We start from the raw sequence: 71,571 nt of genomic DNA, 5'->3' as shown, positions 1-71,571 counted from the left end.
AATGGGCCACTCCACACAGCACTGCCCGTAGGTGCCCAAAGAGAGCAGGTGTGCTCCTTGCCATGTGGGGAACATGGATAACACCAGGACAGGTGAGCATTTAGTGTGTTTGGCCAAGACAGAAAGATGGCTGCCTGAACCAACAGGTGCCTGAGAGGACTACAAGGGTGGCCAGCGCAGCAGCTCTGGACCCCACAGTCCTTGCTGCTGGTATGGCCCGCCGGCAGCCCTGAGCCGCTCACTTCTTTCCCAGCGCACTCTCTGACCAGAGAACTCCACCTCCTCCAGGGCACACAGACATACCCGGATGGGCAGGTCAGCCCAGGACTCTTGCAGGACAACTCCCGAAACCATGGCTCGGTGAGTTCATTCTGCTGAAAGGACTGCCTGTCATCAGAGCCCAGGAGCTTGACCTGGAGTTCAGAGTGGAGGATTAGTCTATTTTAAGAGAGAAATGCAGGAGTATTGAGTCAGGTCTTCCAGGGATTCAGCCACACTATGTCCACGAATAACGGGCAGCAGTAACTAAAAATGGACAGCTCTCAAAAAGGGGGGGCAGAGGGTCCAGTGGTGCTATTGATAACTTTTTTTAAAGATTCATTTAGGGCCCAGTGCAGTAGCCCAGAGGCTAAAGTCCTCGCTTTGCACGTGCCAGGATCCCATATGGACAATGGTTCTAATCCCGGCAGCTCCACTTCCCATCCAGCTCCCTGCCTGTGGCCTGGGAAAAAAGTCAAGAACGCACCAAAGCCTTGGGACCCTGCAGCCATGTAGGAGACCCAGAAGAAGCTCCTGGCTCCTGGATTCAGATTGGCTCAGCTCTGACTGTTGCGGCCACTTGGAGAATGAATCAGCAGATGGAAGATTTTCCTCTCTGCATATCTGACTTCCCAAATATTTTTAAAAAATTCATTCATTCTTTTTGGAAAGGCAGATATACAGAGAGCAAAGACAGAAATTTGCGGTTCACTTCCCAAGTGGCCACAATGCTGCCGACGCATGCAAGGGGAGGAATGAGCCACTAGGCTGTCATGCTGGGCCCACTGGCAGCGTCTGTCACACTTTCTAGGAAGCATTAATTTCCACGCTATCCTAATGCCTATGATGTGCAGACACAACTCAACCACTCAATGGAGGAGCCGTGATCTCAGGATCACTTAATACAACATGAAGAGAGCAAAGACAAGTTCATTTGGGAATGTGGAGAGAAATTTCCACAGAACTAGTGACAAGGCAAATTTAAAATTATTAGTGAAGAATATTCCAGGTTTGTGAGAAATGGTTACTCTTAAAAGATCAGTTAATAGAGAATACATAGGTAATATTGTTAGGTGCAATGTTAAAAGATTTCTATTCTAGTCTTTTTATTTATTTGGCAAGAGAGAGAGAGAGAGAGAGAGAGCGCGCGCGAGCGCGAGCTCCTGTTCACTCCAGTCCACTCCAGTCCACTCCTCAAACCCTGTGACAGAGCTGAGCCAAGCCAACCCCAGGAGCCAACAGCCCCGTTCAGGTTTTTCCACAGGGGTCACCGGGACCCAGCTGCTCGAGCCCCCACCATTCCTCGCAGGGTCTGCGTTAGCTGCTTTCACTCCCTGCACCACTGCACCTGCCCCCTCATTGGTCCTCTTCAAGTTCATTTATAGATGTAATGGGTTGAACTGTGTACTGTGGGAAAAGAAGGATACGCTAAGGCTCAAATTCCAGCCCCTTAGAATGGGAACTTCATGGAAACAGGGATGTTGCCGATATAGTTCTGGTGAGGAGGTCATATTGCAGCGATGTGGCCACTTATCTGATTGGTGGCCTTACAGGAGGATGACCTGTAAACATACAGACCCTGAGGGCGAAGGCTATGCAATGAGAATGGCACGCTGCACCTGCCAGGCAAGGAAGCTGAAGACCACCACCAGCCCTCAGGGGCCAGGAAGAGGCACAGAGGGGATCCCCCCAGGTCGTGGAGGCAACACGGCCCAGATGGCAGACTTCTTTGCCTCCAGGACCATAAAACAGTGCATTTCTGCTGTCTGAAGCCGAGCAAGTACGGCGGTTTGTTACGAGCGTTAGGGAGCGACAGCAGTCAGTTAACCCCACGGCTGTGCAAACCAGAGCCGCCGGGCCAAAGCCAGCCCGCAGTCTACAGTTTGTAAACTAAGGGTGTTTTCACTGCACATTTGTGACCCTAGAAAGAAGGCAGGAAAAGAGAATGGGAAGCAGGAAGGGACTGTGTGACTCTAAAACTATTACCTGGAGAATTATAAAGCAAAGTTTTGCCAATGTTCATTTAATACAGTGCTAGTGAAATGTCCCTACAAGTGAATTCCCATTGATCTGGAGGAAGAAACAGGTAAGATTCTTAGCTAAGAAAATGTTGTGTATAAAAAGAAACCAAGCAGAGATTGCATCTTGAGTATTTAAGTGCCCATATATGACAACTAAAATAGCAAGGCGCTACAAAGCTGGTGCACAGACCCATGAAACAGGAAGCTGGTGTATAATAGGAGATGAATACATGCTATTCAGAAGCATTGTAAGCTTTTTAAATATTGGATACACTGAAATATGGGGATGGGGGTGGGCAAGCACTGGGCACAGCAGTTAATCCGCCACTTAGGTTGCCACCATCCTATGTCAGAGCACCTGGGTTTGAGTCCCAGCTCCACTCTGTTCCAGCTTCCTACAGATGTGCACCCTGGGAGGCAACAAGCATCCGGTCCCTTTGCCCACATGGGAGACCCAGATTGAGTTTCTGGCTCCTGACCTTGGCCTGGCCCAGTGCCAGCTAGTGTAGGCATCTGTGGAACGAACCAGCAGATGGAAGAACTAATTAGCTAGTTCTCTCTCTCTCTCTCGTTTTCATCCCCCCCCCACGTGCTTTGCCTTTCAAATAAATAATGAAGAAAATTGAAGTGTGTGTGTATGTGTTGGGGGTGGGAACTATTAGAACATTATGGGCCCAGTGCGGTAGCCTAGCAGCTGGGGTCCTTGCCCTTCTCGCCCTTGCACACGCCAGGATCCCATATGGGCACTGGTTCAGATCCCGGCGGCCCCACTTCCCATCCAGCTCCCCACTTGTGGCCTGGGAAAGCAGTAGAGAATGGCCCAAAGCATTGGGACCCTGTACCCATATGGGAGGCCCGGAAAAGGCTCCAGGCTCCTGGCTTCTGATCAGCTCAGCTCCGGCTGTTGTGGCCACTTGGGGAGTGAATCAGTGGATGGAAGATCTCCCTTTCTGTCCCTCTGTATATCTGCCTTTCCAATAAAAATAACTACATCTTTAAAAAAAGAACATTGTATCATACCATATATCAAGTTGCAGGATTAATTTGAGATTTTGAAAAAGAACATTATAAAGTCTGAATGAGTCTATGCAGGTATTTATGGAACGAGGAAGACTCTTGCTTAAAGCAGTGGACGAGACAATGAAAGGGAAACACCAAGTTGATGACATTCTCAGACTTCAGACCGTAAACAACTGAACAGCAAATGACAAGTTGAGAAAGTTATCTGACATAGTTGTGACACAAAGGGGATTAATAACCTTCATCTATAAAACAAGATCAATAAGGGAAACGCTAAGATTCAAACAGAAAAACAGGCCCCAACAATTCACCGCACCTACAGAACCTGCTAAAGAAAAGTATCTTAGAAATAGGCAACCGCCTTGATCAATTAAAAAAAAACAAAACGCACACTTCAAATTGGAATCCCATGCTTTGGCGAGGGAGGGGGACTATTGAATCACTTCTTCATTTTGTTGTTGACCAACGTGTCCGCCTTTTCCACGTTGATGAGGCCTTGTTGAGACTGTTCAGTAATCAGATGCGGAGAGCCACGTATCCATCAGCTTGGCCGTGGCTCATTTCTCTGCGGGCAGAATGTAAACCTTGGCTTCTAGCTGTTGCCAAGTATTCCACGCAGCAGTAGTCTCAGATTGGCACAATGCTAAAAGGTCTACGTCCTTGCGCTGGGCAGGGTGTGGGTGAGGGGTTTTAGCCACTAGCAGTGGGAGTGGGTGGAGGGGGCTTGCTGACCGGTAGCCTGGCCAAGCCACGTGCGTGTTCCAGCATGGACCTCCGTGATAACATGGTCAGCAGAAAGGGGAGGGCGGCAGGTGGCCCAAAGGCCTCATCGGTTCACAGCACTCGGTGCTGAAGGCTGTGTCCTAAGGCACCGGACGCCCACAGCCGCACCCCACAGCTGTGCCCAAGGAGCCAAGGTTGGCGCAGCGCATGCTGCCTGCACACTGGGTACTTCCTTGGCACTTGTCTGTCTTGAAACTGTGTATTACGAGATCATTTAGCTTCTTGAAAGTTATTTTTACTCCTCTCTATAATCTGTCTATCTATCTATCTAGAGAAATTTCCCATGCCCCAAATGCCTACAACAGCTAGGATTGGACCATTGCCGGAGCCAGGAAGCTAGAACTCAGTCGGGGTCTCCTATGTGAGGCCAGGAAATCCCACTGCCTGAGCCACCACTGCTGACTTTCAGCGTCTGCGTTACTGGCAGAGCATTTAGGAATCAGGAGCCGGAGCTGGGGACCAGCCCCGGGTGCTACGGAGTGGGACACCATCTAACCCGTAGGCCAAGCACGCCAAGCACCCTTAGGCAGTTTTCTCCTTGTCGCCAACCACATAATCTCATCAGGCTTTGTCACTCCTCTTTCCAGCAAATCACCTTTAGAAGCACATGTCCAATATTTAATGGAGTTATTATTCTATTTATTGAAGAGCATAATTAATTTTAGATAGCATTTTTATTAGGAGTCTTACTTTTTATGAGCCTTTTGGTCACAATGTAACATAAATTTTGACTTACTGCCTCAAACATTTTTTCCCATAGGCCATTGTCACTGTAGTGTATAATTTTGCAAAATGGAGTATTTTTACCATTTTATCTACAATATACAGACACATTACAGTACTGTAGAATACCTCTGTAGGATTGTTACAGGCCTAAAAACTGGTAACATATAAATGGGAAAAACCTTAGAGGTATACATAAAAATGTATACAAAAATGTGTTCTTTGAAGAGTTCTTATTTATACAACTGAAAAATCAGAAAGCATCCAATGTTTAAGGCTCGACTGCGTATCTGGCATTCTGCGTATAAATAACTCTATGAGCCATTCAAGATAATCATTTCAGGGGTGACACCATGGCATAGTAGGCTAAGCCTCCACCTGTGATGCTGGCATCCACATGAGTACTGGTTTGTGCCCTCGCTGCCCTACTTCTGATCCAGCTCCTGCTTATGGTCTGGGAAAGCAGCAGAAAATGGCCCAAGTCTTTGTGCCTTTGCACCCATGAGGGAGACCTGGAAGAAGCTCCTGGCTTCAGGTTGGCCTAGCTTCGGCTGTTGTGGCCACTTGGAGAGTGAACCAGTGAACCGGTGGTGTGGCCTAGTGGCTAAAGTCCTCGCCTTGAACGCCCCGGGATTCCATATGGGCGCCGGTTCTAATCCTAGCAGCTCTGTTCCCATCCAGCTCCCTGCTTGTGGCCTGGGAAAGCAGCGGAGGACGGCCCAAAGCTTTGGGACCCTGCACCCGTGTGGGAGACCCAGAAGAGGTTCCTGGTTCCCGGCTTCAGATTGGCGCGCACCGGCCATTGTGGTCACTTGGGGAGTGAATCATTGGACGGAAGATCTTCCTCTCTGTCTCTCCTCCTCTCTGTATATCTGACTTTGCAATAAAAATAAATAAATCTTAAAAAAAAAATTCTCTTTTTCTGTAACTCTGCCTTTCAAATTAAAAAAAAAATCTTATAAAAAACGATTGAGAATATTTACAACAATGAAATTAGTCATAATAGATTGTTAAAGTAGACAAAAGTAGGCCTGGCGCAGTAGCCTAGTGGCTAAAGTCCTTGGCTTTGCATGTACCAGGATCCCATATGGGCGTTGGTTCTAATCCCGGCAGCTCCACTTCCCATCCAGCTCCCTGGCTGTGGCCTGGAAAAGCAATAGAGGATGACCCAAGGAATTGGGACCCTGCACCCGTGTGGGAGACCTGGAGGTGGCTCTGGGCTCCTGGCTTCAGGTTGGCTCAGTCCCAGCCGTTGTGGCTACTTGGGGAGTGAATCAACAGAGCAAAGATCTGTCTCTCCTCTCTGCAAATCTAACTTTCCAATTAAAAAAAAAAAACTTTTAAAAAAGTAGAAAAAAAAAGTTTAAAAAAATCACAGGAAACCAATGAAATTTTATAGTACAAATTACTGAATTGCACATTTCTTGTTTTACATATGGTAAATCATAAATACAGAAAAAAGTTATAAATAGGCTGGATTATGGGTAAGCAATTACCTCTACATTTTTCCGTTTTCTAAATTTTCCTATCACAAACATGTGACATTTTAAAAAATGAACATTATTCCCTAAATAGATAAAAATGAAGTGGGAGCTTTAAGATCAAGGAAGGGGGCAGGGTGGACACGTGGTGCAGCAGTGAAGGTGCCCAGACCCCACAGGCACAGCCTGGGTTTGAGGCTCGGCTGAGCTCTCCATCCCAGCTTCCTGCTCATGCGCATCCGGGGGGCAGCAGGGACGGCTCAAGGGATGGGTCCCTGCCGCCCGCGTGGGAGACCTGGACTGTGTCAGCTCTGACTGCTGCAGACACTTAGGGAGGGAACCAGAGACGAGAATCTCTGTTTTATAAACAAACACAGAAGAACGAAGAAGGAAGATGGCCAAGGAAAGTTCAGAGGGAAGGAGAGAGAGGACAGGGGGTAGGATGAGACCACCCTGAGCTGGAGCCGGATCTGGAATCCTCAGGGGCTGCACACAGCCTCCTCTGCCCAGCCAGCCCCACCTGACTCTGCGGGACAGTCCTGGTCCCTTGTCCAGGCCCCCTGTCCTCAGATCCTGCACCCCCGCACCAAGCCCTTCAGCCCCTTCAGCCATGTCATCACAGCTGCCATCCAGGGGCCAGAAGGTCCCATCCAGCCAAGTCCAGCTGACCAGGGCCAGGCCTGTAGCGGGGGTCCCTATAGGAGGGGCCCCCAGTGCCAGTTCTGCCGCCCACCCTGCCCTTTGGGAATCAGCACCTTTCTGTCATCCACAGACTCTGGTGGAGTTTCCACGTAGCCTCCAAGAGTGGCACAGAGACACATGTAGCGGCCAGCTCAGGGGCCGTTTGCAGAAGGGCAGGTGGACCATGTCCACCTGTGTCTGTACGAGGAAGCACCCGAGACCAGGGCAGCCTGCTCCCAACACCCTGGCCTGTCCCACCACTCCACGGTGGGGCTGGAGTGGAGGCCTGAATGGGCAAAGTTTTCATAAGCAAGCAACTGGATTTGGGAATAAGTTGGATGGGTGGGTCTGAGCTCTCCTGCCGGGGGCCAGCTCCAGCTGTTCGGAGTTCGGGTGTGTGGAGTTGGTGATAAGGAAAGACACGGACACTGTCACATCGTGCCCTCTTGTAGCAGCTCAAGAAGCTGTCCTTTTTATTTGCTCAGACACATCACAAGCTTCTGCACAAACATTTAATTGTTCTATTTTACTTTAAGACTAAGTGGATATGCACAGAAATATTTGGCCATTCTGTCTGTACTTCATAGCTAAGCAGATGCCCCTAAAGATAATTCTGCAATATACTGTATTCATAGTCTTTAAGCCATTGTTCATTTCTTCTGTAGTAGCCATTAGTGACAGCCAGGACTCCAAGGCCAAGGCACATGTGATTACCTAATCAGTAATACATTCCCACTACATTTCTATTTCCACAACTTGCCCATCATCTAATGGGAGAAATATGTCACAAGGGATAAAACATAAAAATCCAAGACAAAAGTTTCAAATATTAAACCCCCCTACAACTACAGGGTCTATAACCCCATGAACAATCAAACAACAATTAAAAGCATATCTCCATAACATTCATAAAAGCATCCGCTAATTCCTCTAGCTAAAAATTATAGAAGAGGCTAAAACAGATACATTTTCTATGCTCCCAAGAAATTGCAAAAACAGCCTAGCCTTTAAGGTCATACTAACTGCATTTATCATCATAGCAGTTTCAGCTCATACTCCCATCACTTCCATTAGTTTGCAAGATTCTTATCAAGCCGTTTCCCAGAAGGCATGCTACATGTCTGGGCCAGATTCCAGGGCAATGGGTAGGCACACAATAAGGTGTCCAGAAACGGCATGGGCTTAATTGTACTCCTGTGCGCAGTTGAAGGCCCACTCACTGAGACATTATCAGTAATATTAACTCCCAAGCTCACATTGGTTGCAAAAGCCATCTCACAGGGACAAACAACAACACCTCAACAGGTTACAGAATTCTTAGTGGGGTCCATGCAAAAGGGGGTGAGACTGCATCAAAGTGGTCAGAGAGCCATCTGCCAGGCCCTGCCAAACAGCCGGAAGCTCCTCTAGGCCCTGCCAACAGGGGAGCTGTTCTCTTCACACCTTTGTGTCATCCACACCCACTGCACGGACCCCAGCACTCTCCTGGGTGAAACTTGGTACTAAATAACCAGACATGGTATTTCTGATCTGATTGTAATACTGAGCTGGGTCCTCAGTAGGACGCCTTCAAAGCCCCACGACAGAGTGAAGGCAGAGGTCTGGAGAGAAAGCAGGTGTTCAAGTCCGCTTTCTGCCCAGGGGTGCTGCACTGTGGCGCCAGAACCGGAATGTGGTCTCGCCCAGGCCCGGGGAGACACCGTGTAGTCCTGGTGCGAAGCCAGGGCTCCCAGGGTCCACAGGGGCTGAAGGTGGGTGCAAGCGAAGCCAGCACCCCGCAAGCACACGGCAAGCACTTGTCTGTCTCGACTCTGGCACTGGCTCTAGGGGGAAAGGCTCCTGCGACGCAGGCCTCTCGCCCGACTTGGAGTTCCAGCATGACCCTCATCATGAGGTCCAGGAAACCCACCTCCGCAAAGGCATACAGAAGTCAGCCCCAGGGAGACGCGACCCCAGCAAGGCCCCAGAATTGCCCCCAGATACGGTGCCCAGATAGCGTCTGGCGTCCTGTCTTGGCCACGTGATCTCCTTCCACAAGTACCCTCTGCCGTCTGGGCGATGCAGCCAGACACTCTCTCCAGACTGACCAGGCGCTGGCACCGTGTTCCCGCATTGTCTGCACCATGAATGATAAGGCCTCTTTTCTTTAGAAATCCAGCCTTAAGTCTGTTGCTATAGCAACAGAAAACAGGAGGGCAGGTATCCTTTCCCAAAGACAGGGAGATGCTTGAAGGGATGCCCCAGAGGAGCCTGGGAGACCAGCTCCCTTCCTCGCATTGGTTCTTCTGCCTTACAGTTGTGCTGCTTTGCTATGTCTGTTCTTGTCTTCAGATCTTACTCAGAAGTGGGAAATTTTACTTTGGCAATTCTGCAAGGCACATGACCTGGCCCAGGCAGATGCTGGCCACAGTGGGGGCTGGGGGCTGGGGGGTGGGGGGTGGAAGGGTGGAGGGGAGGTGGTGGGGTGCTAAAAGGGCATCGCTGTTCCTCTCTGGTTTTCATCTGGGCCACTTCAATATGTTGATCACATTTAGGGCCTTCTCAGAGACCTTAAGAAGTGGCCAGCACACTTAAATTTATTTACTTATTTAAGATTTGATTGTTTTGGAAAGCCAGAGTTATACACACACACACACACACACACACACACACACACACACACACACTCTGCAAATGGCCACAGCAGTCAGGGCTGGGCTGGCCTGAAGCCAGGAGCCTGGAACCCCATCCAGGTGCCCCATGTGCATGGCAGAGGCCCACGCAGGCCCACACAATCCCACACAACTGGGGCATCTTTTGTCTTCCCAGGGAGCTGGATTGGAACTAGAGCTCATATTGGATGCCAGCATCATAGTGGCGACTTAACCTGCAGTGCCAGCACTGACAACACAGCCTTCTAGGCTGGATCGTCTCCCAGTCCCTGAGTGCCATCAGCTGCACGGCTGCTGCAGGGGAAGAACCCACCTCTTCCCAGCCTTCCTCAGTCTCCCCTGGCCCGTTCCTCTTTGGCTCTGTGACGCGCGGTTCAGAGCCTGTCACCTCTTTCTGCCTCTGTTCAGATTTGTGTTCACAAGTGGCAGAACCAGGAACTCTGAAGAACTTAAGATTTACTGACTCCCAGCACTGAGCTATGCAGACCCTAGAGCCGGCTTAAAGCTTGGCTGGGGCCAGAGACACTGACAGTGTTCCCAGCCCCACCCCTCCCTCCTGCTCTGTGCTCCCCCCACCCCACCTCCCCTCGGCTCCTGCGGCTCATCTTCCTTCTCTCCAGTTGCAAGTGGGGTGGGGGGGGCTTAGGCAAAGGAGACCACACACTTCACCTCCTGTTGTGGTCTAACTGAAATCCCAAGTTAATTGAGCATCCTCTATTTTACCTGGCAACCGAGTATGGGAGAAATCTGATTGGTACTCCTCAGGAAACACTCCCAACTTTTAGACCAATCCCTATGGGAAGCGGTGAGACATCCCTGAGGCCAGGTTGTGTGTGCAAGGAGCACCGGGACAGCTGGCTCCACCAGGACTGCATGGGATGGAGGAGGAGCTGCTACCTGGTGAAGATCAAAGCGTGACCGAGAAACAACAGCTTCCGCCACGTTGGAGCCTACTGAGGGATGCTGATGGTGGTCGTGGGGGAGTTGTGTACTCATCCTGGTTTTATCTGCCTCCCCGTGGCTGTGCCTCTACATCCTGCAGACATCTGGCATTCCTGGCCATGCTGTCCCCAATCAGGTGGAGTCTGTTGGCCATGACTGCACAACAGGCAAGTAATGTCCACGGCCAGCAAGGGAAGCAGGGGACTCAGTCCGGCCCTGTGTGCCTCAGCAGCTCATTAGAATATCCTGGGGACCCTTTACAAGTCCCATCCCCATGCACTTATACCTCACTGGGAGAGACACAAAGATTAGTTACTCCTAACTGGGGTATGGAAGATTTCTCTGCACACCCCTCCTAAACATGCTCACCTAAACTGTTGACATATATCCTGTTAGAATTATAGAGTTAGACCACCCGAAAAACAGCCAGGTTCAGCGAAACCATGCTTCAATGCTATAAACTGCTAAAGACTAAAATTAAAATAGGCATGAGACAGCTGAATAGCTATCTAAGCCATTTTAAGGTGTATAGAATACGGTTGAATGTAAACCAAAATTGAAATGTCTATGAAGAAGTCACAGGTTGTGGTTGAGAACCTGCATTTTCCTATTAACATATTGGTTAATCAATACCATGTCAATTAATGCCATAATGTTGTAAATGGTTGGAAATATTATGTTGGGACTTTTAATTGATTGGGATGATACTCTGCCGGCTCTACCTTCAGACCAGAGATGGTCTCACCAAGAAACCATTGAACTTACCAGGACAATAAGATGCTGGACTTTATGCTTGGTAAATACCTCCAACGAAAGAATGTCAACTGAATTTGAACTATGGAAATGCAACAAGGTGGAGCAATCCGCCGTGGGGGGAGGGTGTGGGGAGGGGCGGGGGGAATCCCAGTGCATAAAAAATGTATCACATAATGCAATGTAATTAATTTTAAAAAAGGGAAATGCAATAAAAATATATGTTAAGAAAAAAAAGAAGTCCCATCCCCAGAGCTTCTGATTAAGTCTGAGAACATCTGGACACCAGGGAGTTTGCACGTCTCACAAATGCTGCTGACATCCACGCAAGGCCGAGAACCGTCGTCTCCCAGAATGACGGAGGGAAGAGCAGCAGGTGCGGGGCGCTTTCTGAAGGCATGGGGTCGAACTGCTTCAGGCTGTCAGTGATACAGAGGGAGGCAGAGGCCGTTTGGGAAGGTAGTTTCAATTTTTAAATGTCTATTTTTATTGAAAAGGCAGATAATTCAGAGAAAAGGAGAGACAGAAAGATCCTCCATCGCTGGTTCACTCCCCAAATGGCTGCAACAGTCGGAGCTGAGCCAGTCTGAAGCCAGGAGCTTCTTCCAGGTCTCCCACACGGGTGCAGGGTCCCAGTGCTCTGGGCCGTCCTCGACTGCTTTCCCAGGCCACAAGCAGGGAGCTGGATGGGAAGTGGAGCTGCCGGGATTAGAACCGGCGCCCATATGGGATCCTGGTACTTGAAGTGGGAAGGATTAGCCAATCGAGTCATCACGCTGGGCCCTTGGGCAGGTATTTTAAAACGTGAGAAATGTTTACAGTGTGAGCTCTGGAAAAGTAAATGAGTTATAGAGGAAAAGGCAGCAGAAACAGCAAAATGCCAACAAGGGCGATCCTGGATGGCAGAATACCGAATTTTCCATCTTGCTGTTTCTGAAATTTCAAGTTTTTAGGATAAGTGTGTATTCCTTCTATAATTCATAAAGTATTATGGGGCTGGCATGTGGCCCAGTAGTTAAGTTGCTACTTTGGACACGCACATCCCATATGCAAATGCACGGTTCAAGTCCTGACTACTTCTAATCCAGCTTGTTAGTGCACACCCTGGGAGGCGGTGGGTCCTGTTACCCCGTGGAAGGTCCTGGGAATTCTGGGCTCCTGGCTGCTGTGGGCATTTGGGGAGTGAAGCGGAGATGAGATCACCAGATCTCTCCCTTTTCTGCTTTTTAAATTAAAAAAAAAAAAAAGAAGAAAAAAAGCCAGGGCTGTGTGGCTCAATAGTCTAGTGGCTAAATCCTTCCTTGCCTAACATGAACTGGCATCCCATATGGGCACCAGTTCATGTCCTGGTTGTTCCACTTCCCATCCAGCTCCCTGCCTGTGGCCTGGGAAAGCAGTAGAGGATGGCCCAAAGCCTTGGGCTCCTGTACCTGCATGGGAGACCCAGAAGAAGCTCCTGGCTCCTGGTTTCAAGACTGGTTGAGCTTCAGCTATTGCAGTCACTTCAGGGGTGAACCAGTGGATGGAAGTTTTTTTTTCTCTCTGGCTCTCCTTTCTCTGTATTATCTGCCTTTCCAATAAAAAATAAAAAATAGGGGCCAGTGTTGTGGCATAGTGCATAAAGCTGCCATCTGTGAAGCCGGCATTCCATATGGATGCTGACTGGAGAATCAGCTGCTCCATTTTCAACCCAGATCCTCGACAACGTGTCTGAGAAGATGGCCCAAGTGCTTGAGCCCCTGCCGCATGTGGAAGATCTAGAAAATTCCCGAGTTCTAGCTTCAGCCTGGCCAGCCCCTGCTCTTGTAGCCATTTGGGAAGTGAGCTAGCAGATGGAAGACCTTTTCTCTAAGTATCTGTCTTTTCCTTTCTCTGTCAATCAATCAATCAATCAATCAATCAATCAATCTTTTAAGAAAACATGAATCAACTCAACTGGGATGGGAGGAGGGATGACACAGCCTTTAGACCACATTTGTGACGCCTGTGACAAAGCTCTGGGCAGGTCTGCAGCCTCCCCTGGTCCTCACTGGCCCCGTGCTGGCCCCATGAGACATTTCCAGACCTCACATTTGCTGGTCCCAGGGTCTCTGGATAGAATCTCCCTTGAGTGATGGGGATGGGTTCTGATCTTCCACTGAGGCCCTGCCCATCCCCACCACCAAAGCCTTCCACAAACCCTGACGGCCGACTTCTCAGCCCTGCCACCTGCTCAGAGCTCCCCCGCCCCAGCTGGCCTCCCCAGGACCAGGGGCATCATTAGCAAAGGCCCAGCAGCAGTCTTGGAAGAAGGAAGTCCTTCCCCATGGCGGACGCTCAGCTGTGCCACACAGTGCCATGCAGAGCCGAACCCTTCTCAGACGCAGGTGCACACTCGCCGCCCGCCCTGCCAGAGGCAGAAGGCTGAGCAGTTGAGCCGGTTCATTGAGCTCTTAGCAGAGCGTAAAACGAACTTTCTGGGAAATTACGGAAACATGCAACCTGCAGGTCTACTAAGTCCACAGCACCTGCCCATGAGCACAGAAGCCTCCTCGGGCCCAAGACCTCTTCCCTTTGGTCAGGGAGGGCTCTGGCAAGCGAATCACATGCAGTGGCGGCTTCTGAGATTGGCCTCAGAGGGCAGCAGCTACTGCCTCACCAGGCGACAGGGCAGCCGCATTCACAGGTGACAAACAAGGAATTGAGTCCCAGAACAGACTGAGATGGGACCAGCTGTGACTGTTCATGGGATCTTTGGGGTAGTCTGCAGGCACCTGTACACTGGCCTCTTGGCCTCAGGTGGCTTTCGAGACAGACCCTGGTGGGTCCACATTTGTTCCCAGCAGTCTTCATGCCCAGTGGGACAGCCATGATTTGCATAAAGTCCGTTGGTGCACCTGAGTCGGCCTCACTCATCTCAGGGTCCCCCACACCCAACACACAATAATTGCAGGCTGGATGTTTGGACAGGATGGTGCCTTACAGGACTGGCCACAGCTCCCTGTCCATTTTCACCTCCACGCCCTGCTGCCAGCCACGGGAAGCAGACACCTTCCTGGCTCAGTCCCCATTCTCTGAGATGGGGAGAGGGCAGGCAGGAATGGGCTGCGTTTGGAGGCGGCCCTGGGAGGGCGGCACCTCCCTGGAAGGCAGGTGTTCTCAGATCAGACAAGGTGAGCAGGTTGTAAACCACAGAAGCAGAAAGTCCAAAGGCAGGAGAGGTGGACAGGGCCAGAGCATCCTAACCGGGACCCTGGACGCCTCCCTGTAACAGGGGGAGTTGCTGAGAGCCCTGGCCAGATGGTATTTTCAGAGACTCAAGTGGTGGATCTGGGTAGATGGAGCCTGGGGGTGCAGCAGGACCCCGCTGGACCATGCCCTGGCCTGGGTCGAGGACCGGGGACCCAGAGAGAGCAGGTCGTGTGTGCTTTCCATCTGTTGATGATGGGAGAAGAAAACCCTAACACCCATGGCCAGCATGCTGTGTGTTCACCAGGTCCTGTACGGGCAGCCGGCCAGGGCTTCACAGCTCCCAGGCAGCGCCCTTCCAGCCCCAAGACTTGGCCCCAGGGTCCCTTATTGCTGTTCATACAGCACCCGTCCCCACTGCTCCCCGAACAGACCCTTGGATCGCTCTGCCAGGTTTTGCCCTTTGGAGCGCTTCCTCGGCTTGGCCAGTGAGAGAAACAGGCTTCGCGACGCGCAGCCCCGCTTCTTCCACCCGGCTCTGCTCCTCACTCGAGGTGTGTCTCCAGGCAGCTGCCCTCACTTCTCTGAGCCGTGTCTCCCCCCTTCGCGAAAGACAGACAACAGCCACTCTGCAGTCACCAGCAAGCTCCTAGCAAGACCGTTAGTAGGGAGTAGAGGCTCAACCGTCAGCACTGGAGACTGCTCTGCTGCTGGCTCACGTCCACAGGCCCAGCTGCAGCCCACCTCCTCCAGCAAGCCTTCCTGGGCCCCCAAGCCAACACCTGTAACAGTCCGTCTAATCCACTCCCTCACTCCAACACCTGACTCCACACCCGCTCCCCTCGGGCACTGATTTCTCTCACCCTTGTCACCCTCGAGGCATAAAAAGTTCTCCAAGAGCAAAAAGCCCTTCCTTTCCCTCTCCTGCCTGCCCAGCTCCCCACCCAGCTCAGCGGGCAGGTGGGCAGGCAGGATGGGCCAGCTCACTGAGATTGGGACGTTCGGCTTGCGTGACCAAAGCTACAGGGGACCAGAGACGGCTCTGGGAAAGGGGGAGGTGGAGGAAGTGGCCACTAGGCGAGCACTGAGCAGCGGTTTCCAATGTCCCAGTCGGCATCCTCGTGCCCGCAGAGGCCCGTGGCAGAGATAAACGCCGCAGGGGCTGCGCCTTATTAATCACCTTAAAAGCAAACATTCATCTCCCCACAGGAGTTTTTACTTTTTCTCCTCTAATAACGGATTAGAGTGCTCAGATATTAACGAGCCAAATAATTTACGTTTTGCTTGAGCAGGAAAAAAAAACAAAAGCAAAAACCAAAAAACAACAAACCGCCGGGCCCTCGTGGCAACACCGCTTCCGATAGAGGGGTTGGCTCCGAGGCTGTAACACTCACACGCTCACACACTCACCGACTGATACACACACCTGGCCCGTGCTTGGCAACAGGAGCGTGTGACTCCTGTCACAGAGTCACCCACTTCCCCCCAGGAGGCTCTCCCTGCACCCCGGGCCTGCTCAGTTGCAGGAGGGCAATTAGAAGGCAGATCCCGGAGCGGTGTTCCCCTGCGTCCCTTTTCATGAACTGACCTCAGCCCTGGTTGAGTCAATCCAAACACACACACAGGCCCAACATCACCAGGACAAGCAGCCGGCGCACCCCTTCTCCCCCCACCTGCGTTCCCAGCCAGTCCCCCAAAAGAGAGCAGCTTACTTGCAAGAAGCTGGAAGCACGTCTGTCCGACTCGGTCCCTGTGGACAGTCAGCCAGCCGCGGTTGTCCGAGGTTCCAGCCACTGACTGCAACATCGCAACAGGCCTCCCTGCGGAGGAGACAAAATGACTGAGTCCCCATTTTATCCTAGAACTTGACCAAGTTCTTAACTTTCTCTGCGCTTCAGGTTCCTCTCTGGTACAACAGTTTGGTTTAATAAACTTTAAAGTCCGCTGTTTCAGAGTTTTAACAACTCAGGAACACCACCTAACTCACCGAGCAGGAGCAAATGGAGCTGGCGTTTGCCCAGCGCACAGGTGAGCGATTCACTGAGCATGCTCAGTCCTCAGGTGAGCTGCGCCCTGAGCATGCGCAGTCCTTAATGGCGGGACCCACTGAGCATGCTCAGTCCCACAGGTGTACTACTCATTGAGCATGCTCAGTCTCCAACCATGCTACTCTTGAAGAAGCCTCAGCGGGCAGCTCACCTGCGGGCTGAAGCCTGGGCAGCAGGTGGTGGTGGTGTGTGTGTTAATTACTTAGCCGAGCTCCGCCCTTTGGGAACTCCCAGCTTTCAGCGCTACTTAAGAAGGACTAACGTTGACCGTCTGGAGAGAAGCACCGCTGGGACTTGTATTTTCATTTTCCTTGCAGAGCAAACACACATTAAAAAAAAAATTAGTACATAATTGAGATAAATAGAAACAGTTTCCCAAATTGAATTATATTCCTGCTTTGCATAAAAAGCTTTTCATCTAAAAATGTGGATATCACTAATATTTGTTTTTAATTGACACATAATTTTGGTACATGATAATGGGGTACAGTGTGACCCTGGCTCCGTGGCCACACTGGGCCTGATGGACTCAAGGGAATGCGCATGTCATCACCTTCAACACTCCTCCTTTCTTTGGGGGCAGAAGAGTCAAAACACCCTCTTATGGCCACGTTGGAACTTAGCTTACAAGGACAGGTGTTGGGACTAGTTGCTAGCAAGCCACTTGGCTGAATTACTGGCCCCTTGCCCCTGGCTCTGGTATGTTGTGGGCATCTGGAAAATGAACCAGTGGCTGGGAGCTCTGTTGATTTCTCTCTCAAAAATAAGCAATGAAAAAAGCTACAAAAGAAATATGCATTAATATTAAAGATTTTATTTATTATTTGAATGTCAGCGAAAAGCGGTGATCTTCCACCCACTGGTTCACTCCCGGGGGACTGAGTAGCCAGTTGCATCTGGGCCTCCCGCATGGGTTGCAGTGGCTCAGTTTTGCCACCCTCCACTGCTCTTCCAAGGCCATTGGCAGGGAGCTGGATTGGAAATGAAAAAGCCAGGACACGAACCAGCACCCATATGGATGTGGCCCTTGTAGGCTGTGGCTTTACACGCTGCAACCACCATGCAGGTGCACTGCGCTATTGTTGACAATGATCATTCTGTCCTGGGGTATCTGAGCTTGTCTCTCCCAACTACTCGTCATGTCTGGTCCATAGGTCCCTCTCTCCTCCCCTAGAGTCCTCCCTCCCTCGCGCCCTCCCCTGGTCTGTTGTTGACTCCAGGAAAGTTCTTGTCTATGCTCACAGTGGACAGGAGGGCTGAGGCCATTATGCGGAGAGGCTAAACACCCCCTCCACCGAGATGCCTTGCTGGCTGTGCCACTTGGGGAGACTGCATCTCACCAGCTTTTGTGGGCTCAGTGGAGTGGGCCCTGCCTCAGGAGGCTCAGCTGCTGGGCGGAGTACAGGGGGGGCATTCCTGGGACCGCACCTGCTGTGCGGCTGATGGCAGCGTGGATGGACTGGTGTGTCCAGAGCTGGTGAGGTCTCAGGGCTCTTGGCATTCACAAGACACCTGCCTTTACCCCAGGATCTTGGGGTCCTCGTGCTCAAGTACCAAGTGTCACCCCACATGATATCATTGTTGTCTTCACCCTATGGGACCGGGGCTCCTGCTGTGGATGGTGGGCACGGAAGGGCTGTGGGCCTGTATTTCAAGGGACTCAAGCCAGCTGCTCAGCTGAGGACAGAGTGGGCAGGTGAGAGCTGAGGCTGAGAGGAAGTCGGGAGGCCAGGGAGCAGCCACGGGGATGCAGAGATGTGGGATTCTTGGTGAGTTTTGTAGGTTGCACAGATGGGATTTTCTTGAAACGTTCAAGAGGGACAGAAAGAGGAATGACAGAGCGAGGGAGAGGGACCAGTGTCCTGAAGGATGGGGGAGGTTCTGGTGAGGAGGGTGTGATACCAAGAGGGGCAAGGGAGCCACCACCTCTGGGCATTGCTAACTGGGGTGAGTCACCCAGCGCAGGGCCCCAGGGGCCCCAGAGCCGGGCTGGGACTCCCAGCAGCCGCATCATGAGGCCCAGCCTCACCTACCACATCCTGGCTTCCCTGGTGCCCCAAGGCTGTCTTTGGCCCAGACCATGAACTGTGTTGTGGAGGGGGCTGCTGTGGCACCTCAAATAGCAACGTGTGTGTAGAAATTCCATCCTGTGTCCTGCCCAGGGCACTGGGTCAACACTCCCCAGCTTCCCTGGCTGGAGGTGTTGCTGAAGGTCTCCCCGAGATGTCCTAGCCACTCCTATGACCTCCCCACATAAAGGCAGGGCCTTGTTCTGACATCCAGGAAGCGGGCCTGGGGAGCCCATTATAACACCATTGCTTCCTCCAGGCCGGTTTCCCACACGAAACACACGTGCCAGGGGTGCCCCTTGCTCCTGCATAGCCTGGCGTGGCTGGGACCTTCCCTTCTTCTCACCTCCTGGCCGTGGCTTGCTGTCTTGCTTTCACCTCTTTAAAGTCTTTGTCAGCACACGCTGCCAAGTTTCCACATCAACTTTTGAAATGTGGGCAAGACACTGCCTTTGGAGAATGGGTTCGAAAATCAGTAAGTTCTCCTCTTAAAAAAACAAAACAAAATAAATCAAAACAAAACAGAACGCTGTCTTTCTGGCTTCACATATGCTTTGCTTCGCTTTTAGGGTGGCTCAGAGTGAAGCGTCAAAGTCCCTGGGCTGCCAAGGCAGGCCCAAGTGCTGCCATGCATTGGTGTGTAATGAGCTGCTATACAGGCCAGCCTCCAGCTGGTGAGGCTTATGGGTCATGCTGCCTATTGGCTTGGACCACCCTGGTGACCACAGGGCTCTGGCCCCCTTGAACTTGAAAGCAGAAAGAAAGCATTTGGCTGAAGACAATGGACATAGAGAAGCAAAGCTCCCTAGGGAGGCCGTTTGAATTTATCACTCTGCTCTTGGCGGTGAGACCAAACTTCCCAGCTCAAATCAGACCCAGCCTGTTCTGTTAAAAGGAGAACAGAAGATGGTGTTCTGTTGTAATCCAGATCCAATCAGACACCTTGTTAATGAAGTGTGTGTGTGTGAGTGGGGGGATCCCCACTGGAGGTACGGGTTCTTGAGATGCAGGGAAGGTGGCAGTGCGTGAGGATGCCAGCTAGGCACACGTACACTATAAATACTGCAGCATCCGGCTGGCCTGGGAGGCTGTGTCGCCTTCCGGCTGCCTGGAACTATCCTCTCTCCTCCTTCTTGTTCAATGGGACTTTGAATGAAGAACAGAAACATGACCAGAAGGAAAGTATTTTTTCTTTTCTTATTTAAAGCTGGACAATAAAGACATGATTTTGTAAAGGAAACAGCCATCTCTCATTATCCGTATTGAGGAGATACACAGCGGAGGCCTCTTGGTCCCATGGTGCTTCTGGAAAGAGCAATTGAAGAACAAGGCAATCTTGAGTTGGCTGGGGAGCGCACATGGTCGTTCTGCTCTGTCCCTGAGTCATCCTTTAAACTGCTGACACGCTGGGTCCTTGCACCTGGTGCAGCACCCACAGTGGGCTTGCACCTGCTCTTGGGGGCCAGCATTCCTCTCCTGAGGACGTGGACTGTTTGAAATATTATCTGTGATTGGAAATACTTAAGGGTGAGGCCTCTGGCGTTCTCTGCTTTCAAGGTGACAGTAATTGAAGGATGGCACCGTGCAATTCTGACATTTATAATTCGACTCCAGAAAAGGTCAGCTTCCTCGGAGATCGCTATGGAGCCAGTGGGAGAAGCGTTTTGAGATGTCACATTGCATTTCTGATATTTTCAGGGATGCTTTGATTAAGAACAGCTTCAATCTGCAAGATGCAAGGATCACAGCTCCCCCACCCCGCCCAGCCCTGCCCTTACTCTCCCACGAGGTGTGAAATGACAGCTCTAAAGCAAACAAGCAAGCCATCGTCTCACCTGCAGGAAGGTTCAAGTGGAGGCAGGGCGATGGTGGGGCAGAGATGGCTTGCAGGGGAAGTAAGCTGAGGTGGGCCTTTAGGCCAGGTACCCAGGGGCATGGGGTACCATGGGGTACCATGCTCTGGTAGGTGGTACATGAGTTTTGAACAGCAGTGTATGGATGGTAGTTGATCTTTTCCAAGTTCACTTCGCCCTATGGATGGAGGAGGGGGTGTGACGATGAGACTGGAGGAGGCCGTGGGAGCCAGGGAGGAGGGGTGAGAACAGAGAAGAGACACGCAGCATGGCATGCACAGTGCCTGAAAGGCTATTAGGGTACACAGGTAAGAAATATTGGGTAGAAACAACACTGAAGGGCTTCTGGTTGACCTCATGATCATCAGGTCTTTCTTTCAATGTTCTGACCCGTTGTCTTGGCCGCGAGTTCCTGGCAGAGAGACTGTGGATCAGCAATGTGCCAGCTCATGCCAGACTCCTTGAGGTCAAAGAACAGACTGGCAGACATCCTGGGCGCTGGGTTCCCCAGGGAGAGATGAGCCCAGGATATAACTCCACTGGCAGTGTCCAGGCCTAGAGCCAAGGCGATACTGCTAGGAACTGGCCCTGCTGTGCTGGGAAGCAAGCTGTACCCCTAGTTGCATGCAGAGAAAGTGTCTGCTGTCATAGCAGGGCCTTGTGGCCACAGCCAGTGCTCCTGGGGCATCCCGGGGAGCTGGGGGTTGATGTTGGTGGAGTCGAAATTTAGTTTCCAATTGGGGCATCAAGCAGTGTGTGACCAGGTCAGGCCTTGTTCTGTGGCCTGAAGTCCAGGTCAAGCCATGGCTTAGTGAGCAGCCAGGACACGGACAAGGAGCTGGATGGTGTAGGGCCGTCCTTAGGGAGGGCTGTTGGGTACCACCAGCTGAGCGGAGTGGCCTCTGCCATGGGCGGAGCCTGTGTTAGTGAAGGAGACTCAGGTTTTAAATTCTCTGGAAAGGAGCAAGCTGGTGGTCAGCTCAGCTTGGGTTAGATCCACCGCCATACGAATCAGTGATCAGTGGTGAAGAGTGGGGCATTTGTGAGGCCAAGGGCCTTATTTCACCATGTACCGGTGAGTCCTGGGGAAGGGGTACCGGTGTGACCCCGGGATCCTCCCCATTGTGTATATTTCCAGAAGCATGCACCATCCCTCCTGGGGACCAACTCTGCTACTCTTTTTGTTCAAGTGTTTGTTTATTTACACTTACTAGAAAGGTAGAAATATGGAGAAGGTAGAATATGGGTGAGGGTGAGGGAGAAAGAAACAGAAACAGAGATCTCCCAAATGCTTGCAATAGCCAGGGCTGGCCCAGACTAAAAACCAGGAATCCGGAACTCCATCTGGTTCTCCCTCGTGGATGGCAGGGGCTCAAGCACTTGGGCCATCATCCTCTGCCTCCTGCTGTGCTGGCACGGGGCTGGCATGGAAGCAGAGGCCCAGGGAGTCCAGCCTGCCCTCTGAGATGCAGGTGTCCCAGGCAGCAGCTTAACGTGCTGTGCCCCAGCTAAACACTGGTATCTCTGACTCCAGCCTTTCCTGTGTGTCGTCCAACCCCACACGGAGCTCTCTGCTGCTGTCATGGGGCGTCAGTAATCCCAGGGTGCATGGGTCAGGGGTCTCCGGGGAAGCAGATCCAAGATACGCAAATGAGGATGCTGATGGTGAGGAATCAGCTCACTGGGGCATGGAGACTGAAAAATCCCAGGATCTGCTGGCTTTGTCTTCTGTCAAATGGGTACACTGACTGTATGTAGCCCAGAGCTCTGGGACATAGTACTCAGGCAGCCCCAGCATCGGATAATGCTCATGGCCAGTTACTAAGAGTCGCATTATTGTCACTGTTACCAAAACGTGCCAGAGGGCCGTGCACCGAACTACAGGTGGACCATAGAGAACTGCGGGACACAGAGGTGAAAAGGAAGATTCTAAAAGCTTTCAGAAAGACAGAGATGCACTGTCAGACGGTGAGCAGCCCCTGCTACAAGGGGTGCCTTCCAAGCTTGAAGGGGCATCACGACAGACTTACACATCCTGGGAGGCATGGCGAAGGCATTTTTGGATAAGCAAGACTCCAGACACTCAACTTTCAGAATCTACCAGAAAAAATTACTAGAAACATGGACGAGGTCTTCCAGAGACTTTGGGATGGGAAATGTAACGCTATTCTAAAAGCTGGTGAAGATGAGATACTATTTGATTTGCTAAAAATGATAAGAACCTGGAATGCAAATCCCTGAGATAAAGATGTGGGGGAAGATAAAAGGTATGCAGAGGGGGTGCAAGGAGGTATAACAATGAACATCGTTGTGTTCAGGGGAAATCTAGGTAAAGATTACTTCTAGACATTATTGGATAGTGTAAGTTTAAATAGGAACATGAAATATTTAAGGGTGTTCTCTGGAAGAAGTGAATAAATGTTAGGGAAATATTACATATTAGGGAAGGAAAATGCGATAAAAATACTCGGTCTAAAAATAAGTAGGAAGTGGAATGTGCATGTCAGGAGAGAGTAAAACGAAACAGATAATGTGGAGTGCAGTGGCAGGACCAGCCAGTAACTTGTGAACAGTTTAGATACGCAAACAGAAACCTCAGCTTAGGTTTACAAATTCAGTTTCACATTATTTCCGAGGGACAAAAGACCCAGAAACATGGTGGTGCATGAAGTGGAAGCTGGATCCTGAGCGCTCTGAGATGGGACACAGTGACCCAAGCAGGGCCCTGAGTGCTGTACCACAACGCCCTCCCTAGCAGACAGATGAGGCTCATAACAAACTACCCGCTGTTACAGCCACCACTCCAGCCAGCTCCAGCCAGCTCCAGCCGGCTCCAGCCGGCTCCAGCCAACCATCCACTAGGTGTTTAGTGGAGCTACTTTATGCCACCTCTGTTCTAGGTACAGAAGTTACAGGAGTCAATGAAAGTGGCACAAGTCCTCTGGCCGTGGGCAGCCGCATATTTAAACAGGGAGAGAGAGAGAGTGTTCTGCACAAACATGGGCATTGCACCAATGTTTGTGAGAGAAAAGAAATCAGGAAGAAGAACCCAATGGGCATTGTTCAATAAATGAACTAAAGAATTCTGCAGAGCAATCAATCACTTTATGACTTAAGATCTTGAAAACAAGTTCATGGAAGAAAAGATGTAAGGGATTTCAAGCTTTCTCACCAAAAACCCATCTCTTAATTTCATTATCCATGGGCTTTTAGAAGAACTCTCGTATCTGGGATGGATCTGCTTTCAATCCCAGTGCTATTCTTGTCAAGTTCTGGCCCTCTTGTCACCCTTGGTGACTTTAGTCTTGGTTTCCTTATCTGTAAAATGGAGGTAACAATAGTCCCTTCCTGAAATCTTTTTTTTTTAATTTGAAATTTTATCTATTCAAACAAATGAGAATGCATTCAAAAGCTTAGCAGAGGGCCCAGCACAGTAGCCCAGTGGTTAAATCCTCACCCTGCATCCACCAGAAATCTCATATGGGCCCTGGTTCATGTCCCAGCTGCTCCACTTCCCGTCCAGCTCCCTGCCTGTGACCTGGGAAAGCAGTCGAGAACGGCCCAAAGCCTTGGGACCCTGCACCCGTGTGGGAGACCTGGAAGAGGCTCCTGACTCCTGACTTCAGATTGGCTCAGCTCTGGCCTTTGCTTGGGGAGTGAATCAGTGGATGCAACATCTTTGTCTCCTTCTCTTTGTAAGTCTGACTTTCCAATAAAAGTAAATACATCTTTTTAAAGTTCAGGACAGAAAGGAAACCCTCCGGGTGAGCTGCTGTTGTGAGGAGAACAGATTTCGTGTTTGTGTGTAACAGCACAGGGCATGCACAGGTCCCCTTATTGAAGACAGACAATGTTGCTGGTGTAGAAGCAGAAACTCGAGTTCCATTCCTAGCTGTAAAATATACTACTTGGATGATCTGGGTCAAGGCACAATTGGGAGATGCATCAATTAGAAGCTCATCTTCTGCAGCTGTCATGGTTCATCATTGTTTGTGTTCAGTCAAGATGCCCTATTTTGATTACATACATTCCTCGGTGCACTTAGGAAAATGAGGGGAATTGGCCCTCCCCAAACCCACTCAGCTTTCTCTTTATTTCCAGTTACAATAGGGACCTCAGCTTCCACAAGAAGACACAGCCCAGAAGGATCGCCCCAGTGGAAGGTAAGGGGAATGATAGCCTTTGAGTTGGCTGGTGGGGCTCTTGGCTATGGATTTCTAAATCCAATTTTAATCCACTATAGAGGGGTCTTTAATATGATCAAGCCAGCAAACACACACACAGGAATAAAGAGAACAATGACCCTCTGTATCCCCACAATCCAGTTCCAGAGGTTTGTACCTGGCCTGTGCTCTTGAGATAGAACCTGTATGCCACAGATGTGGCAGCCGAGGAGACCTGATCATTGCCATGGTGCAGGTGCCCCTGAGGTCAGGAACCAGGGCAGCCTGGATGCCAAGCAGTACATGAGGGACTCACTTCTGTGTAGAACAAGTCGTGACCTACATATGCGGCATGATTCTGAGAACCCGGGGACTCCACCCCGGATGAAAGAAATGGATGCAGTAAGTTCCTCTGTCTGAGTTAGACAAGGAGCTGAGTCTGGGTCGGTGTCTCATTTGCAGACAGAGAAAGCATCCTCCATCAGCTGAGGCACAAAGAGCAGGTAAGCATTAGAGTCTAGGGTGTGAACCTTGGTCCAATGCCAAAGCTAGATGCTTTTGACCTCTCTCCTCCACCAGCTGGAAGGAGGTCTGGGTCAGACAGGAAGGAAAAGACAGAATGGATTCGCAACCACGAGGGCAATTTGGGAGCTGGACTAATCTGGCTCCGTCCTGCTGCCATGGAGGCAGGACAAGTTAGGGCGGATTCCATTCTTGGGGCTGGGGATGGACTGAACCACTTCGCAGGGTGGCAGCTACGGGAAGGCGTCTCTGCTAAACAGAATCCAACTAAGGGTTCAAGCCAAAACCACCCCGCAAGGAGGTGGATGAGCCCTTGCTTTGGGCGACCAGTGCACCAATTGGTGCCAGGCTCTGCCTGCTGGCTGCCCAGCAGCAAGCTCTGGGGCTTTTATGATTTGTAATAGCTGCTCAGGGACACTCATGAATTAGACCAACTTTAGTATAGGTGAAACATGAATTCCTGGCGATTGCCAGTGATAGGGATATGTAACTTTGTGCTTGCACCTGCTGGTCTACTTTAGTCGGGGATGCTGGGCCACGGTGTCTGGGGCAGAGGCCAGGACAGGAGAGGGCCTGAGACAAGCTGAGTCAGAACAGCCGCTGTCGGGTGCATGATCTGCAGGAGCAGGCCAAGTTAGGCAGCGGGGGGGACACCCTAACTGGGTTGAGGTTCCCACCAAGGGGCATGTGTGCTGGAATGGGGGCTGCGTTCTAACTAGGAAACAGTTGTAGTCTCCCATGGCACTAGTATGGCTGGGATTGAATGCACCGGGCCGGGCCAGACCCCAGAACCATCTGGTGTCCTGGGGAACCAGGGTAGATGTGGGACTGACTAGGCTAGGTCTCAATCCCCTACTTAGCCATGTGTGAGTTGTACATGGGTATGGACGAGCCATGGCTGGGCTGAAACATCCAACAACAAGAACCAGAATGGGGTAAAAGCCAGCCATGAAAAGCCACTGTTCCTGCTAGGACAGAAGGTGAACTGAAAAGGGCTGGCTCATGGACCCCCTGGTATGCGCAAAATAAGCGCAAGAAGTATGATAGGAAACAGCCCAGAATAGGCCATGGAAAGTTTCCCACAGGCATACATTTGGCATGGATCAGGGGCGGACCAGGCTGAATCAGTTCATGTCATCCACTGGCAAACCCGAACACCAGAGGAGGGTGTGGGTCGGGCCAGGTTTGGTTGCGACAAAAACTAGTGCACAATATGGAATGCCAGGGTGAGATTACCTGCACTGGATTTGAATGCAGCACCCAACCAACACGCGTGAGAACCAGGAAGGGAGAGGGCAGAGCCAACGGGGGGATTGAGGGGCTGGTCCCCTTGCCGGACAGCTACTCTCACTGGATAGCGTGGGCTGGAATGGGGACAGACCAGACCGGGCAGGGCTGCAACACCTGAGCGCCGCATGTGGACTAGATCAGGGAAAAGCCAGGTTGGGCTGATTATTCCTACTGGTGCAAGCATAAATTGGAGCGGGTGAAGGTTGTTTGGGCTTAGCCGCAGACGCTGGCAGAAGCTGGCACTGGGGGCTAATTCTGTCAAGTCAAACCACAGAACCACCCAAAGAGTGCATAAACCGGGACTGAGAGAGACCCGGGAGGGAAGTGGTGGGATTCCCCCCTCTTGGGTCACTACTCCCGTGGGAGGGCATGAAAACTAGGACGGGGGCTGGGGTGGCTAGAAGGAGAGGCACTCAGCAACATCTGTGAGGGCTGGATAGTTGAGTTGGTTGGAGGGAACTAAGCTTCAATGCCCAATGACAGGTACAGGAGCCAAATGGGAAGCGGGACAGACTGGACTAGTCTGCTATGCATACTGGCAGGCCAGGGTGGGGGGCGGGCCTGGTGGGGGTTATTGTGGGTCTCCCCGACAGGGCTGCAACTCCCACTGGTTGATGAAAGAGTCGAGTGCGTGCTGGGCAGAACCAGGCTGGACTGCAACACCCTTGGTTCCAGTGCAAGTCGGGACTGAGAGCGGAGCCAGCCCAGCGATTGCAACCACCAGTTGATCGTGGCGATGGACTGTGCCGGGCCCGGTGCTTGCTGGAACATGCGGGAATCTGATCTGGGAATACCTCAAAGTTTCTTTGGTGATCTCCCCCATCGAACTGCTGGACTCAGAGCCCTGGCCAGGAGAGGATGGAGGACGGAACAGGTCAGTCAACCACCTCAGCTAAATGTTGGGCAGCGAAATACTGGGCAAATGAAGACTCTATGATGGACTGTGACAATCAGTGGATTCTTCAATGACCTAATCGAGCTGGGAGTGGCGAGACTGGCAGCGATCCATAACTGGAGGACTATTAAGACCACTTGAGCAAGTATCTCATAGCATGCTCCACATCCGGGACTTTGGGCGGGTGGGAGACTGGGTGGGGATTCTCCCTCAGTATCCCCCTTCACCTCAGATACATAAATAGTATAATAAAAATATATATTAAAAACAAAGAATGGGGTCGGCAAGCCTGTGTGACATTACTACCCATTGCTCACAGGTGGGCTTGGGAAGACCAATACTTAGTAGGAACTAATGACTTCCAAGGAGAGTTATCCGAAGCTTAGCACATGCTTGGCCATGCCATCTGAGCCAGTGCCCAACACTGAGTCTCTGATTATGTCGGGACCCCGCGTGGTCTGAGGGTCTTCCATGGCTCCACAAGGCAGGCTCTTTCCTCCGTGGCTAGACATTCACGCTGACTCTGGGTTGGCTCTGTGCCATTGCCAAGGGTCTCCATTTCCTTTCCCTCTGAAACTGGGCCCATTTCTCCAATAAAAGCCTCGTTTAAGCTACAAACTGTGGGAGGATTAATACCATGTTTATTGACTGCATTAATTATCAAGTGAGTTCCAGGGTCCATACATAACGATTCCAACATTGTTCTTATTAATGGGTTTCCTCCCTAGGAATTGCAAGCTGCAATTGAAACCGGTTACCCTGTAGCAGCTACTGCAATTTCAGTGAAGGGCTCATTATCTTTGCATATTTCATGCTTCATTTTCTGCTTAAAATGAGCCACATGAGCTAATTGTGGATGTGATGCTCAGGTCATGGCTGCATGGCATGAACTCTGTGTGGGATCTTGCGTTCTCTGAGCTCTGGGGAACGTGTCCCTCAGCAACGGGGCGGGTAGAGGTGGTGGTTAGGGAGGTGACACCCACACACCAAGTAAGCGGGAAGCAAAACTCCTTTTCAGCTTGGGTGGTAAGCGGAAAAGAAATCCCTACTCCCACAAAGATCCTGCTGGAGCTTGGAGATGTGGCTCAGGAAGAGCTGAATGCCTGCTCTCTGTGCTGGGCTCCTGGCCCCTCTGTGGGGACAGCTCCTCCCTGTTGGTCTTGGTCTATCCTTGTAGTCCTCACTGGGGCCTCCTTGTCTTTCCCATCACATCTGAACAACCTAAGGCTCCTCAGAGGACATCTTGGCCAACATCATGTCAAAGTCAGTTATGCGATGCCTCCTTCAAAGCTCTATAGAACCCTTGGGAACAACACAGCACCCATACACACATACACATACTACTCTTTGACTATTCCACAGGGCCTAGGGGAACCTGGTTTTAGGCGATTCCAAATACCTAGACTCGGGCACTGAGCAGGCTACCCAGCCTCATCAATCTGAGTATTTCACGCCCAAGCCTTGGTGACTGGGTCAGACCCCTGAACATGGGGCCTTAGCTGGCAAATGAGAGCCCTGTGAGATTTTTGTTGCAACTCCTGAAAAACATGTGCTATCTCTTGCCTCAGCTGTGTCCAGATGTGAGCACGAAAGGGCAGGTGAGAGCCTGCAGGTGCATGGGGAGTCAGCCAGGTAGAGAATTTAGGGATGATACAATGAAGCATCATCCTGTGAAGCCATTGGATCCAGCGATGCGTAAGGCCAGCTGAACTAGAACCTGCAGTTAGAGGCTCTCCCTCACACTTGCTATTTGGTCTATGCTGGTTTGAGTTGGGTTTTGGCCACGGGCAATGGGAAGAATCCTCTCTACTACAATGGGCAGTTGAGCTGGGTGGATTCCAAGCCTTTTCCCAACCTGGAAGGCCTTCAATCTCAGGGGACCATGGGGCTCCTCTTACTCCCTGACCCGTTTGTTCATGTGGGCATCAGTAAGAGCAAGCACTTGAAGTGTGCCCTCTGATCCTGGTTCTCCTGCTAGCTGACTTCCCAAGCATGGCAGGGACAGACAGCACAGCTGGAGCTGCATGGGCCAGAACCCTGGGCCGAGTCCGTTAGCCTGGGTTCTGCAGAGCTGCCTCCCAGAGATATGGATGCAGCTGGAAGGACATGCTGGTGAACAAGGATGTTGAACCAGTGATGATGCTACTGTTGGGGATGTCTGGAAAGTGAGCTGGATGACATCCACAGCAAGGCCAGTCAGGATGAGCTTGGGGAAGCAGCAGTTAGAGCAGCAGCATGAAAGAGGGGAGGAGTTTGATCCAGCTGACTTCTTGGGCAAACCAGTGGGAACAGACAGCCAGAGGTCCTAGGGTGGCTATGGACCTCATGTGGGTGAGGAGGCCAGGACTGGGATTGAGCACCTGAAGTAGGACGGGATGGGCAATCAGATCAGAGAGGTGAGGGGTGGCCAGGCCATAAGAGGTGACTGTGTCCTAAAGTTTCCAGCACTAAGGGTTGATTATGTCCCCCAAAAGTTCATGTGCTGGAAAATTAATCCCCAGCGCAACAATTTGGGGAGGTTGATTATGTCATGAGGGCTATGTTCTCATGAACGTATTAGGGTTATCATCTCAGGAGTGGGTTTATTTTCTGGCCGTAGACACCTCGCACCATGTGATGTGGCAGGAAGTCTCTGCTCAGACAGATCCTTGATCTTGACCTGAGTCTCCAGGAACATGAGTGGAGTGTATGTCTCTTGTGTCTGAACTATCATGTCTGTGGCATCTCTGCTAGACCATGGCGGGGGGATTTAGACACCCAGAGGTGCTGCATGCATCCATTTTCTTGTGTCAGGTCATTATAAATGGCACTGCATCCCTTTCCACAGTCCCCTTATTGACACAACAGAGTAAATGGTGTGCACGGAGAGAAAGAAGCCTTTTAACAGAGGGTGAGCAGGAAGGTGAAGGGAGGCAGAGAGGACTCTGGGACCTGGCGTTGTGGCACAGCAGCAAAGCTGCCACCCACAACACTGGCATCTCCTGTGGGCTCCGGTGTGTGTCCTGCCTGCTCTGCCTCTGATCCAGGTGCCTGCTCACGGCCTGAAGAAATCAGCAGAAGATGGCCTGCCACCCAAATGGGAGATCTAGAAGAAACTCTTGGCTTTGGTCTGGCTCAGCCCTGGCCACTGTGGCCCTTTGGGGAGTGAGCCAGCAACTGGAAGCTCTGTCCCTTTCCCCTCTTGGTGTAACTCTGCCGTTCAAATGCATCGATAAATCTTTAACAACAACAACAACAAAGAGGATTCCAGATAGGAAAGGGCATATGTAAAGGCCCTGTGTTGGAGAGGACAGTGTGAGACCTTGGTTTCTTGAAGAGCTGTTCTGTGTGATGCGTGAACACTGGGTGGGCTAGGAGCTGCACTGGTGTGGAGAGCAGCTGGGAAGAACAGCCATGATCCGAGTAGGAACGGTGCTAGGGTGGAAGCTGCTGAGTGCAGCACCTGCTGCCTAGAACTGGAAGTGCCTGGTATATATTTTTACACATCACCAAGAACATCTCAGGAAGTGAACATATGGGTCCTACTCTACGGTGCTAGTCCAAAGCAGCTCGTCTGACACCTTCTTGGTAAATGCATTTTAACAAGACATTATGTAGGTGGATGGTACTAGATTTCCCCATATCAAAGCAGCAGGGACTGGCACCCTGATATGGCATAATCCAAGCCCAGCATCTCTACATCATTCCAAAAACATAAAAAGCAAACGGGGCCCAGTGTGATGTCTGAATTGGCTAATTCCCTTCTTGCGAATGCCAGGATCTCATATGGGTACCAGTTCTGGTCCTGCTGCTCCACTTCTCATTTAGCTCCCTGCTTATGGCCCAAGAGAACAGAGGAGAATGGCTCAAAACCTCGGTAAGAATGAACTTTTGTTACAAAAAAATTGTTGGAAAGGAAAAAAAAAAGATTCATGTCAATTTTGCTTTCACACACCAAAATGCAAAAGCTACAGTCACAGTGTGTGTGTCAGCAGTTAGCCAAGACAGAAAAGGGCTTACATGACAAGGTTTGATGCTGTCTGTGGTCTCAGGCATCCACTGGGGTGTTAGAACGCATGCTCCTTGGACAGAAGTCTGGAGGAGCAGGGGGAGGCAGTGATGGCCACCAGCCTGACAGAGCTGTGGAAACCAGCACCACTACTGACAGGTGTGTCGTCCTGTTGGACTCTCCCAGACCAGCCTGTTCAGAGCTCTCCTTGCTGTGGAATTCCATCTGCATTCCCCATTCCCTCCCCTACCCCACCCTTAAAGATTTATTTATTTGAAATATCAAGTAAGAGTGAGAGTGAAAGAGAGAGGGAGAGAAAATTTTTTAAATGCTAGTTCACTCCCCAAATGGCCACAATGGCCTGAGCTGCACTGGTCCAAAGCGAGTAGCCAGGAGTTTCTTCCAGGTCTCCCACATGTGTGCAGGTGCCCAAGCATGTAGGCCATCCTCTATTACCTTCCCAGGTCACCAGCAGGGAGCTGGATGGGAAGGGGAGCAGCCAGGAATTGAATCAGCACTCATAGGAGTTGTTGGCGCCACACGCTGTGGCTTCCGATGCTATGCCACAAGGTCACTCACCTCCTTTGTAGGGTTGGCAGTTAGGGACAGGTGTGAATCCATCCATCTGCCTCCAACTTGTCTCTCCATCACCCGTGTCCTGGGGCCAGAGGGAGGACTGTGTTGCATTCTCATTGCAAGCTGAGCTGAGCCGTCTGTGATGACTGAAGGTGTGCACACAGCACGTGAGGCTATGTAGCAGGTGCGTGAGAGTAGGCCTGCTGTGCACCTAACTGGCCGTCAGCATCTTCTAAGATCATGTGGGCGGACCCTTCGGCACCTCTGGCCAACACCCCAACTCCCAGTTCTCCCCAAAGGCCCAGGCTCCTCAGTCCATTCTCATTCCAAGTGCTGTGCACCCAGACACCAGGCTAGAAACGACATTTGCAGCCTTCCTTGTGACTGGGGCAGACACGCCAGCCGTGGGATTACATGGGAGCCAATGGGGTGCGACTGGAAGTGTCCCATGCCATTTCTAGGTTAGTGCCTTAAGATAACCCACCTTGATCTCATCCTATGCTCATTGAGACGGAGCAACAGCAGCAGCACCTTGCAGGCAGAGATGGACGCTCCACGCTGAGGACGGCTGTGCCGAGCGGCCACCAGGGCCCCTGAAAGGGTGAATGGAGTGGGCTTAGTCACCCTTGGAGGATCACACCTGTCTTTGTGAGAGAGAGACGCTAGCTCACATATGCCATTGCAGTTCTGTCCATCCCCGTGACCCGTGACAGCTGCGCTCCAGCTGACCCTGCCCACAGGGAGGAATGCCCGCAGCTCTTCTTGAACAGCCTCTGGAGCTGTCACCTTGTCCAACAGTTACAGCGGCCCCTGTGAGTCTGGAAGGCACGTGGTCAGCACCACACTTCACAGGGGAGGACTCCAAGGCGCAGAGAGGGCAGGATTGCATCCAAGGTCACGGGTGCAGGGCGGGACTGGAAGTGTCGCCCCTTGCCTCCCCGGGCAGTGGTTTTCACTCTGCCATAATGCTTTGAATCAAGACCATCATGTTGTTATTAAAATATTTACTTGCATGAAAAATTTCTATTACCTGAGACTCATGTATTATAGATGGAATCAGTAGCTTAGAAGGAAATAAACAAGAAGAATCACTTTAATAACAAAAGCTATGCAGATAAATTCCTCATTTCAGCAAGCTCTTGGCGGTCCCAAATAAACATATCATTTTTATCAGGCACGAGCTCTAGAAGCAACGTCTTCAGGAAATATGTCAAAAGAATCTCGCTGGCTACACTCCTTTCTGGAGGAAAGACATCCAACGGTGGCAGGTGAGTGAGGACGCACTGGGCGCAGACCGCCAGCAACAAGGGGGAGGTCCTTCCCGCGTCTGACAACAGGAGAGTTGGGGGTGGGGGGAGGCTGAGTGACCCAAGGCTGATCAGTTTCCTTCTCTGTCTCCCTTGGGCTGCCTCACGGGGCTGTAAAAGGATGGGGGGTTTCTTAGCAGGTGCCTAGCACTGTGTACTGATCAAGTGTGACCCCGTTCAATGTTGTCACTGCTGTGTTAAGTCACGATGTGGAGGAGAGGGAGGGAGGGAGACGGAGAAGGAAGGAGAGAGAGAAGCTGGAGAACGGGAATGTACTGGTCACTGGCAGAGGGTAAGGGGTGTGTGGGGTGGAGGTGCAAACTGTAGCAGTGCATGCATTCATGTGTGTGTGTGATGCATATGTCTGAGAGGGCTTTAAAAAGTTAGCAGGGGCCCGGCGCAGTAGCCTAGCAGCTAAAGTCCTCACATTGAATGCGCCAGGATCCCATATGGGCACCGGTTTGTGTCCCAGCAGCCCCGCTTCCCATCCAACTCCCTGCTTGTGGCCTGGGAAAGCAGTCAGGGACGGCCCAAAGCCTTGGGACCCTGCATCCACATGGGAAACTCGGAAGAAACGCTGGCTCCTGGCTTCGGATTGGCTCAGCTCCAGCCATTGTGGCCACTTGAGGAGTGAACCATCAAACAGAAGGTCTTCCTCTCTGTCTCTCCTCCTCTCTGTGTATCTGCCCTTCCAATAAAAATAAATCTTTTTTTTTTAAAAAAAGAAAAATTGAATGAAAAGATAATTCACATTTTCTTTGAGCTTTCTGCAGCCCTGTGTGTATGCGCGTGGGTGTGTGACTGCATCCCCGTGGTCCTGCTCGCATGTTCAGAAGTATAGCACGAGTCAGGCCTGGTCCAATAGCCTAGTGGCTGAAGTCCTTGCCTTGCATGCACTGGGATCCCATATGGGCGCCGGTTTGTACCCCAACTGCTCCACTTCCCAACCAGCTCCCTGCCTGTGGCCTGGGAAAGCAGTAAAGGACGGCCCAAAGCCTTGGGACCCTGCACTTATGTGGGGGACCTAGAAGATGCTCCTGGCTCCTGGGTTTGGATTGGCTCAGCCCCAGCCGTTGTGGGTGCTTGGGGAGTGAACCACTGGACGGAAGATCTTCCTCTCTGTCTCTCCTCCCCTCTGTATATCTGCCTTTCCAATAAAAATAAATAAATCTTCCAAAAAAGAAGTATGTCATGAGTCATTTTAAGACAGAGACTGTGGAGTCTTGGACAGGACTAATTTCCCTGGATGCTGTCCATGGCCCTCCACAGAGGAACTTTCTAGATGTCTCTCTCAACTCCTGCACTTGACAGAAGGAACAAGCCAGAAGAGTCACCACTTCAGGGGTGATTGCGCCCAGTGAAAATGTCCTGCCAGCCCCGGGGTTGGGCTGTGCAAACGAGACCAGGAATTAACCTTGTACACTGAACAGCCTTGTGCCTTGAACAGCCCTCGTCTGTACTTTACAATTAATTAAGGGCCCACCAGGGGCTGAGTCTGCAGAAGATAATTACGCCTCCTACCGGGGCTTGAGGGAGTCTCCCCAGTGCGGGCCCCTCTTCCCCCTGGAAAATTAAACCAGCACTTACATTATCAGATTGCTTCTAAATGAGTAAAGGACTGAATGTTGACATCCGGGGCTCATTTTGGCAAGAAAGAGGCAAAGTGACAAGCTGTTTTGTCACACGCTTATTTGAGCAGAACATTTTGAGGAATGTCCCTGGGCTCGTGTGTGCAGAGGAGCCGCTGGGCAAGAGAAATGCCTGAGATGACCAAACGTGACAGGACTGTTTGCCGTCGCCCCCTAGGCCTGAGCCTGGGAAAAGAGGAGTCACTTCCGTCTTCGGCTCTTAGGCTGTGGGAGGCTGGGGAAGCCAGGACTGCATGGTTGGGAAGTAGCGCACGTGGCAACAGGCACTAGATTTGCCTAAAAGCTCGCATCGAGACTGGCAGGCCCTCCAGCGAGTGCCTCCAGGCTCACAACCTTAGCTAAGCCTGCCTTAGGAATGGCTCTCTCTCACAGCACTCCTGGCTGGGGCCAGTGCTGGTGGGGACAGTTGACTCCGGGATGTGGTGGTTGTAAAATGCACCCTCACATATCTGCTATGTTTCCTGCTAACAGGTGGAGTTTCATTCCACGTTGTGTGAGCAGGCACTGGGGTCAGTGCCTTGATCCTGCTAAAGAGACCACGACCAGGGAGACCATGTGTGACTTTCTGGATTTACCCACAAAACGCGGTCCAGTTTCTTCCTTGTCTGTCCCTGGGGGAGCCAGCTGCCGTGCCTGCACAGAGGCACTGAAGTGTTCACCAACAGCTTCGTGAGTGGGCCATCCCAGATTCAGGCCCCTCCAGCCCCACCTAGTCAAGCCTGCAGGTGATGGTGACAACTGTTCTGGGTGACATCCTGCCTGCAGAACTCTTTTTTTTTTTTTTTAAGATTTATTCATTTTATTACAGCCAGATATACAGAGAGGAGGAGAGACAGAGAGGAAGATCTTCCGTCCGATGATTCACTCCCCAAGTGAGCCGCAACGGGCCGATGCGTGCCGATCCGATGCCGGGAACCTGGAACCTCTTCTAGGTCTCCCATGCGGGTGCAGTGTCCCAATGCTTTGGGCCGTCCTCAACTGCCTTCCCAGGCCACAAGCAGGGAGCTGGATGGGAAGCGGAGCAGTTGGGGATTAGAACCGGTGCCCATTTGGGATCCCGGGGCTTTCAAGGCGAGGACTTTAGCTGCTAGGCCACGCCGCCGGGCCCTGCAGAACTCTTGACCCTGAGGCAGGACCGTCCAGCAAAGTGGCTCTCAAATTCCTAAGACACCAGGGAGGATAAAGACTTGCAGTGCCGAGTGACTAAAGTTTTGGGGTAATGCATATGGAGGCTGTCTGGTTTCCCGACATTGGCATTCCTTCCACAGTTCCCTGGGCTGCTGGGAGTCTTAGTCCAAGATGGGTTCGGCTTTTCTCAACGGATGACTGACTCATTACCGGCTTCCGGCCCCACATCTCGTCACCGTTTGTGTCTGCAGTTTCTGAGTCCCAGCCCCAGGCTCTGAAGGGCAGACACCTTCTCTGCTTCCGCAGCTGCCGCCAAGCCTGTGGCATCTCCTCCGTGCGACTACAGGGTAATGGTTCGCCTGTGTCCCGACAGCCGCTCGCTTGCCTGCTTGCTCGCGGGGAATTCACAGACACCCCTTCTCTCGTCTTTGTCAATGTGTATTTATCTCTTAGGCAGCCCTTTTAGTTTTCATTTTAGTAGGCTCTTAGGTGAGAGAGGAAATAAATGACTGCGACTAATTAGGAGTTTTGATGTATAATTGGAAACAATATCAAGAAAATTCATGCCAATGTCAGGAAAACAAAGGCTTCTGGTTAATTTTCGCATCACCAAAAACAGATAAGCCACCTGTGAGGTGTGTCTTCATTTCTATTCTCAAAAGTTCACAGGTCACAGTAGTGAGCGGGGTTGGTCTTGACGACCAAGGCTGTTCCTCGTCGTGCAGCAGGGTTTACTTCCGCGAGGCATCCCATTTCATACACAGCAGGCGAGTTCATCAGCTATTTCCGTGTGACAAAGCTTCAGATGAAGGCCGGGAGCCTTAATGAACAAATAATTAGTTTTAAGAGCATAAGTCGACACAAAAGCACAACTAATGCCGTTTTAATTGCTTTTGCTCTCACATCTTTAGCAAACACACAATCGCGTGTCTTGTGGAATCATAGTCATCTTTCATCTGCAGCTCTGGCCTATCAGGGACCAGAGGTCCCGTCTTAACCAGACGTGCGGCCAGGCAAGACCTTGGCCTTGGTCCATCTATTTGCTGGCCTGCAGATCATCCCTAGCGTGGAAAGCATACAACAGCTAATCATACCCTCTTGAGACCATTCCAAAATTGAGTCGTCATTTCTTTTTAAAAAAACTTTATATTTGATGATTTTTACATAGTTGATTAGGGTGCCAAGGGTCAAGGGCTAGAGGAAAGTGGGTGAGACCATTGTTTACACATTCTGTTTTTCTTCCTGTATCTGGGGGAAGGAGGGAGATAACTAAAGTTTTCAAAAAAGCCAAGGGCACAGAATATCCACAGGGGTGTACTTGGGGAGTGAATGTATGCAGTGAGAGAGAACTGGAGATGAGAGACATCTCAACGGTGCAGCCGTGTAACTATGCCAAGTGAACACGCGTCTCAGGCGAATGCAGAGGGTGCCGTGTACAGAACCACAATGACACCTTGGTGGGGATCCTGGCTGGGAGTCTGCAAACTCCATCTATGGGTCGGCAGTGAGTCCTGAAGCCCGGCTGAAAGACCCTCATCTTCCGTGTTTCCAAATTGCTTCACTTTTGTTTCAAGAAAGCCAGCTTTTAGGAACTTTATTAAACATTTGAATAGATGATTTCGGAAGTGTGTAGCCTTTTACGCCTCTCAATCATTCCTCTGCTCACTGAGCTGGCAAACAGTCCACACACAGCAGCTCTGTGTCCACCCTGGAGGCACCAAGAACCAGATCCTAGGCCCTGAGGCTCATTCAGGGCCCAACAGGTGTCTGTGAAACAGCCCATCCCCTATAACATGGAGAAACAGATCACACTGCATGCACAGTACTTTTTTTTAACTCCCATCAGTTGGCTCATTCCTCCAAGGCCTGCAATGGCTGGTACTGGAGAGCAGCCAGAGCCAGTATCCAGCAACTCGATCTGGGTCTCCCAAATTAGGCAGGAACCTCATTTCTCGAGCCATGGAGGCTGCCTCCCACAGTCTGCTGGAGTCAGGTGCCTGAGGCAAGTTTAAACCCCAAGTGTCTGATGTGGAAGGCGGGTGTCTTAACTGCTTGGCCAAGTGCTCGCCCCTCTCGGGGTCAGTGAGCTACCTGCATTTCCCACAGTCTTCTTTGGTTGTAGCCATCTGCCTTTATGGCAGGGACTCCGACCTCGGCCTGCACGCAGTGGGCCCTAGGTGAACGCTCTTCGGTATCTCCACTGCAGCTAACGCCAGCATAGCTGACACCCATCCGTGTTGCTGACACAGGATGTGCTTGGCGGGTGAAGGGGAGTGCTCCATCTATCTGAGACAGACGCAGCGGGGACAAGGCAGTGAGTATGCTGACGTCCAGGCTGCTTTCAGCTGTACACCTTCCAGCAAATGCCTGGGTGGTTGTCTTCACTACACCCACAGGCGGGGCACTGCCCGGGCAGGTGCAGCCAACCTAACCTGTCAACCCCAGCAACAGGTTGCAGTTTGGAAAGTTGATGTAACTGATCATGCTGTCAGCTGTGACTGAAGCTGTGGTGCGCTGTGCTCCTTTGCCATTGAGGGGCGGTTCAGCTGCCTCCCTGGCTGTGTCAGCTGTGTGACAGCCAGCGCCCACCCCTCCACTCCAAGCCCTGCTTGGAGAGGCTTCACCAGCGGAGTACAGGCAAGTAGCTCGCAGGAATCAGAAAGGATTTAGGCTTTGCCAGGGAGTGTCCAAGAATGGTAACGGGGCTCTAACTCGTGGCTTCGAGGATTCTGTGCCACGGCTCGCTGGCTGCCTCTCCAGTGCAGATGGAAGTGGTTGTAGCTAGCTGGTGGTCAGGTGGCATGTGCAGGTATGTGAGTCGCATCCACACATGGCTCACAGCTCTCTTAAGTTGCCACTTCATGTCTCTGGGCCTTCGTCCTCATGCGACGCTGGCATCTTTGTCTTGGACTTGCACACAGCTCTGAGAGCAGAGCCAGCAGGGGCTTCCCCTGCAGCTGATGAGCGTCAGAGCACACATCCTGGGTTCTGGGAGCCCGGCAATGATCCTCGCACCACACATCTTCCCTTCTGAATCTTGCCTTGCCTCCTCCCTGGCTTCCAGCCATAGATTTTAGAGGTATCTGAGTATGGATGATGGTGGAGTTACCATGGAAACCTAGGCTACATTAAATCGTGTTAATGGGTTGTAGCCAACTTTGTTTTTTCTGAAACAGACTTGACCAGAATGGAAAATATCAGAATGCATCATGCATCACAAGTAAAAGGATAAATATTGTTTTTCTTTGTGTTTATCATTATTTTGGGAGAGAAAGGGGGTTCTTCCTGCTGTTTACTCTTGAAATGCCCCCCACACCAGGTGGAGCTGGACTGAAGAGAGGAGCTGGCAGCCTTCCCCACGCCTGCGCTGTGGGCGGCAGGGACCTAATCACCTGAGCTAGCAACGCTGCGTCCCAGGGTCTACTTGAGCAGGAAACTGGAAGCTGGAGTTGTAGGGACTTAGACCCTGCATGCCCCATGCTGGACCAGACACCTTCCCCACGGGCCACAACTGTGTAACGGAACCTGTGGGTGCAGATGCTGGGTCATACTGGGAATGCATCTTACTTAGCTCAGTGGGACTCGCTGTGATTCTTGGGGTTCCTGGTACTGGACTGACAGTTGGGGTGACCTGTAGTTAGCCCTTTCTTTACTGTGTCATCACCCACACCTGTGGCCTGCCCCTCACTCAGGCCAGTCCCGTGTCTTGTGGCTCTGCCAGTAGCTGCTCCACAGCCTGCCACTGGTCCTGCTGCCCCCCCCATCACATCTGGCACCCCACGTTTAGAGTCCTCAAGGCTCTGTGGGGGGACCTTGCCACCCTCTTCCCTGTCCATGAATGGATCACAAGCTATGTCTTTTGTTCACTGCCCGCTTCCTCCTCTTCCTCTTGTAAGGAGCTCTGTCATTAATGCTGGGCTCGGGCGGCAAAGCCGGGATAAGCTCCCCCGAAACCCTCAGCTGCAAGCACACCTACAAAGCCCCCTTGCCAGTGACGTGATCTATCTGCAGCCTCTGAGGGTTATTAGGTTGTGGGCATGTGGGGGAGGAGTGTATTTTGCTTCCATGGGGAAAAAAGTGGGTTTTGGTGTGGGTTACAGGCAGAGGCACCTGCCTCAGCAACTGAGCTGTTTTCTATGAGAGAGATGGGTTTTGAAGGGAGAGAGATTAGGCTGGACTTGTGGCATAGTAGATAAAGCCTCCGCCTGCAACACTGGCATCGCACACGGGGGCTGGTTCAAGTCCCAGCTGCTCTACTTCCAATCCAGCTCCCTACTAATGTGCCTGGGAAAGCAGTAGGGGATGGCTCAAATGCTTGGGCCCCTGCATCCTTATGGGGGACCTGGAAGAAGCTCCTGGCTTCAGCCTGGCCCAGGCCTGGCTATTGTGGCTATTTGGGGAGTGAACCAGGGGATGGAAGATTTTCTGCCCTCCTCTTCCTCACTCTGTAACTCTGCGTCTCAAATGAATAAATAAAAATATACAGGGAGATTTGGGATCATTCTAATTGAGTGTGGGATCTTCCTGGGATGTCAGCAGGATTTCCTGCACCAGGTGGGAAATTAGGTGTTTCATTCTTCCCCAGTTCTGTTTCTGATTAGTTGGGCCATTCTAGTTACTTAGCTCATGAATCAGGAGACGGAGCAGGACGAGCTGCAGGGACTGTGCTGACATCCACACATACCCCAGGAGCAGAGTCTGGCAGTGACCCTCTGTGCCTCCTTGGGGTTCCCCAAGGGCAACCTGGGCTGGCTTTTCTCTGCCAGGCTTCTGAGGTGCTCAGACCAGCTACTGCGCTCCACCCAGATGCAGCGCAGGCGTCAGAGTGCAGAGGCTCATGGCCCCGGAGGAGCCCTGGGTCAATGACGGGTCGGAGGGAGGTGTGTGGTGCAGAGGTGAGGCTGCCCCATGGGGCGCCACACCCCTGTCCCAGAGGCTGACTATAGTCCCAGCTCCTCTGCTTCGGAGCCAGCTTCCTGGGAGGGTGGCACCCTGGGAGGCAGCAAGGGACAGCTCAGGTTCTTGCGGGGTGGGGGACTCAGAAAAAGGTCTGCCTGGTCCAGCTTGCATCTTGCAGGCATTTGGGGAAGTGAACCAGCAGACGAAACACCTTTTTCTGTCCCTGTCTCTTTGCCTTTCAAATACAATGAAAATACATTTTAGGATTTTATTATTATTATTATCATCATCAAAACGTAGTTACAGAAAGAAGACAGGGAGGGAGGGAGGGAGAGATAGAGAGAAAGAGGGAGAGAGGGAGAGAAAGAGGGAGAGAGAAAGAGAGAGTGTCTTTCACCTGCTGGTTCAGTCCCCAAACAGCCACAATGGCCAGAGCTGAGCTGATCTGAAGCCAGGAGCGTCTTCCAGGTCTTCTACATCTGTGCAGGGGCCCAAGGATCAGAGCCACTGCCTTTCCAGACCATAAACAGGAAGTATAAAATGAAAACAAATTTTAAAAAATTTGAAAATGCGTAGATAAACCCTGTTGCCTTGCCTGCATGAGGAGGGTGGGCTCCACAGCCCCTGTGCAATGTGGTGGGGTGCTCCTGAGCTCACGGACATCAACTCGTGTCCCCCTCTGCTACGGTGCTTGCTCCCAGACAGACCACCTGTTCTCAAACTCTGATCGCAGAATCGGCTTCTGGAGGAGCCAGAGGGAGATACAACAGAAGGTTTAGTTGGTGGTGATGGTGGGGAGGAGGGACTTAACATCTTCTGTGACGAGACACCGTGTGAGCTAAGAGTTTTGTACAGGCAGCACTGCTTGTTCCAGCACATAAAATTCTCAGCAAGACGGGCCCGTCTTCCTTCGACGAATTCTAAAATAGACTCTCCTTGCCTTGTGCAAAACCCAGCTCTCGACACGCCATCCAGAAAACTCTCTTGTTGCAAAGAGTCACGCATTTGTTATGGGTGTTTGTCTGTGGAACGGATATGGAATTTTAATGGCCATGGGAAAAGGGTGATGTTCTTGGTTCCCAGAACTGAGTGCGTTTTCTGACTCCAGGCACCTGCTGGAAGGAGGCAGGCAGCTTCCTTTCTCCCAGTCCGTGTTCTTCTAGCTCATCTTTTGGGTTCTAGTGCTCACTTAGTCATCACCCACTCCGGCCTTCCTCCTTCCTCCCCAGCCCCAAGGCTACTTCTGCGATGGGCTGCAGGTGGCAGGCGAGGTGCGGCCCTGTGTCCGTCTGCTGTGAACTGCATGGCTATAGGAACCCGGCCAGTCCCAGCTCTTATCCAGGATGCCCAGGAAAGCTGGCTGCCTTCTCTTTGTGGCACATCATATTTCTCTGATGGTGGCAGTGTCTTTAATCCCTCATGTCAGCTACTGACTTGGGGCCCTGAGATGTTGGGGTTCCTCTTCTGCTTCCCCAAGAATCAGGCTTCCTTTCAGGCCCAAATCTGTACCACTCCAACCCATACTGTATATTGGTTTCCCAGGTTTCCAACCAGCAAACAGCACCCAAGTCTTCCCTGTTGTCAAACCCCGTTTTCCTGTATGCTTTGCTCTGTCCTGTGGTGAAGGCTCAGCCACACCCCTCACCCCTGCTCTGTACCCTTCCCCCAGCGTGGGGCTTTTCCTAACCTTCAGGCCAGGAGGGTTCAGAGCAGATGGCGAACTAGCTCTGCCCTTGTCCATCAGCTATCCCATCTCACAGCCCTTGTCTGTGACTCAGAAGCTGAGAAAGCAGTATTACAGTTGGCTGGTCCTGACAGTGTGCATGTGGGTGTCAGAGTGACCTCAGTCCTCACATTTGAATGGGGTGGTCTTTGTGTGCGGCATCCTAGGGAGGACAGCGCCTTCTGTCCTATTGGATGGCCAGGATTGCCCACTCCTCCAGGTGACTTTACAAGCAGATGCAAACAGGTGCCTTGAGCTTAAAAGCATCCTGCTGTCCTAGAGGGTGAGAGTGGCCACTGCTGACCGTGACCCTGACAAAGTCTGTCTGTTCTGGTTCTAAGAAGCAGCCCAGGGGCCTGTCCCAGAGTGTGTGTCCCCTGGGGAACCCGCCTGGAGTGGAGCTGGGAGGCTCAGCCTTGGGCCTCAAAGCCCATTCTAAATGCATCTCTCAGTGACGCCTGCCTTGTGGCTGTGTGGTTGCCTGCTTGCTTTGCAGCTCACAACAGATGGTGAGGTGGGCTTCTCGGTGGGTCTGGAGCGTGGGCTTCAGAGAGAGCTAATGTTTCTCAGATCTCCTCAGCAGAGTGCCAACTGTGGCAACACCGTGACTCAGGCCAGGAAATGCAAATACACTGCCAGGTGGTGGGATGGGCAGCTTTTTAATTAAGGAGCCCCTACTCAGCTGGCTGGGGGAGGGCAGCAGAGGGAAAGAGTGTGCTCTGTACATAGTTTTTGCACCTGTTACGTTCACATGTTGGGAAACTTTGTCCAAATGGGGTCTAGGCCTCCTCTACTACAGAAGAAGCAACAGTATCTGTGCCTTATTGAATATTTACAACCACTACAAGGCATTGTGCACAACTACACACCTGTGTTGTCTCATTGTATCCTCACAGCAACCTGATGGGTAGATGCTGCTGCTAAGCCCATTTAACAGAGGGGGAAGTTGAGGATGAGGGGAGAACAGCTCAAGCTTATATAATGCAGACGTAGGATAAGCCTCAGTTAATCATGTGCAACATGGGTCCGTTCTATGTTTCTCACGGCATTATTGTGCAGGTGAAATTAAATCAGGTGGAGCCAAAACAAAGCATCTTGGAGTGTGCCAATTGGTCAATGGTTGGATGCCTATTGTGGTGGTTAATTTTATGAGAGTTGGAAGTTTGGTCAAACATTATTGGAGATGTCTGGGTGAAGGCATTTCTTTTCTATATAGAGTCTCAGAGTCACCAGTAGAGGAGAGAGAAAGAGAAAAGCACCAATCTTCCATCCACTGGTTCACTGCCCAGATGGCTGCAAAGGCCAGGGTCGGCCAGATCGAAGCCGGGAGACAGGAACTTCTTCCGGCTTGGTTACATGGGTGGCAGGGCCTAACCACTCTGCTGCTTTCTCAGGACACACCTTCAGCATCCAGGCTGGAGCTGAGTCTCCACTGTGAAGTGTGAAGTAGGTGGAAAGTGAAGCCTACTCACTGTGCAGTTGAGAGGTGGGGCCCCTGGAAGAAGATCAAGATTAGGTCACATCATCAGGGTGAAGCCCTCATGGATGAGTCCTGCTGGATTTACAATGAGAGAAAGAGAAAGAGAAAGAGAGAGAGAGAGAGAGAGAGAGAGAGAGAGAGATTGATTGGTTCATGATGCAAGCACCTGCTCCCTCATCTCATCACAGGGTGCTGTCCAAAAGACGACCCTCACCAGGTACAGTCCCCGACCATGAGCCAAAGCAGATGCTCCTCTGTAACTTCCCCAGCCTGCAGTGTTATTTGTAAAGCAAAATAATCTGGGATGGACCGCTGTCCTGGAGAGAGTGAGGTGTCTCTGGATGATGGCAGAGTCCTGGGTGGCTGCCAGGTGGTTGACAGGCACATCATGCTCTGAGCTGTTGCTGCCCTAAGGAGCAAGGCATGCTGGGATTGCGTCCCCCCACTCGCCAGGGCTCAGCAGAGAGGCAGTGGGAACTGCAAGCCATGTCTGGGCATCGGGAAAGGGAGGACAGTCAGCTCTAGTTCTGTGGCTTTGCTCGGTACAGTTACAGCAAAGTGTCACACACTGGCTCATCTGTGCAGAACCACCTTTGTCTTACATTCTGGTGGCTGAAAAGTTCAAAATCAAGACACTAGCAGATCTGATGTCTGCCAAGGACCTGGTCTTTGCTTCCAACATGGTGTCTTGCTTGAAGCATTTTCCAGAAGGCAGGGCTGCTGGGCTTCACATAGCAGGGCAGGAAATCCACTCCTGAACCCTTTTATGGTATGAATTCAGACCTTGATACTCTCATTAGGCCCTACCTGTCAACACGGTCGCATTTGGAATTCAGTTTTAACATGGGTTTTGCGGGGAGCAGGGGGGCAGCATTTGACCTACTGGTTAAGATGCCAGTGAGGATGCCAGCATCTCACACTGAAGTGTCTGGTTTTGATTCCCAGCTCTGCTTCAGACCCCAACTTCCTGCCAACGTGCACTCGGAGGGACAGCAGGTAATAGTAGCTCAGGGGTTGTACTTGTGAATCGAATTCTTAGCTTTTGGGGACTGAACCAGTGAATGGAGGTTTCACTTATCTCTTTTCTTCCTCTCCCTTGTAAATAAACACATACATTAAAATAACAAGAATTTCGGAGAAGACCAAAGCTTTCAGACTCTAGCAGGCATTAGCTTGCAATGAACGCCTGCCTCACAGCCTTGTCTCTGGGCTCTGCCAGACCAGGACTGAAGAAGGTCACACGAGCTTTGATATCCCCTTCCTGCTCTGGCAGTTCGTGATCCTCCAAATGGCAGACATCGAGGTACAGCAAAATGAGAGCAAACTGGCTCGCTCTACTGGGACAGCATTCGTCTTTCTATAAATTTTTAAGTTGCGAAAGCAACACCCACGCCTCATGAATATTCGATGGGCACAGAGCAGGAGAGAAAGTCAAGTCCCTGCTCTCCCAGTCCTGCTCCCCAGGGGCAATGACAGCTAAGCCCGTGGAGGTGTCCCTTTGTCAACTTTTACTCTAGCATCTCTTACTCTACTCTAACATCTTCCAAACTGTAACCGTGGCCAATGAAATCTGAACCATGGACACTGGAAGCCTAGGTTGGCTCTGAATTCAGACCTGGAAGCCACCGACTGCAGTTGTATGCATAGAGGGCCTATCAGGAAGTGTCCGGGGAGGGGAAATCTTGGAGTTGTGACAAAAGCTGGGCAGATGGAAGGACCCAGAGGAGCCCGCGCTATGCCTTGCCTCTCACAAAGGCATTGATTTTCAGCTTACTCTAATAAGCTGAAATGGCACTTGCATGTTAATTTGCTAGGCTTCAAATCTTTCCATCCTGGCCTTAGGCTCTGCGCAATTTGGCAAAGAAATCTTATTCATTCCCTTGATTTTATCTACCTGTGATGGAGGCCTGGGTCACATGGCTTTTCACTATGGGGTGTGTGTGTTTCTCTCTGAGTGTACATACACATTTGTGCATCTCTGTGTACATGCTCATGTGCAATCAATGAGGGAGGTTTGTGGGAAAGGACCAGCTGCCCCTGGCTGCAGGGGGCTTTCATCCAAGATGGCACCATGGATGCAAGTCCACGGCATCTGGGTGGACTTCCTGGGGAAAAAGAAGCCCTGTGTATCACTCTGGGATGCTCTTGGGAGGAGCTGAGCTTTAAGTTCTATCAGCTAGGGTTATTTGTTCATCAGATCACCAGGGAACCTGCCCTGACTGGAGGCCAAGAGGCTGCAGGGCTCCCCTGGTTAGGTCCTTGGCGGGTCTGCCCATGTGTAGTAGCCAGGGCACTCTCTGTGGACAGTCAGCATCTGTGAGCTCCAAAGCAGTTGTAGCATTGACATGCTGAGTCTTCAGCCCTGCCCTCCTCAAGCCTCCAGACATGGCCTGCCTTGTGTACAGCTTCATTTATTCCTATTTTTTTTATCTGAACAGAATCACACTATATATTTTTCTATATCATTGTCCCAAGCATGTCTCTACATCTCAATACCTATATAGACCTACTTCAGTCTGTAATATTCCACAGAATACAAGGTTTTCATGAAAGAAAGAAATAGAAGATGACACCAAAACATGGAAAGACATGACATGCTCATGGATTGGTAAAATCAATATCACCAAAATATCCATACTACCAAGAGTAATTTACAGATTTAATGCGACAAAATACCCATAACATCCCAGATCTAGAAAAAATGGGGGCAATAAGTCAACTGGCTAATCCCCCACCTTCAAGCTCTGTCATCCCATATGGGTGCTGGTTCATGTCCCAGCTGCTCCACTTCTCACCCAGTTCCCTGATTGTGGCCTGGGGAAGCAATGGAGGTGGCCCAAGTCCTTGGGATCCTGCACCCAAGTGGGATTGCAGCCATTTGGTGAGTGAACCAGTGGATGGAGGATCTTTCTGTATCTCCCCTTCTCTCTGTACATCCGTCTTTCCAATAAAAATGAATATATATTAAAAGAAAAGAAAAATGATGCTAAAATTCACACGGAAACACAAGAGACCCTGAATAGCTAAAGCAATCTTCAACAATAAGAACCAAGCGGGAGGCATCGCAATACCTCAAGATGAACTTCAGGGCAGCTGTAATCAAAACAGCCTGGGACTGGCATAGAACAGACAGGAAGCAATGGAACAGAGTGAAAATCCCAGGAACGAACCCAAACATCTACTACTAACTTATGTTTGACAAGTGAACCAAAATGAATCCGGTGGGAAAGGACAGTCTCTTCAAGCAATGGCGCTGGGACAACTGGATGTGTGCATGCGGAAGAAACAAACAAGATCCCCACCTTACACAGCACACAAAAATCAGCTCTAAACCCATGACCTGACACCATCAAATCACCAAAGGAAAACATAGGGAACACTCTGCAAGACAAAAGCACAGCCAAAACCTCTTAGAAAAGACCCCAAAAGTACAGGTAATTAAAGTAGGAAATCAACAAATGAGATGATATCAAGTGAAGAAGCTTCTGCACCGCAAAGGAAATTGTCAATAAAGTGAAGAGGCAGCAACAGAATGGGAGAAAATATTCACAAGCTATGCAACAGATAGAGGACTAACAGACATCCAAGATTTACAAAGAATTGCAGAAACGTAACAGCAAAGCAACAATCCAGGTGAGAAATGGGCAAGGGACATCAAGCAGGCATTTTTCAAAAGACAATATTCAAGTGGCTGATAGACGCATGAGAAAAATGCTCAGGTTCTCTAGGTAACAGGGATATGCAATTAAAATCCACACCGAGATCCCACCAAACCCCAGTGAGACTGGCCATCTACCAAAATCAGAAAGCAGTAAGTGCCGGCAAGGATGTGGTGGGGGAAGGCACCCCACTGTTGGTGGGAGTGTGGACTAGTGCAACCCCTGTGGAGGTCAGCATGAAGATTCCTTAGCTACCCAAACACAGATGTACTGTATGGCCCAGCCATCCCACTCCCGGGAATAGATCCAAACCAAATGAAATCTGCATATGACAGTTACCCGCAAGCCCCCGTTTGCAGCAGTACAATTCACAATCGCTAAAATATGGAACCAGCCCAGATGCCCACCAACTCATGACTGGACAGAGGAAAAGTAGTGCTTATAGACCATGGAATACCACTTGGCCATCAAGAAGAATGAAGTATAGACCCCGCTGGAAACCATCATACTTAGTGAAATCAAGCCAGCCACAAGGACAAGTGCGTTTGCACTCCTGAGTAATAGGATTCCATCTGTATTTAATTTAATTTTACCTTTTAACAAAGATTTACTCAGGAGTGCAAACGCACGCTGCATACATCAGTCAGTTGTGGGTTTGCTAATGTCACACACAGAGATGATGGTGTTTGTTCTCCATGTATTAGTCATCACAGATCAGGGAGAACATACGATGTTTGTCCTTGTGGCTGGCTTGATTTCACTAAGTATGATGGTTTCCAGCAAATGTTCATGGAAAAAGGTGTTAGCATGTAAGTTTACCCAAGGACCAGCTTTTCCCTGTCCCCTCCTTGCCCCTCACTCCTAGCCTCTGAGAACCACCGTTCTAGTTCTATGTCTATGGGATCATCTGTCTTTCAAGACTCCATGTGAGCAAGATCATGTGCCATTTGTTTTCCTCTGCCTGGCTTATTTCATCTAACAGCAAGTCTTCCAGCGTCTCCCACCTTGTTATTCAAACACAAACTTTATCTTCTTGATGGCCGGGTGGTAATCCATTTATACACGTTCCATTGTCCGATGTCAACACGTATCAAAGCCTTACATGGTTCTCCCTGAATTATACACATCTGTAGAGGTGAAGACGTCAGGACACATGTGTCCCACATCAGATCCTACATCTGATCACAGGCCTGGCTCCCAACTCCAGCTTCCTGCGTAACATAGCCGTTGGGAAGCAGTGTTGATCAAGTGAGTCCCTGCCAACCACTTGGAAACCTGGTGTGAATCCTTAGCCTATCTGGGGGAATGAACCAGCAAGTAAGATATACAATTATTTTGGTGCAAATTATTTTGAAGCCACGCTTTTTTCCCCCACAATATGCATTTTCAGGAACTTCAGACCCTTTATATTGAGTTAGTTCTCCCCGTCAAGCAACGTCCATGTCCCTATCCCCACAGCCTGTGACTGTTACCTTAGAGGGCGAAGGATGTGAGACCTGTGACAGCCCGGAGAGGAGGAGTTGATTCCAGATTATTCAGAGGATGCTGGGTGCCATCCCAAATCTTCCTGCAAAAGAGACACGGAAGAGCAGGTGATGTGTGGTGAAGGGAGGGACCATTGTGACATGGCCACTTGCCCAGAAATGCCAGTGCAGCCACTGTGAGCTGGATGCCAGAGAGGAGCAGAAAGTCCTGGAGAGAGAGGTCCAGAGGGGTGCAGCCCTGGCTGACACTTATATTTCTGGCCTTTAGATCTATGAGACAATCACTTCTGCTTTTTTTTGTTTTCTGCCATCCCATCTGTGGTAACCCACTAAAGCAGCCACAGGAAGCTAACATATTACCCAAGAATGGACTGTTCTAGACTAGACAAGACCACTAAGACTGGGTCCCTGTGCAGCCAGGGCCAGGTCTGCATCTCATGGATGATGGGGTACTGACTTGGGGGGGTCTTGTGGCAGGGGTGCCTGAGAAGCCCCAGTGTTAATTCACAGCTCAGATCCCTGTCAACCTTGAGTGTTGCACCTGAGAACCACGGCCATGGCCTTGGTCCCCCCACCCCATGCTAACCATAGTGAGCATCACGTTTCATCAGACAGCTGGTGTTGGAAGGAAAAATGGGCACGCAGGGCTCTGGCAACGTGACAGGACAGAAACCGTAGTGGAAGAAGGAGGCGGAAACTGCTTGGCGGCGGAGGGAGTGTGAATCCATTCAAACAGCCTCTCCCATCAGCTCAGCCTTTTCCAGCTGGTAAGGTCTCTTCACTTCCCCCTCCTTGCTTGATCCTGGAAGGCAGGTTGGAGGGGTATGGATGGGCTGAGGATGCTTGAGCCATCAGGACTAATCCTGGGAGGAGTCCCAATCCCCCCACCCCATCCATCTCTGCAATAGAAGGCAAGGTTAGCATCAGCCTGGTTAGATCCGGCAGCCCGGGCTGCATGGCGATGGCTGTGGTGGCTCAGGCAGCCTGACCTTGGGTCCTGCTTTGCTCCCTCCATCCTGATTCCATACACTCCTGGCACTCAGGGTTCAGCAGTGGCCCAGTGCAGGAGTCCCAAGCCAGAGTGGGGCTGGCAAGATTGGAGAGAGGGTCTGTGTCCAGCCAAGGGAGAAAGCCATGTGTCGGGTGGTGTTCCCACAACCATGGGAAAGGGCTCTTGCCCGGCCCTTACTTCCCAGGGAATGATCCTAGAACTCTGTGTACCCTTGGCATGTTGCTCCCGGCATGCTGGTGGACACAGTGTGTATATATTTTCGTCTCCCTTCCTCCTCAGGGTTGAGGCACTCGCCCAGGGAGGTGGGTTTCACAGGAGCTGCGTTGTAAGTATTGTGGCCCCTTGTATCCTTCAGGTAGCAAACTAGAGGCCAAAGGCATTCACCACAAAATCATGCCCAATGCCAGCATCTGGAAGCAGTCTCCCAGGTTTCCTCTGGTGGTTGCGTTGACTCAAGTATTTAGTCTTTGATCCAGTGTGATCTGAGTGCTGTAGGCAGTGGGAAAGAGGGCCGATTTCAATCTTCTGCCTACAGATGCCTGGTCTTACCAGCACCATTCATTGAAGAGACAGGCTGTCCCTCTGCCCAATGCATTTTGGGCAGCTTTGCCCACGATCAGATGGCTTGGACAAGACCCCACAGGCACTGGCAACAAAAACAAATGGGATTACATTAAAGAAGCTTCTGCGCAGCTAAGGAAATGAGCAACAACGCAGACACCTGGCAGAATAGGAGAAAGTAAGTGCAAACTATCCATCTGACCATGAACTAATATCCATGCGACTTCAAAAACTCAGCAACGAGAAGCCAAACAACCCAGGTAAGAAATGGGGCAAAGGGCACGGATAGACACTTCTCAGAAGAAGAGATACAGATGGCTGAGAAATACACAAAAAGCAGCTCAACTTCATTCGCCATCACAGCTACCAGGAGGTAAGCTCTCACTGTGGCTACAATGATTACTGTCAAAAAGAACAAATGCTGGTGGGGATGTGGAGAAAAGGGACCCCTCACTCTGTGGGTGGGAGTGAAAATGAAGGAAGATGGAACAGTGTGAGGGCTCCTCAGCAAGTGAAAATACATCTTCCTGGTGGTCCAGCCACGTCACTTCTGGGTATGTTTCCCAAGGAAGTGAACGGATGAACGGATAAAGATGATGTGGCATCTGAGCACAGAGGAGTAGTATTCATCCAGAAAAAAAGAACCAGATCCTGACATTGGCAGCAAAATGGATGGATCTGGAGGCCATTGTGTGAAATGAAATAAGCCGGACCCAGAAAGACAAATTTGCTGTGTTTTCTGTCATATGTAACAGCTCAAAACATAGCTTATTGGTATTTAGGGTGGTGGCTGGCAGAGGCAGCGAGGTGGGGCAGGCAAGAGAAGAGAGAGAGAGGCTGAGTCAGGGATCCAAAGCACAAATTAGATGGAAGTAACAAATTCTGGCGCTTCACACCCAGGCAGCGAATATAGTTCATGGCGATGTGTTCTATATGGACGTAAAGGATTACAGGCAAGGAGCTGGCAGGGATCAGTTGTACAGAAAAAAAAAATTAAGGACCCTTGGCCCCACTGGTTTAAGCTGAGTATTTGTGCTGAAATATTGCACTGGATCCCCTAAAATGTACAACTATTGTGTGTCAATCAGATAGTTAAACGACAGTGCAAGGGATGAGAAGGCCCAGTCAGTGAAGGACCGTCTCACTTGCTCTTTGCTTACATTCACAGGGGGAGAACAACTCTTGCACTGTCAAATCACTAAGGGTGGAAAGGACCAGCTTCTGCCCAAGTCAGTCTGGAAAAGAACTTGGCCAAGGGTCAAACTGAGATTAGCTCAATTTATAAACCTAAGCCAAGCCTGGCTGTCTCACATGGACTCACATATCAGAATTTCCTTAGGGATGGGAAGGGGGCTGTGATGAACAGGGGGCAACCCCTTGCTCAATGGTTTCTGATTGGGGTCTAGAATCAAAATTAAAGGCTTTTCTGGAAGTTTCCAGGTAATGAGAAAGCTGCTGGTTAGGGCACCAAACCTTGGGAACCCTAGAAACACTTTCCTAGTATCCAGAACGTAGACCCTGGGCTTCAGGGACCTTGTGCCTTCCAGGATGCAAGCCTGTGTTAGGGCAATGACAATGCCAGGCCAAGTGGAACTCCATGGTAAGCATCGTGTCCAATACCTTATATGCACCAACCCAGGGACTCCTTATAGCAGCTCCTCACTATACCCATCTTCTACACGAGGAATTGCAACCACGGAGGAAAAACTAGCCAAGGTTGCATAGCCAGTAGTCAGCAGACTTGGACTTCAAGCCTAGGCAGCTTGGCTCTAGAGTCCAGCCTATCTCACAACTCCATTCTGTCACTGGTGTGGAGGGAACACCAAGTCTGGAATCTAGGTGACCTGGGTATGAGGCTTTGCTCCATCATGTACTATGGTGATGACCTTGACTGACAAGCTGGGCTGGCTTCTTAAAGCCTCGGCATGCAGGTTTGCAAAATGGCAAGAGCAACGGGCACCTGCTCTGCGTCACTCTAGTAACAGGAGATGATGCATTGAAAGGACTGAGGAAGGTCTGGTATACAGCAGGTGCCCAACAGATGGTATTTAGTATTACTGAGACTGCTGAAGGGTACCACTTCTCACCTCTTGGCTCAAGTCCCTCAGCCTCAGGCTGGGAGACAGCCAGATTCTTGTCCCCACGCCCCACACCGCCCACCCCCAACTCTGTAAATCCTGCACTGTTTCTGTTCTCCTAGGCAGGACTGAGAGTTCCTGGTGGAGGCCAGCGAGGCTGCAAGGGAAGAAGCTGTCCTCTTGTGGGGCCGAGATTCCACCACATCTGACTCGATTAAAACCCCTGTGGCATTGGATGAGAGAGCATTTTGCTCCCAGATGTCAGAACATACAAAGATTTGGCTTCAGATGAGAGACCGTTCAAAGTCCTACATCACAGATCTGGACAAAGGAGCCCTGTTTTCCTGCCATGGAGAGGAACAGAACCCAACAGATCTGCTTTTCATTGTTGGAATTCTGGAAAGCTCTTCTGACAGCTGCCCCGGAGGCCCCAGTAGGCAGAGGCTGGCTGGGAGCGGCCCGTCCCCTGGGATCTTGTCAGGGAGGAGCCCACAGGAAGTGGGTGGTCCCATCCCCCCATATGGTTTGGGGTTGTGGATGCTCTTTCCAAGTCTTTGGTGGTTGTTGGTGGGAGACGTGGACCATGTCATTTCTGGGATCCTTTGATACCTAGTGGGGGTGTGCCTTGAGCCATGTTGTGTGGCCTTTTACGATTCTAACCTTTGGAGTACAAAAGCAAAATTTATAAATCATACACTTAGGGTTTCTATCACCTATGTGAATTAGACAACACCCTTAGCCTCATGTGAGAAGGGAAGGAACTACCTGCTGGAGAAGTTGAGTAACTTGTCCCAAGTCACACAGCCAGCAAGGAGGCAATGGATTTGGGATTTGCCCCTTTAGACACTGGCCATAAATGCTATTTATTTAGTTGTTCTAACTGCTTTCTGCATAAAACCTCATCTAATCTCACACAAACACAAGGAAGTGGGAATTGTTCCATCCCCACATTACAGAGGCGGTGGTTTCCAGACCAAAGGGAGGCAGCCCAATCTGGTTGTAAAGGACAGAGGTTTTGTGGTTGGGTTGATCAAGGTTCAAATTCTGTTGCCACTGTGTACCAGATGTGGGGCCCTAAGAATATGCTTGACCCTTGGTAAAGTGGGGACAGTCATATCTCATAGGACAGTAGGGGCGCCTCAAAGTCACATCTCACTATAACAGACTGTCTACCGTCCACATATAATTCCTGTCACCTGCCCCACCACCATGATTCTATGACCAGTTCCATCTCTACTGAATCAGAGAGAGGCTGCATAACTTGTCCAAATTCACACAGCTAGAGCATGGGTTAGACCGAGATCCCCAGCTGGCTCCTGAGCCCCTAACATACTCAACCAGCTTCCAGAATGAACTCCAGTTGTGAGGCTGCAGGCAGGAAATCAGTTTATATTTAACTCTGCCCTGTTCATTCATTCTCTCAAATAATTCTTTCCTCTCCCCAGATGAAATCCGCTGGAGATCCTTAGTTTTGCGGCTCCACTCTCAGGGATTCATAAGCGGCTCATCTTTTCCCCCTCCAGTAATTAGAATGTCTGCTCCTCTGTATTACGGGAACTTCAATCTTGCATCCAATTCAAACCAATGTCCTCTGCTCAGCCAGCCCTTGGCAGGGACACCTGCCCTGGGGAGGAGCCATCTTGGCTGGCTTTCTCTGCACATCCTGCCCTCGAGCTTCCCTGCCTCCTCTTCCTCTGCTTCTTTCGTGCTGACCGTCCCAGGCCTGAGCTGGAGGAGAGAAGTGTAGCAAAGGGCTCAAGCTGCCTGGGGTTGGTACTGTCTGTGGGTGATACATTCCAACCTTGGGTCCTTCAGCTGTTGGGACACTTTGGAAAGCTTGCTGGGCACCGATGGGACCGGCTCCCTGGCCACAGGTGCTTGCAGGGCAGCTGGTTTCCTTGCAGACCTCTGTGGGTCTCGGGATGGAGACCCTCTCATAAGGATCCCTTTCCAGTGGGGAGAAGGCCCACCCCTTCATCTGCTCGCATGAGTGGGAGGCTCCTGGTGCTTCTGGCTCTTCTTGCTCCGTGGGATCAGTCCCTGCACCCTCTGATTCAGATGGTCCAACCTGGCCTTTTCTGGGAGGCCTGCGTGGACCTCAGGTGAGGAGGTGGGCAGGAAGCACCACCTTTTCCCATGAGAAATAAAAGGACTCAGAGCCCCCAAAAGGTGTCTTCCTCCATTGCCCTCTCCCAGCCTCCCTTTGTGCACTTCCCAGGCCGGTGAGGGGCCAAACCTTAGAAAATGATGCAAGAGCTCTTCAGGGTGTGTAGGCACTGAATGGCCTCATCATGGCCCCCGAGATGGCCGCCAGCAATACTTCTCCTCCCCAGCAGGCACACCTGCTGGTTCCCCCACTGTAAAAAAAAAAAAGATTTATTTGAGAGTCAGAGTTATAGACACACAGGTTGTGGGGGAGGGGACTGATTTTATCTACTGGCTCACTATCTAGATGACCACAATGGTCAGGGCTGGACCAGGCTAAAGGTAGCTTCATCTTGGCCTTCCACGTGAGTGCAGGGGCCCAAGCTCTTGAACCATAACCTGCTGCCTTTCCTGGGTCGTTAGCAGGGAGCTGGACTGGAAGTGGAGCAGCTGGGGCAGGCCCCAGGGCCTATGAGGGATGTCAGCTTCACAGACAGCAACTTTACTTGCTATGCCACAGAGCTGGCTCCATAACTGTCCTTTGAATTTTATTTTTTAATATTTTACATAGTTGAGTCTCTGATGAGGGTGATGAGGGTGGAGAAGGTCAAAGTATTGAGGGAGGTGGGCAGAACAAACGCTTGATATTTTTTCCCCTGTGTCTGCAGGGATTGGGGAAGGGGAGGGAGCTGCCTCTGGTCAAACTACATCAGCACCTGGGGATGGGGGACAATCATTGATGACACCTTAGAGACCCAGTGTGGGGAAGAGTATTCTGAGGAGGTTACTTTAGTGGTTTTGAGAATTCTGAGATGTCAGCTTTATTGCACCAGGGTTGAGAAAATCTTTCTAAGGACTATTGACTGCCAAGTCCACCTTAGTGCATCCGCAGGCCCAGGAACATGTTGTGAAGTTTGGCCATGAGAGTTGGCCGACCTGTTCTGCTTTGCATTCTTTGACAAAGCTGTTGGTGTCCTCTGCTGGTCTAGAAGAGCTGGCCATCATGTCCCCCATGTTCTTCTGGCCATGCTGTCCACTGCACAGGCACCAACAACTAAGAAGGCACAGTCTTGGCACATGAACTCCAAGGTTGGACCACATCTATTGTGATTTTCCCTGAGGCCAGAGTCCAGTAATCTAGTTGGGGAATATCCATTCTTGGGGTTTGGCTAGAGTGACCTCAAACTTAACTCTTGTGTGTGCCAGCCAATGAGTACAGGGTCATGTTTGGTCTCACCTGCACCAGCCAAGTACATATTGGTGGATGCAGCTGCCTGGTCAGTTCCACCCCAGCCCCGTCTCTCACATGAACTGATGGATGCTGTAGCCTAGCTCAGCCAGTCCACTGCAGACCTGGTCCTCAGTATGCTGTGGCCTAGTCAAGGCCACCCACAATAACTCCCATCAGCTCTGTCCTCAGTCCCAGACTTTGCACATGCCAGCGTATGCTGTGGCCTAGCCCAGTCCATCCCACTTCCCATTTGATATACCCATGGATGCTAAGGCTTAACTCAGCTTGATCTGCCTCCAGATCTGGCCCACATGCAGGGTGATGGATATTGCTGCCTTGACCAGTCGGGCCTTCCTCCAACCCTGGTTCTTATGTTCACCCAGCTGCAACCCTGTAGGGGAGTGCCAATAGTTCTCCTACCAGGCCTGTACCCAGCCCTAGTCTTATGCCTGCCAGGGGATACTGTGGTCCAGCCTGACATGACTCACACCCGGTTCTAGCACTTGGCAGCTGGTGCTGCAACCTAGTCCAGCTGGCCCATATCCATTCTGGCTCTTGTGAGTGTCAGCAAGTACTGCAGCCTAGCCTACCCCTAGTCTCAATCCCAGCTCTCACATTCACCAGTAGAAGCAGCAGCCCAGCAAAGGAGTCCCTTAAGTTATCCTACTAGGCCTGCTCCCAGCGCTGGGTCTTGGGCATGCCAGTGGGTTTAATGGCCTAGTCTGAGATGGCCCACCTCCAATATAGGCATTCACCAGCAGGTATAGCCATCCCCAGCTTGGTCCACCCCAGCCCTCATATGAACTGGTGTGTGTTGACAGTCCATCCTGGCCTAGTCTGTACCCTGTCCTGGCTTTTACTCTCGCTAGTATGTGCTATGTTCTGGCCCCACCCAGCCCATCGCTAGACCTGGCTCACACATATGCTGAGGGGTGCTGCAGCCCAGCCTGGCCTGGGCTACCTCAGCCCTAGCCCTCATGCTCACCAGAAAGAACTGCAGCCTAGGAGGGGAGTTCCCCTACATTCCTCTATGAGGGGAGTTCTCCAGGTTCACCCATTCCAGCTCTTGCCAATGAGTGTTACAGCGTAGCCTAGCCTGGCCCACCTGACTTGGCTGTCATGTGAGCAGGAGGATGCTGTGGCCTAACCTGACCTGTTCTATACACATTCTAGCTCCTGTGAGTGCCAGTGGATGCTAGAGCCTAGCCCAGTCTGGCCCAGCCCCAGATGCAGCCCACACACATGTTAATGGGTGCTGTAGTTTTTCCCAATTTGGTCTGCCGATAATCCTGGCTCTTGCATTCATCAGTAGGAGCTGCATCCTAACACGCAAGTTCCCCAAGGTCCAGCACCTGGCCTGCTCCCAGCTTCAGATTTCATACATGCTGGCAGGTGTCATGGCCATGCTTGGTATCATTTGCCTTCAGTCTTGGCCTTAGCATGGTGCTGCAGCCTGGCCCAGCCCTGCCTCCTGCTAGCCCCAGTTCCCATGAGTGTCAGGTAAGTTCTGTGGTCTAACCTGGTTCAGTCCATCACCAGCTCTCTGTGCAAACTGACAGTCCCACAAAGGTGAGCCCACAAGTCCTCTGCAGAATTTTCCCCTAGATCTGGTTATCTTTTCTTGTGGGTGCTATTGCGGCCTAGTCCAGCCAGGCATGCCCCCTAGATCCAGCTTTTGCATGTGACAGTGGACAATAGGTGATGCTATTTAGCCCTGCCTAGGTCTCTCAGTGGACAGGTGCCTTGGCCTCACCCAGATATGCCCTCTGGTTTCCCTCTTTTAAACTACTCCATCTCAACACTCTCACCCACCCGCGAATGCAGTGGCCCAGTTTGTGGAAGACCCCAGACGTCATTCTGCCCTGTCAAACATGCCTTTTTTGGGCAATCTGCAGGCCCCCTACCCCGCCCCACCTGGGGGCTGCGGTGGCATGTTCCAACCCAGGGTTCCTGGCCTTTCTCCCATCCTCCCCATCTCCAAAGTATAATAGGGAGCTCCGTGGGCATACTGGTATAACACAGCTTAGGCATTAACCAGGCCCAGAATGCCTGCTAGCTATGGGCTGCTTTTCTCCTAGCAGTGTACCACTTGCCTGGGCATAAGGCAACCAGGCAGCTGTTGACAGCTGGGGCTGGCTTTGTCTTTCACAGGTTCCTGACTCTGCAATCTTTTTTAGCCTAGTTCCTTTCATGTGTAAAACAGAAACATTTCCTGTTCTTTCCAAGTCCTTGGATCCTTGTTACCCCTGTGGGAGACCTGCCCTCCTGGTTTCCTCTAGTTCCACCCTGGCTGTTGTGTGGGCTTCTCAGGGAAAAGAATCAGAAGCTGGGAGATCTTGGCGTGTCTCTTTGTTTTTCAAATAAAATGAGAAATAAATGCATAAACATTTTTTTAAAGGACTATTAGACAGAGGGAAGCGGTATCAGTGACTTCTGTTGGGATCTCCCCTTATCTCCTGCCCAGATTGTCTTCCCCAGGGGTGGAGGGGCTCTGTCCACCTCTTCCTGCCAGCCAGTCTGCTGGAACCTTCCTAGCCCCATTCATAAGCTGCCCTGTGTGCTGAGTCTGACCCTTTGAGTTGGCCCTTCTTCCCTTTCTACCCCCAGGTGGCCCCATTTCTCGGTGACAGTCTTACCACGCCTTCATGTGTAGCTGCCCTGACCCGACCTTAGGTGGACAAAGGGGTCACTGCAGCAAGGCAGGCCAGGGAGGCAGTACCAGGTTCTAGGGAGCTAAACTTTCCAGCACCGGGACTGCTGTGCTGCAGTATCTGAATGTGTGACCTTACATTACTCCCAGTAACGACTACTGTAGCTATTGCGGCAAAATCCAATTTCAAATAATAACATTGATTGGCCTATCACTGTTCACTATCTCTAATTGTAGTCCCCATAGTTTCTTCATGCCTTTGTTGACAATTCAGTCCTCCAGGATTGCTGCAAAATAGAGTCAAGGTACATCAGGTTCCCTTCCCAGGGGTGGCAGGTGCACTGAACAGAAGGCCCTTTAGTCAAGGCCCATTTTCACTGCTGAGAAATATACACAACATTTACATGCTAGTTGTGATTGGCCAGGAACTCTGATTATGAGGGCTATTTTAATTCCTAGCAAAAGAAAAACTAGGTGGAATGTTCTGGAAGGTTGGAGACAGACTGGTCAGACAGAGGACAAGTGCAGATTTGCCCCTGGCTGAGCCAAAGGAGGGATCTGTGGGAGCTCACGCCTCAATGTGGCGACCAGGGGCTTGGAGCAGCTGTTCAGAGCCTACATCCTCAGCTGGGTCACCCCCCTCATTAATTGGCTGCAGTGCCCTGGGTATTTTAGTTCCTGGTTTGGACTTTGGCTTTCACGTCCCAAGGGCCTCCTGTGAATGGGCACTTGGAAAGCATCGTGGGTGGCAGGGAGGGTTGACAGAGCCACGCGGAATGCTGTGGGGAACCTCCAGATCCACGGAAATGCAACCAAAGCCAGGGCCCAGCAGTTCCACAGCCAGGCTCCTGCCTCAGAGAAACCCTTATTCACAGGTAAAGATGCCGAATACAGCACTGAGGGCAAAGACGAGCAGGAATTTCATCCTGCTAGAAGAATAACTAAGTACAATGTATTTTGTTCCTGTTGTGAGATTAAATGCAATGCAAAGGGGGTCCATGTTATGGCACAACAGGCTCAGCCATCACCTGCAATGCTGGCATCCCATTTCAGAGCTCGGCTTCCCATGCAGTTCCCTGCAAATGCTCCTAGGAAGGCAGCAGAATGTGACTCAGCTGTTTGGGTCCATGTCACCCACCTGGGAGATGCAAATGGGGTTTCAAGCTCCCGGCTTCCATCTGGCCGACCCTGGCCATTGCAGCCATCTTAATCCCCCTCCGTCTGTGTCATTCTGCTTTTCAAATAAATACACTTAAAAAAAATGAAACAATGCAAAGAAACAGGCTAGATTCATACAGCAACAAAGTTCAGTCTCAAGACCATCACATTACATGAGAAGAGTTGTCGAAATTAATGTTGCTAATCCGAAAATTCTAATATGCAAGTCAGTATGCACATTTACAGAAACATGGCCTAATTATGAGTTTCTGTGTCTACACAACAGTTAGAAACCAAACCAAGAAGACGCACATCTGACTCACGATCATGGTTGCCTTGGCAGGAGGGAAGGAGCTGGAAGTGGGAATGAAGGAGACAGGGACTTGAGTCTAGCTCTCATGTCACTCAGCTGAAGCGTCTCCAACTGGAAAATCCAGAATCCAAAATGCCCTCAAACTTGAAATTTCCAAAACACCAACATGACAGCCTGTGGAGAGTTCTCTCATAAGAGGGGCTCACAGCCAGAATGAGTGTAAGGGGCAACCTTGTGACACAGCAGCGAAACGGCTGTGGGGTCCCTGAATGCCATCTCAGAGGGCCTGGGTTCCGGTGGTGCCTCTGCTTCTGACTCAGCGTCCCACCAATGCATGCCCTGGGAGGCAGCAGAGCATGGCACAAGTACCTGGGTCCCTGCACCCATGGGGGAGACCTGGATGGATTTCCTGACTCTGGGATGCAGCCTGGCCTAAGTGTGGTTCTTGTGGGTATTGGGGAGTAAAGCAAAGGCTGTTAGATATCTCCCCCACGCCATCTCTTCTTCTGTCTGTTGCACTGCCTTTCAGATAAATAAAACTAAGTAAACTTTAGAAATGCAAAAGGTTACCTTCAGGCTATGTATATAAGTTGTATATAAAATATAAATTAATTCCAGGTTTGAACTGGGTTCCACTTCCATTTCATTATGTATATGAAATATTCTGAAATCCACACAAAATTGGAGAGAAATAAATACTTCTTGCTCTAAGCATTTGGGATAAGAGACACACATACGCAAGCTTGAAATTGTGCACAGGTTTTTCAAAGTTGTCTGACATATCCTCATCTACAGACTTGATCGCTGCATTCACATTTGATTAATACATGGAAAAGAAGACACAGCAAATAACTTTATGATCTGTCAGCTTGATGTTGGGAGATGGGCACCTGCTGAGTGTTTTCCTTGAAAGCTCCTCAGCAAGGTTAAACATGGAAGCTGGGCAGGACTCAGGAGGAGGAAGGTAGCCCTGTCTGTTGGGGCCCCAGGGGGGAAATGGATGAGTTGCAAGGTCTGGGTCCCTGGGCCCCTTCCCAGGAAAACACAAACCTGGAGGTCTGTAGGCCCTTAGGGTGGTGGGAACATGACTTGCAAGACGGGCAGGTAGGAGCACAGCAGGAAATGAAGCTGGGACTTACTCCCAGTGGGAAGGAGGTGGCAGATGAAGGAATCGAGGTTGAACCACTGGAGCATGCCGGGGTGAGGAAGGCGATTGGAGGAGATGGATGCAGGGCATGCACAGGGGAGGGTGTGATGGTGTCATGAGCAGGAGTGTTGGGAGTAGAATGTTTGCCCAGGGCAGCTAGCCAGAGCAGGATGGGAAAGGAAATGAAGCTGGGGTGGGGTGTTTGGACGGTGCGGACTCTACTGAATGGGCCAGGAGGCAGCTGCAGGTCTTGGTAGCTGGAGTGCTGGGAACAGGAAAGTCACCCTTGTCCGGATGAATGTCCCCATGGGCTATGCCAGCCTAAAGCAGGGTAGTGCCAGTGAGGAAGAGGTCTGGCACTGGGTAGAGCTGTGACAGTGAGAGGAACAGATTCTAAACTCTCACCAGGTCTGGGCTCAGTGCTTTGCACACACACAGATGTCTAGGATTCTCCCAGCAGCGACAGCAGGCAGGCATCGCTCTGTCATCTCCATTTTACAGATGAGAAAAGTGAGTCACAGGAAGTCAACTACCTGGGCGGGTCCCTCCACAGGCAGGAGGCAGAGCCAGGCTGTCGGGTCCCATGCAGCCTCTGTCTGCAGCCATGCTGCACCACTGTGCAGTGCTACTTCTGGGAGAGACGCTGGGCAGAAGCTCTGGATAAAGTCTTCCTCGAGAACAGACCCAGAGTGCAGAGCTGAGGGCATCCCCACACCCTGCAGGCTGGGAAGAGCCAGCTGCCTTGGGCAAATGGCCGGCCTGCATCCAGCCTTCCTGCTGTTGTCTCTCAGGTGCCTGTCCACCAAAGCCCCTGACAGGCCCTTCCCTGGCCTCCAAGACCATCTTTGCTCCAGGAGAGCTAGTGGATATTTTTATGGGCCATGCTTTTAAAAATGACCTCTCAATTGAATTTGTACTGATTTAATTAGAATATGTTAAGTCCTGGGATTTCTTTATGGCTGCTGCTGCTGGGTCCTGGGCAAACAATTTTTTTCTGGAAGCTGCTGCTATCACCTGCCTGGCAGTCATCAACTCTTGGGTCAGAAGCGAAAGTGCCCTTGAGATGGTCAAGTGCCCTTGAGATGCCCTTGGTCCTCCTTGTGCAGATGACAGAAGCCCAAGGAATACTCTGGCACTGGGGACGTTACGCAGAACTCTGACTGTGGTACCTCCTGGGAGGCTGAGCCCAGAAAGAATGACTATGAGACCCTATCAGGGTGGCAGAGTTGAAAGGAAAGAGTGAAGGACTAGGCCCAAGAGACTCCAACAGCAACCTGCTGCTGATGCAAAACATCCTACACCTGTTACCTAACATGGTCTAAAGGACTTTGCCAATGGGATTAAAGATCTTGATGTGGGGAGATGTTCAGACGTTCCTAGGTTATCACATGGCCATCACGGAAGCCTTTCAAGGAAGGATACATGAGGAAGGATACATGCTCCTGGAATTAGGAGGGAGGGAGGTGGGGAGGGAGTGAGGGAGGGAGGGAGGGAGGGAGGGGGGGAGGGAGGGAGGGAGGGAGGGAGAGAGAGAGAGAGAGAGAGAGACTGCCTGCTGCTGAAGTGCCCACAAGCCAAGACTTCAGCCAAAGTAGTTTCAGAAGCTGAAGGTGAGAAAAATTCGAGAAACAGCACAGCCCTGGTGGCACTTGACTTTGGGGACATGCGAGATCGGGAGTGGAAGAGAAGACACTGCATTGTTAGCCTCTGCGTTTGCGGTCCCTTGTCCCAGCAGCTACGGTAAACGCACACAGGGCACAGAAGCTGAACTCCAGACACGGATCCACAAAAAAGCTCACCCCTACTGTCCTACGCCTAGGGAATCTACAGGCTGATGGAACTGGACAGTCCCAGGGAGAGATGTGACTTAGGCACAGGTGCAGCTAGGCTTAAGTGCTGCCCAGCTCTCGGTGAAGTGTTCTGTGCTTTCTCTGCAAGCCTTTATTGGTGACAAGGCTTTATTGGTAGCCAGGGCTACCTCATTTTGGGATCTTTGGGCAAAAGGACCTATTCTCCCTCCTGGACGCCTCAGCTAAAACCTCGTGGACTCTTATGAGCTCCAAGCAGTTGTGCCCAGGCTTACATCCCTTAAAGGGCTAGAGTAGCTGTATGCATTGAGACCAAGAGAATGACATCTCCCCAGTGGGAAATGCAAGACTTGTCACAAGGAGTCCAAAGGCGGGGTGGGGAAGGAATGAGTGTCCTCCAGGCAGCAGGCCAGCATTCTCTCCCAGCTGCAGCACAAGGAAAGGCCACCGGTGACTCCAACCTGTGGGTGTACTCAGCAGCTATGCAGCCCTGAGCAAGCCATTGCCCACAATGTTCACGTGCAGAATGGGATGGCCAATACCCACTTGTAGAGATGTAGGCATTACAAGAGCTCTTCAAATGTACAGTGGAAAACCACCCTTGAATAACAACGACGTTTTGTGCCCAAATAAACTTATCTTTCATGCCCATTTTCCATGAACTTCTTAAAATATTCTGACTCTACGTATCATCTGCAGATCTACCCATCTCCATCTATCCCTGTATATTTATCTATCTCTCCTGTATACTCTGTCTGTGTCTATCAGCTGCTATAATGGCTGTGAGATGTCCCCAGTCAGAGGTGACAATGACAGTGCCAACCATAGACCTTAGCTCAAGGTTACTCATTTTCTTGGTAACTGCAGGACTAAATTACATCATTTGTCATTACCCATCAATTAACACATTAAAGAATAGAAATAAGGGGAAGGCAAGTGGTTCTTTGGCATGAAATGGGATTGGCGGAGTTTCTGAGGAAAAGTTTTCACTCAAATGCCTCTGTTCAATCTGAGTATTTAAAAATATCTTCCTACTGAGCACTGCCAGTTTCTGTTTCTTGGAATGAAAAGTGGGCAAAAAAAATTCAACAAACAACAGCCTTCCCTGGCGTTTAACAACTATCACCAACTCAGGCGAATCTGCAGTGCCTCTTTCTCTCTCAGGTGAAGATCTGTGTGCTATTGGGAGGACATGCTCTCAGAGTCCAGCCAGTCCTGGGCCTCACTTGGCACCTCCCCTGGCCCAAGTCTGTCATGATGCACTGTGGCTCTGGTTTCTGCTGAGGCCCCCAGACTGGTGAGGACTCTTATCATGATGACCTTGGCAGTGACAGACGGATGGGCAGGCCAGAGTGTCCACCTGTCGGACCTGGGGCTTGTGAAGGGCTTTGCCTCCATCACCTACACTTGGTTTTTCTGGCACCGTGTGGTGTGGGTGTTTCATAGCTGAGAAAGTTGAGGCTCAGAGAGGAGATTCTAAGTTGAGCAAAGCGATCCCAGCAGAAGAGCTCCTGGGTCTAGAATCTTCCACTCCTGAAACCCCATCTTTCCTGGCTATTGGGGGGCACATTAATGACATTTGAAAAACAAACTTCCAATGATACTAGAGTGTTTTAAGGAACAAACAATCCATACCACAAATGTGTGCTGGGTGTCCTAGAAAATCCAAATTAATGACGTGCATGTGAAGCAAACAGCCCCAGCTCTTGGTGCCAGGAAAGCCCTAGGAGGTCCTAATAAAAAAGACAGTTAGAGGGAGAGGGAGGGAGGGAGGGAGGGAGGGAGAGAGGGAGAGAGGGAGGGAGGGGGAGAGGGAGAGAGGGAGGGAGGGGGAGAGGGAGGGAGAGGGGGAGAGAGGGAGGGAGGGGGAGAGGGAGAGAGGGAGGGAGGGAGGGAGGGAGGGGGAGAGGGAGGGAGGGAGGGGGAGAGGGAGGGAGGGAGGGAGGGAGAGAGGGAGGGAGGGGGAGAGGGAGGGAGGGGGAGAGGGAGAGGGGGAGAGAGAGAGGGAGGGAGGGAGGGAGAGAGGGAGGGAGGGGGAGAGGGAGGGAGAGAGGGAGAGAGGGAGGGAGGGGGAGAGGGAGGGAGGGAGGGGAGAGGGAGGGAGGGAGGGAGAGAGGGAGGGAGGGGGAGAGGGAGGGAGGGAGGGGAGAGGGAGGGAGGGAGGGGAGAGGAAGGGAGGGGGAGAGGGAGGGAGGGGGAGAGGGAGAGAGGGAGGGAGAGAGAGGGAGGAAGGGAGGGGGGAGAGAGGGAGAGAGGGAGAAAAGGAGAGAGGGAGAGTAGGAGGGAGGGTGTGTGTGTGTGTGTGTGTGTGTGTGAGAGAGAGAGAGAGAGAGAGAGAGAGAGAGAGAGAGATCAATCCTCTATTCACTGGTTCACTTCCCAAATGGCTGCAGAGCTGGGCTGGTCTGAAGCCAAGAGCCAGGAGCTGGGAGCTTCTTCCAGGTCTTCCATTTGGGTTTAGGGGCGCAAGGACCTAGGCCAGCCTCTGCTGCTTTCCCAGGCCATTAGAAGGGAGTGGGTCAGAAGCAGAGCAGCCTTGGGCCTAGCGGCTTAAGTCCTCGCCTTGAACGCCCCGGGATCCCATATGGGTGCTGGTTCTAATCCCAGCAGCTCCACTTCCCATTCAGCTCCCTGCTTGTGGCCTGGGAAAGCAGTTGAGGATGGCCCAAAGCTTTGGGACCCTGCACCCGTGTGGGAGACCCGGAAGAGGTTCCAGGTTCCCGGCATCGGATCGGCGCGCACCGGCCCATAGCAGCTCACTTGGGGAGTGAATCATTGGACGGAAGATCTTCCTCTCTGTCTCTCCTCCTCTCTGTATATCCGGCTTTCCAATAATAATAATAGTAAAATCTTTAAAAAAAAAAAAAAGCAGTAGAGCAGCCTGGACACAAACCAGCACCCATATGCAATTGTAGCTTCACAGGTGGAGGATTAGTGTGCTGCACCCACACACCAGCCCCTAAAGGTCCTATTCATAAGCAAGCTCTTGGGGCTAGTGCTGTGGTGCAGGGGCTTAAACTGCCACTTGCAACATCCACATCCCACACTGGGGTGGCCTATGAGTCCTGGCTGCGCTAATTCTAATCTAGCTTGCTGCTATTGTAACTGGGACACCGACAGAACATGTAGTTATGCAAGATCTGAATGGGATTTCTGACTCTCAGTTTTGGCCTGGGGAACGAACCGGTGGATGAATGATCTCTGTCTCTCCCTTTCTCTCTCTGCCCCACTTTCTCATTCTCTGTCTTTCAAATCTACCCATCGTCTAATCTTTCATTTAGCACACAAGCTTTCTGTGCTCTCATCTATGCGATTGCAATTCCCAGATGTTCTTCAGAAAATTGCTTGGGTTTTCACAGCCTTGAGGACACCAATCCATATACAGGTCTGGCTATGAGAACAGACTCCAAAAATGAGCACAAGGAGGAGAGGCTGCGTGTGAGGGGAGGACTCACAGGGAGAAGCTGAGCTGTCCTGCAGGCTGGGGGCTGGGGGTGGGAACCGGGCCCGGTGTGTCCTCCAGGCATGACTCTGCTTTGTGTCTAGCATGGACTTCCCGGCTTCTCTTGGTTTCTTCCAGAGTACTTCTCAAGCTTTTCCAGGCTTGGGCTGTGAGTCCTCTAAGATGACACCTTCATTGTGCACTGCTCTCTCTTTCCTCCTCCCTCTAGGAGAAGGATGTTCGAGACTGATGTGAAGATTTTTCGGCCTTCCTCTCTCTTTTGTAATTTCTTTGAAAGGCAGGTTACACAGAAGGAAGGAGGCACAAACACACACACCCCTTCCATCTGCTAGTTCACTCTCCAAATGGCTGCAAGAGCTAGAACTGAGTTGATCTGAAGTGGGAGCCAGGAGCTTCTCATGTGGGTTCAGGGTCCCAAAGACTTGAGTTATTTTCTGCTGCCTTTCCAGGTCATACAGAGAGAGCTGGATCCAGAAGTGGAGCAGCCAGGACAGGAATCAGTGCCAGCACTGCAGGCGGAGATTTAGCTTACTACCCCTTCGTCCCTGTTTTTACTTCTCCAAGTCTGGGCATGGGATATTGCCTCCTGCCTCCCTCTCCTTCTAGGATATGCTGTGCGCTATATCTTGAGAGAAGAGAGAGCTTGCGGTGAATGATGGGAACAATCTCAGCCAGGCCCTGGCAGCCTTTGTTTGTGGGATAAGTCAGAAGAGGCAGGTTGCCCTCACCTGGAGCTGATACTTCCTGCTGGGAAGTGGCAGTGGGTCCTGCCTGTGGATCCAGGGCCAGAGAGAAGTGGTTGGGGCTGATGCCAGGAGCTGCACTTAGCTCCTCTTCACTTCCTTCTCTTCCTTGAGGTTAGCATCAAAAGTGGAGGCCAGGGTTGAGTGCTACCACCACATGGATGATATACATCCAGGTCCACTGGGACAACATCACTCCAGTGGATGTTATAGCAGTTGCTAACCTCCCAGAGACAATCTTCTGCGTCCAATGAGCCTCTCCTTTCCCCCGCTCTAATTGCCAAGCTGTCCTCCCTAAATCTAATGGGGATATATTCAGCAACTGAAGCCTGATCCTGTGGCCCAGGACGCGCACACAGTCCCTGTTACTCCATCTGCACGTTGATGAAATGCTAGATTACAGTTGCAGAAGCATTAATCATGCCGCCGCCAGGAGAACACTTTTGAGAAAATCGCTGTCGAAAGGATAATTGTACAAGGTCTCTAGCCTCCTCAGACCTTTCTTTTTTCCCATTTTTAGAAGACGGGAGGAGCCAAGAGAGACTTCAAGCAGTTGATTGCTGGGGCAATGGGTCAGATCCTGGGAAGGCGGCATCTTTATAAATTGCAGCGCCTTGCTGGCCTCTGGGCTCTGCCCATCATGCAAGCAGGCGGTAGGGTTAATGCTAAATCCCGTGCCCTAACATTGAAGACTTGTTTTGTCGGGTGTCAACTTATTTTCCATAGCTGTTGTGAACCATGTCTCCCTTTCCTGCATTCTAAGATGTTAGCAAAATATTGCTTAAGAGCATGAGTGCTTTCAAATGCTGAACTTCCTCCCTTTTGGAATAGCCTCTGCTCCTCACAATAATTGTATATGTTGATGAGCTGCTGTGTGACATTTCAATACGTACACACCATGCGTACTGATCAAATCAAGTAAGCAACATTTCCCTTTCTGGAAGTGCTTTCAGATGGGAGCCTCGGAATCCCTTTCTTTTATTTGAACTATAATCACCCTGTTGGTGTGACAGCAACTTACTCCTTCAATCTGACTTGGCACCTTTCTCCAGACAACCTACCCCTCCAAGCCTAGAGTAATCACTGTTCTATGTTTAGACTGAGTTATATTTTAGCTTTCCCATACAAATGAGAACATGCTGTATTTAACCTTCTGTGTTTGGCTTGTTTCACCTACTACGCAGCTCTCTGGTTCCATCTGTTGTGCTACAGAGGACGGGATTTCATTCTTTTTAATGGCTGAATGGTATTCCAGTGTGTGTGTGTGTGTGTGTGTGTGTGTGTGTGTGTGTGTGTACACACATTTGTGTCTATATAAAAATACAGAAATAGGTATAATTGCATACACATATGTTTTGTTTCCATATCTTGGCTGTTGTGAATAGTGCTACAATGAACATAGTGAAACAGGTATCTCTTTGATACAATAATTTCATGTCTTTTGAAAAAATGTTCAGTACTGAGATTTCTGAATTATACGATAATTCTATTTCTACATGCAGCTTTCCATGGTGGCTATATTAACATTCATACCTTCCACAGGATTCACCTTTATCTGTATCCTCACCTCTGCTCTTTTATTTGGTGAAAAAAATAGCTCCTCTGCAAGACCTAACACAAAAGTCTCCCTCTCAGTCCAACCATCCCCTACTCTCAAGGCTTCAGGAACTCATCTTAAATACGTGTTCCCATTGCAATCTGGTCATTTTGAACTATAAGATTCTCACATTGTATTTCACTACTTTGCCCTTTCATTATCTCTGTCTCCCTGGCCATGAATCCCTTGAGGGCAAGAAATAAATCACATCTTTGTATTCCAAGTCACGAACTTAACACAGAAGTTCTCTGTCAATGTTCATGGGGAAAATTCTGAGCTAATTGGTACCAGTTGGAGGTTTTGAGATGATTTAGCTATTAGTACTTTTGCTTTTCTGCAGAGTCCAAAATTAAAAGATCAGGGACTGAGTTGGCACAAGGAGTGTTAAAATATCACCCTAATGATCAAGTTATGGATTATATAGCTTAGGAGTGTCCGGATGGTTTGTCAATTTCTAACTCTAGTTAAATCTTGGAACCTCTCAAATAAGAAAAATGCTCAGATCTGCAGAGTGGCTCATTGCTTGTGGCTTGTATGATAAGTCAGCTTTACCAGATTAAGAACCAGTAGACTATAAATGGCTACCTGACTGGTCACTTACTCAACCTTCATGGAAGTGGCATTGAAGGCCATCAAGAGGCCAGGAGTGCTTTCTTGCATGTTTCTGTTTCTGGGAATAAGACTAGAAAAGGTTTGTTCCCATACGTGTGAACGCCTTGGATTTCTTCTCCCTAATTTCATTAGAAGTAGCAAAAGGCAAACTGTCTCAAATAAGAGAAACTCAACTCATGAGTAATTAATGGAGGTTTCCTAAAGGAGGTGACCCATAGGTTGAGTGTTGAAGAATTGGTGATTGGTAGGAGTTATGACAAAGTGAAAGGGTACTGCTGGAAATGTGGGTGTATATTTCAAGAAATAGCCTGTGTGGAGGCCCTGAACTGTGAACAAGTTTGATGTGTGGGAGAAATTATAAGTCAGAAGTTGTGGGTGGAGCATGAGATTCTTGTTTGAAAGTGATTTGGAATGGAGACCGGAACATTAAAAGGCCTGGAAAGCACCAGGACTCCAAATTAAAATGCAGATAAGCAATATACCTTTAGGAAATAAGGTGTTTTGTGCAGTCTTATGTAGTCAGTGCTGAAGACAATGTATAGGAATGAGAAACTCCTCAGAGACAAGCCTGACTGGGAGCCCGGAATAGCCGGATTTATTTCAGCACCATGGCCAGCGGCATGCCCACTTTCCCAGACTCTAAGTGAAGGCTCATTTTCTGATTTTGAGCTAAGCCCTAAAATCTCGTGTTGCTAAGGAGTAGGATGTGGAAGATGGCTGGAGAGTTGATGTTCAGAGTCTGGTTATAATGAAGAACGTGTGGATGTTCAATTATTCACGGATTAGTGCAGAAGGCTGTTCTTTGAAGGGGCGATGCTGTGGTTTAAAGTTGAGTAGAGTTAAAGCATTTTTTTTCTTGAACATAAAGCCATCATTATTTCTGAAGCACTGGAGAGCTGATCTTTGATTTCCTATTGTGCCCTGTGATGAAATGTGCTCTTCTGTGGGTGATCTTTAATTACCACTTTTGGACATATGCATCAACTCAGAAACCATAGCTCACTTGGAGCTGGGACCCCCTCAGAAAAAAGCTGCTCATTACAGTCTAAAGGAATGTACAACCAAAAATCCTCAACTCAACAAAATCACAATTCATGGAAACACTGAAAATTATTTGATGTAAGGCAGAAATAACAGCGATTTTCAACACCCTTGCTTTACATACCTTTCATCTCTGCACATCTAGAGACATTTCCCTACTTTTTGTGTTGCCTGAACTAGAATTTGGTATTTTTCTTTTCATCTGCAGCATCTGCAGAGCTGCGTGTGAAATCAAATCATTACTTAGCAACCTCTAAGTGTCTTAAACCATCGATTCCATGGCCTCTGGGGAATGAAAACTGGTTGGAAGGGACGGAGGTTTGCCTGGTTGGAAGGCACTGGTGGAAAGAATTGTATTTTAATCTCAATCCACAAGAGGAACTTCAGTGCATTCTGGGTTCTCAGATATTGTTAGCAAAAATGGTGCGGGTAGATATGGAGAGACAGGCTTACAGGCTCGTGTTTTGAAGGAGCAACCACATAACTTCCCAGATTCTGAAAGAGGCTTCTGTAACTCCCCTAAATAAATTACAAACAGCAAAACAGAGAGGAAAATAGATGAAACAGATTTAAAGAATGCAACCATTTTTGATAGTAGTTGCTACCCATCTCCCTACCCTATACTATCCACCCTAAAAGCCAACATTAGGACTGAAGTAGACTAAATTGCTGCACCAAGGGAAAGACATTTTGTTTTCTAGAACCCAGACTTACCCCTGGCTTGGAGAGTATCTGTGAATAAATCAATGTTCTTGAGTGGTGTGTGTGCATGGGGGTGGGGAGGATTCATAAATAGCT

General features: G+C 50.6%; 1 long non-coding RNA gene across 1 annotated transcript; it reads right to left on the bottom strand.

Annotated features, from left to right (window-relative positions):
- Positions 1-32,385: 32,385 nt before the first annotated feature.
- On the bottom strand, positions 32,386-49,297 carry LOC131482451 (uncharacterized). Its single transcript, XR_009247007.1, has 3 exons — positions 49,203-49,297; positions 44,064-44,143; positions 32,386-32,478 (listed from the first exon to the last, which is right to left on the bottom strand). It is a non-coding gene; the product is annotated as an uncharacterized LOC131482451 (long non-coding RNA).
- Positions 49,298-71,571: the final 22,274 nt, after the last annotated feature.

Source organism: Ochotona princeps, chromosome 17 (genome assembly GCF_030435755.1).
Source record: "Ochotona princeps isolate mOchPri1 chromosome 17, mOchPri1.hap1, whole genome shotgun sequence".
Lineage (NCBI taxonomy): Eukaryota > Metazoa > Chordata > Mammalia > Lagomorpha > Ochotonidae > Ochotona > Ochotona princeps.
The sequence above is the reverse complement of the archived record's forward strand: the minus strand, read 5'-3'. Positions and strand labels throughout refer to the sequence as shown.